At 45.9% G+C, this 72089-nt stretch overlaps 1 long non-coding RNA gene across 3 annotated transcripts; it reads right to left on the bottom strand.

Moving 5' to 3' along the window:
• Positions 1-40110: 40110 nt before the first annotated feature.
• On the bottom strand, positions 40111-64254 carry LOC137520881 (uncharacterized). Of its 3 annotated transcripts, none has more exons than XR_011021963.1 (4): positions 58117-58190; positions 56948-57151; positions 55313-55408; positions 40111-40249 (listed from the first exon to the last, which is right to left on the bottom strand). It is a non-coding gene; the product is annotated as an uncharacterized lncRNA (long non-coding RNA). The 3 variants fall into 3 exon arrangements; XR_011021964.1 differs by lacking the exons at positions 40111-40249; positions 58117-58190 and adding exons at positions 51526-51781; positions 64182-64254; XR_011021962.1 differs by lacking the exon at positions 40111-40249 and adding an exon at positions 51526-51781.
• Between the last annotated feature and the right edge of the window lie 7835 nt (positions 64255-72089).

Raw genomic sequence — 72089 nt, 5'->3', positions numbered from 1 at the left:
CAGTGGTGAAGTGGTTAAAAATAAATAAAATTAATATTTGTAAAAAAATAAACACTGTGGGGGGGGGGGGGGGATCAGACCCCACCAACAGGAAGCTCTGTTGGTGTGGAGAAAAGGGGGGGGGATCACTTGTGTGCTGTGTTGTGCGGCCGTGCAGCTTGGCCTTAAAGCTGCAGTGGCCCAATTAACAAAAAATGGCCTGGTCACTAGGAAATCTGAGATGAGGATGAAATTTATACATACCTGTGCCTACCTCCAGCCCAATTCAGACCAATCGCTTCCTCCCTTGTCATCGCCCCGGGCTGCTCTGTTCCCCTGCTGGATGGCCCGATACATCACTGACGTCGCTCTTATCTGTGTATACGCGGCCTGGCGGCATACTACCAGTACCAGTACTACCGCGCAGGTGCAGAACCCTCCCGGCCATTGAAGCGCAACCAGGTAGTTTGTGGTCGGCCTCTGCATGTGCCAAATGGAGCTGACTAGCGGATTTACCGGGCAGCCGAGCGGAGGATCGATGTGGCCTAGGAGAACAGCAAGGGAGTGATCGGCCTGAAGGGGGCTGAAGAATGCCCCAGGTATGTATACACAGGGCCGGATTTGTACTCTTTACCGCCCAAGGCCATTGTCAGCAACCACCTCCCTTCAGTATAGTTAGCCAGATGACCCCCTCCCCCTCTAGTATTAAAAGCCAGATGACCCTCCCCCCTTCCGTATAGATAGCCTGATAGCCCTTCTTCCCCACCAGTATAGCTTGCTGCCCAAACGCCCTTGATCTTGTGGTGCCCTAAGCCATGGCCTATGAGGCCTTGGCTCAAATCCGACCCTGTATTTACATTTTTTTTTATGTCCCCATCTCAGGTACACTTTATATATAGCCAAAGTCTATATTCCTTTGCTTTGGAAGTCACCTCATCTACCCTTCATTAAAATGTGATTTGACAAAATTAGGGGTATAGCTGAAGTAGAGGAACTCATCCTGTTAAAAGCAAATAAGACTGAGAAGTGAGAAACACATTCTGACATGCTCAGTTTGGTTTGACTTTATTGATAGTGATAGATATAAACGTCTTATGGCTGAGCCAGATCCAACATAAACTAGATAAGGAGTATTTAATGTATTAGAAATGTTCTTCATTGAGGCTTCTTGACTTGAGGCTTCAGATTCTGGATATCTTTTGAAAATGGATACTATGATAAATAGTAAACTTTGTGGAGGAGCATACTTACCTTACCAGATGTCTGAATATACCTTTGCAGTGATCTGTTTGTTACCTTTTTGGTACATAGTTTGGTACACATTTTTCTTGATTTACCCATACCGAGGCCCAGTGCACCCATGATGCCAAGTGAGGCATCTTTCTCAGACGGCAGAAGTCTGAGAGGCAGCACCAGCCAGAAACAGGAAGTGAAGAGAGTGCCTGGCCAACTTATACTGGGGCAACTGTACCTAGCTACCAATACTGGGGGCACCTATACCTGGCTACCTACCTATACTGAGGGTGTTTTTTTTGGGTCTCACCGCAGTTATACTGTGCGGTGCAAATTGTCGGGTGCTGTGCGATCATTCCAGCTCGGGAGGGGGTCGCATCTTCACAAGTTTGCCTAAGGCAGCAAAAACTGTAGAACTGACCCTGCCCATACCTCTCAACTTTTTGAGATAAAAACGAGGGACACATTAAGACACACCCGTAATCACACCCTAGCCACACCCCTATTCACTGATACTAAAACAATTCAGACCACACTGGTCCGGACTGTCATTACTAGTTATCCTTCATTTTAACATAAGAAATATATCAATTTAAATGCTATAACATTTAGATTATATTAAACACATTTTTCAGTACAAAATATACATATGTTCAAATAGAGGTGACCCTTACCTAATTCTAGGGGCATATCTGGCTATATTGGGGGGCAGGGTACATACCTAATACTGGGGGCACATCTGACTATTATACTGGGGAGGGGGGCTACCTTACACTGCGCACATTTGGCTATCTATACTGGGGCACATCAGGCTATCAATACTTGTGAGGGTTCTTATTCCGGGGGCGCATCTTGGTACCTATACTAGGTAGAGGCTTACCTAATACTAGAAGCATATCTGGCTACCTATATAAGAACAGGCAGAATTCGGAGGGGAGTGGCACACATTGGCTTCTCTGCCTCTGTTGCTGGGTAACATTGTCCCGGCACACTTTTGCATCTCTGCCTCTGTTGCTGGGGAACATTATCCCGGCACACTTTGGCATTTCTGCCTCTGTTGCTGGGGAACATTATCCCGGCACACTTTGGCATTTCTGCCTCTGTTGCTGGGGAACATTATCCCGTCACACTTTGGCATCTCTGCCTCTGTTGCTGGGGAACATTATTACGGCACACTTTGGCATCTCTGCCTCTGTTGCTGGGGAACATTATTACGGCACACTTTGGCATCTCTGCCTCTGTTGCTGGGGAACATTATCCCGGCACACTTTGGCATCTCTGCCTCTGTTGCTGGGTAACATTATCCCGGCACACTTTGGCTTCTCTGCCTCTGTTGCTGGGGAACATTGTCCCGGCACACTTTTGCATCTCTGCCTCTGTTGCTGGGGAACATTATCCCGGCACACTTTGGCTTCTCTGCCTCTGTTGCTGGGTAACATTATCCCGGCACACTTTGGCATCTCTGCCTCTGTTGCTGGGGAACATTATCCCGGCACACTTTGGCTTCTCTGCCTCTGTTGCTGGGTAACATTGTCCCGGCACACTTTTGCATCTCTGCCTCTGTTGCTGGGGAACATTATCCCGACACACTTTGGCATTTCTGCCTCTGTTGCTGGGGAACATTATCCCGGCACACTTTGGCATCTCTGCCTCTGTTGCTGGGGAACATTATCCCGGCACACTTTGGCTTCTCTGCCTCTGTTGCTGGGTAACATTGTCCCGGCACACTTTTGCATCTCTGCCTCTGTTGCTGGGGAACATTATCCCGACACACTTTGGCATTTCTGCCTCTGTTGCTGGGGAACATTATCCCGGCACACTTTGGCATCTCTGCCTCTGTTGCTGGGGAACATTATCCCGGCACACTTTGGCATCTCTGCCTCTGTTGCTGGGGAACATTATTACGGCACACTTTGGCATCTCTGCCTCTGTTGCTGGGGAACATTATCCCAGCACACTTTGGCATCTCTGCCTCTGTTGCTGGGGAACATTATCCCGGCACACTTTGGCTTCTCTGCCTCTGTTGCTGGGTAACATTGTCCCGGCACACTTTTGCATCTCTGCCTCTGTTGCTGGGGAACATTATCCCGGCACACTTTGGCTTCTCTGCCTCTGTTGCTGGGTAACATTATCCCGGCACACTTTGGCATCTCTGCCTCTGTTGCTGGGGAACATTATCCCGGCACACTTTGGCATTTCTGCCTCTGTTGCTGGGGAACATTATCCCGGCACACTTTGGCATCTCTGCCTCTGTTGCTGGGGAACATTATCCCGGCACACTTTGGCATCTCTGCCTCTGTTGCTGGGGAACATTATCCCGGCACACTTTGGCTTCTCTGCCTCTGTTGCTGGTTAACATTGTCCCGGCACACTTTTGCATCTCTGCCTCTGTTGCTGGGGAACATTATCCCGGCACACTTTGGCTTCTCTGCCTCTGTTGCTGGGTAACATTATCCCGGCACACTTTGGCATCTCTGCCTCTGTTGCTGGGGAACATTATCCCGGCACACTTTGGCATCTCTGCCTCTGTTGCTGGGGAACATTATCCCGGCACACTTTGGCATCTCTGCCTCTGTTGCTGGGGAACATTATCCCGGCACACTTTGGCTTCTCTGCCTCTGTTGCTGGGTAACATTGTCCCGGCACACTTTTGCATCTCTGCCTCTGTTGCTGGGGAACATTATCCCGGCACACTTTGGCTTCTCTGCCTCTGTTGCTGGGTAACATTATCCCGGCACACTTTGGCATCTCTGCCTCTGTTGCTGGGGAACGTTATCCCGGCACACTTTTGCATCTCTGTCTCTGTTGCTGGGGAACATTATCCCGGCACACTTTTGCATTTCTGCCTCTGTTGCTGGGGAACATTATCCCGGCACACTTTTGCATCTCTGCCTCTGTTGCTGGGGAACATTATCCCGGCACACTTTGGCATTTCTGCCTCTGTTGCTGGGTAACATTATCCCGGCACACTTTGGCATCTCTGCCTCTGTTGCTGGGGAACATTATCCCGGCACACTTTGGCTTCTCTGCCTTTGTTGCTGGGTAACATTGTCCCGGCACACTTTTGCATCTCTGTCTCTGTTGCTGGGGAACATTATCCCGGCACACTTTGGCATCTCTGCCTCTGTTGCTGGGGAACGTTATCCCGGCACACTTTGGCATCTCTGCCTCTGTTGCTGGGGAACATTATCCCGACACACTTTTGCATCTCTGCCTCTGTTGCTGGGGAACATTATCCCGGCACACTTTGGCATTTCTGCCTCTGTTGCTGGGGAACATTATCCTGGCACACTTTGGCATCTCTGCCTCTGTTGCTGGGGAACATTATCCTGGCACACTTTTGCATTTCTGCCTCTGTTGCTGGGGAACATTATCCCGGCACACTTTTGCATCTCTGCCTCTGTTGCTGGGGAACATTATCCCGGCACACTTTGGCATTTCTGCCTCTGTTGCTGGGGAACATTATCCCGGCACACTTTGGCATCTCTGCCTCTGTTGCTGGGGAACATTATTACGGCACACTTTGGCATCTCTGCCTCTGTTGCTGGGGAACATTATTACGGCACACTTTGGCATCTCTGCCTCTGTTGCTGGGGAACATTATCCCGGCACACTTTTGCATCTCTGCCTCTGTTGCTGGGGAACAATGTCCCGGCATTGTTATCAGCAGTAGTTGCTCCTGTTATGATTTGTAACTTATGCCTTCACCTGCTATGGCAGGATTTGAGTCTACCATATTAACAGGACTGAGGCGTGACCACAATAGGATGATGCCTGTTTATGGAACATTATAACGTCGGGGGATCCTGTGCGAATTGACTTTAGAGGAGTTTTAATGGAGCTCAGGATTTATTGTTCTGTATGTCTGACTTTTCTGTTCAGGCCCAGGAGGCCCAGGCTTGTCCTGCAGGTAAAGGTCATCCTCCATCAGCAGTGCAGTTTATTGTACACTTCAAATAAACTTTAATCTTCAGGTTAGTTCTCATGGAAAGTCAACTTTCCGTTTGTCCGCTTGACATAAAGAGTGACTCGTAATTTAAACCTGTATCGATGTCAGAAGTGTTGAGCTGGCTGTGCGAGTAATACAGAAGCATCTGTAGATGTCTGTCCTTCCATTTACTATGACACCTCTCTAAAAGGAATAATCTTGTAATTTACTTAGTAAAGGTTGGCCCTGCCTTTTTTTTTATACCCCCCCCCCCCTTTTACAGGCAGATGATTTTGTCATGAAACCTCAGTGACCAATAGTGAGGCAGAAAGGAGGTATGCACAGGCATTTGCAGGAGCTCACAAACACTTGCAGGTGCATATAGGCATTTGCAGGAGCACACAGACATTTGCAGGAACACACATGCGTTTACAGGGGCACACAGGCAGTAGAAGCATGCATGCATTTTCAGGAGCATGTGGACCTTTGCAAGAGTACATGGGAATTTGCACACAGAATTTGCAGGAACACACAGGCATTTGCAGGTGCAGACATGTATTTGGAGAAGCGCACAAGCTTTTGCCATCTTTGGGGCTCTAAGCAAAACTTGGATGGGACCCCCACATTCACAACCCTTTCCCCTTCTCCCTATGATGACGCCCACTGTCTGGGGCAGGACCATCTGCCACAGATCATGTAACAAATGATGTGGGCACCCTGACCCAATTGGACCATTGCTCGAAGATAAAGGAAATTAAATAAATGCACAAGATTACAAAATAGACATTTATGGGCATATTGATTAGTGGTAACCTCTATGTCTGGTAGCGTTATGGTATAGTGGATAGCCACCTTACCTTGCAGTACTGGGGTCTCCATTTTCAAATTTGGGCCAAGACACTATTTGTATGGAGTTTGTATGTTCTCTGGTTTGTATGTGTTTTCCTTCTTTGACATTCCTGTTTTCTGCAGTGGCATAACTACAAGTTATGCCCCCCCCCCCCTAAAACTTTGATGGGACCCCCCAGTGTTCACACACTTTCCCTCGCCAACCTCTTGTGACCCTCACAGCCTATCTTGCAAGGATTATAAAACAAGTGTGGACTCTGCATAGGTAAGGCGGGAGGCACTCGGGGAGAGGAGTGAGCCACCTTTCAATCATCAGACGCCTGTAGGCACAAGCCTACAGTGCCTTATGGTAAATTCGGCCTGATGGACATTGTAATCTTCACACCCATAACAAATGTAGCCACAAAAACAGCTGATCTGAAGGATGGACCCCTTTATCGGAGGGATTTAAGTAGTAGTTGTGGGCGTGGCCCCCTTACAGCTGTGGGTCCCCTTGCAGTTGCAGTGGCTGCTCCCCTGTAGTTAGGCTCCTGCGCAGGGCCGGCCTTAGGTTTCACAGCGCCCGGAGCAAAACCTGATTTTTGTGCCCCCCCCTTCATCCTCTTCCCACGTGCATATAAACACACTCACGCACGTATACACACACACAGGCCCATATGCAATTCCCCTTTTCTCCTGAGATATCTCCTAGAACAGTGGTTCCCAACCTTTTTGACGTTGTGACACATCACGCCAAATGCTCAGATCTCTGTGACACGTCACATATGTATAATAGAAAAAATACTATTAATAACCACGAATGGATGGAAAGAGTGCATTGCCCTGAATACACTTAAAAATGAAGGCTAGAACCTTTCAGGAATATTAATAAAAACAATCAGTGGGACAGTTAGCGGCCTCCCCCCCCCCCCCCCCATTTAGAATGATAGCACAGCACTGACAATTTGCACCACGCGTTATAGCAGCAGTGCGCCCCCCCCAAAAAATGCCCTCAGACTCAGTATAGGTAGGTAGCCAGGTATAGGTGTCCCCAGTATAGGATCTCATGTGTAGGTGCCCTCAATATAGGTTCCCCCAGTATAGGAAGTCAGTTGAAGGTCTTCATCGCCCCCATAGGTAGCCAGGTGTAGGTGCCTCCAGTATAGGTAGCCAGGCGTAGGTGCCTCCAGCATAGGTAGCCAGGTGTTGGTGCCCTCAGTAAAGGTAGCCAGCTATAGGTGCCCTCAGTATAGGAAATCAGGTGTAGGTGTCCTCAGTATAGGCAACCAGCTATAGGCGCCCCCTTGGCAGCTGGCGCTCTGAGCGACCGCTCCGGTCGCTCATTTCAAAGGCCGGCTATGCTCCTGCTTTCATAAGTCCCTCTGAGGCCATAGTATTGAAACTAAAAGGTATGTTTCTGTTGCCCACAACATTTTTAATCTTTCATTTGCAGTAATAATTGATGCTCTAGCCAGAGAGAGTTACCCTGCTTTTCCCTCTATGTTCCCAAATTTGACCCGAGGAGGTCTATTAGTGTTCCAGACACAGAACAAATGACATGTTCACCTGAGAACATAAATAACATACCTTGAGGAACATGAACAGATCTCTTAGGCTCCAGTGTCAGCAAACATGATTTGTGCAGGATGAATGCGCAACAGTCCCATCTCTTCTGAAATATGTAGTTGCCCAAGATGTCAGAAAAAGGAGATGACTTTCCCCTCAAGTCAATAGGCCTGGCTCTTGTAATATATAACTAGGCACAATACTGTTCTTGACATTTGGTGTCCTTTTCAAATTCACAGATGGCCTTACTGGGAGGTCCCCTGCCAACACTAGTTCCTGCTACAAAACTTTCCAATTATGAACAGAGATATTTCTTATACTGTCAGCTTTAGAAATGAACTGTTAACTAAATGTAAAATCTTGCTTGTTGTATTTGGGCTTTCTAATGTTCGTGTTAGGAGTATAAATGGCTAAAAAGACACCCAGATTTATATATAAAATTGGGTTAAAAACCACAAAAATCATAAAGATGAGGTGGCTTACATCAATAACAACAAGCTCATGAGAGAAGAAATGCATTTGCACAGGCAACGCGTTTTGTGGGTTAATTGCCCACTTCATCAGGCCAATACAAGTTTATTGCAGGTAGCCTAAAGCATGAGACGCCTCTTAGGAGGAACAGTGTTAGGAGGAGGTTAAGGCCCCGTTCACACTTGCGGTTCTCTGCCAAACGGACCGGATGACCTGACCGGATCCGGACCGGATCGGAACCGTACGGTTCTGATCCGGATCCGATCCGGTCAGTTTGCATCAGGTGTTCATCAGGATGCGATCCGGATCCGTTTGGCAAAAGATAGTAGAAAAGGAATAAAAATGTTGGGGTCTGGGAGGTCAGCAGAAGGTGGACCTGTGGAATCAGGCCCTCCGCTGTTTAGCACTCACCTCCACCTCCGACATACTGCCAACATCTCCAGCACGTTTAAAATCACTGCTGCTCCACTCCAAAATGCTTGCCCATGTGTCCCCATCCAAAATCTCCGCTTCAATACGCATAGGAAGTGGGGTAGAACATCCGGATTTTTAGCCAGTGTGTTGTGCGCTCTCCGGTTCTCCGGATGGTGCAGTCCGGCTCCGCTCCGGATACGGCTGCCGGAGGAGCCGGACCAAAAAATAGCGCATGTTGGGTCTTATGCCGGAGTCCGGATCCGGTCCGGACGAAACGGACGCATAGGCTTTCATTGCTATGCCGTGCGTCCGTTCCGTCCGTTCTGCATGCGGTCCGGCTCCGGCACGGCGATTCCGGACGGCGACCGCTAATGTGAACCGGGCCTTAGAGAGAAACTGTAAAAAAGATACTCAAAAACAGGAGAGGAAATAGGCAGGCACATGATGGGTAAAATTACACCACTTTCAGTCCTTCAACAAGACACTATTCCACAAACTGTATACACAGCATTCCTGGAGTCTACCGTCAGAAGGCTTCAACAGTATTTGCATACCTAAGCTCATAGCATCATAGCAAAGCATGGCATATAAACATGGAGCAGACCTAAGCAGTGCAGGCTCTGAGATACTTGCATGTGTGAAGCATAATGGTGGCTAGTAGGTGATAGGCAGAGGCGTGGATGGCGTCACACTAATCAGTACATACAGCTTGCTGTATCCTAACAGCTGTTTTGCCCAAATACATAGGGCCACATCAGAGGTACAAGCCAGGACCAGGGCCGGCCTTAGGTTTCCCAGCGCTCTGAGCGTAACCAGATTGTGGTGCCCCCCATTCATTCCCTTCGCACACACACATGCCCATGTGCAAGATTCCCTTTAGGCTACTTTCCCACCAAGACGTTGCGTTTTAGGGGACGTTATGGTTGCATAACGTGCCCCTAACGCAACGCATGATGGTGTTGAAGTTGGACGTCAGATTGAGTTGCGTTATGCAGCTCTCAAAGCAGCCGCTCCAGGTTAGTGATAGGAAGTCCAGATCTTTTTAAGGATTCGGATCATTTGAATCGGATCATTGAAAAGATCCGGATCTTTGAACCGAATCATTTGAATCGTTTTACTAGGGAAGCAGACTGGGGGTGAAATGACTAGCAGGACAGGACTTTCCCTGCACTGTACATTCTGTATGTTCCTCTTTCTTCCAGACAGACATCCACTGTGAACCAAATCTTTCATTGTGATCATCCGGATGATTTGACCGAACGATTCGTTCATGATCCGGACAACACTACAGTTCCACCAGGAGTCACCACAGTGCAGTGAATATTAATTAGCCATGTGGCTGGCCTCGAGGAGGAGGGGAGACCTCCTCCTCCAACATTACTGAGCATGTGCAAACAGTCTAACGCTGCTTTGCCCAGTATGACGTACAGCATGCAGCACTTTGTTTAAACGTGCTGCGTTACTATGTACTGCAACGTGTGCACTGTGAACAGCACATTGATTTTACAGTGCTGTGAGTTAGGCTGCGTCACTGGCTGCTGTAACGTGGGACTTTAAGGTCCCACTGTGAAACCAGCCTAAGTGTATATAGGCAGATCCCCCCTTTTCATGTATATAGGCAGATCCCCCCTTTAATGCATATAGGCAGATTCCCTTTTAGTTTATATAGGCAGATTTCCCCCCCCCCCCCCTTAGTGTATAGAGGCAGATCCCCCATTTAATATATATAGTCAGATCCTCCTTTAGTATATATAGGCAGACCCCCACCCCTTTAGTGTATATAGGCAGATCCCCCTTTAGTACATATAGGCAGATTCTCCCCCTGTAGTGTATGTAGGCAGATCCCCCCTTTAGTATATATAGGCAGATCTCCCCTTTAGTGTATATAGGCATATCCCCCCCCCCCTCCCCCTTTAGTGTATATAGGCAGATCCCCCATTTAGTATATATAAACAGATCCTCCTTTTAGTGTATATAGCTAGGCAGATAAATAGTGCATAGTGTACATGCAGATCCCCTTTAGAGTATATAGGCACCCCCCCCCCCCCCCCCCCCCACACACACACACACACACACACTTTCCCAACCGGAAGGCAGTTGGGGAATCTTACTTTTCTGCTTATTGCTGGGAACAGAAGATGGCCAGGAGTCAGGAGTGACAAGCAGGTCTCTCTCTGATTAGTGCGCAGTGCAGACATCACCTGTGAGTAAGGGTGGCACTACTGGCACGCGCACGGCACTGGGGCTGGAGCTGCCACTCGCAGCAGCCGCAGCCAGCAGGTAGAAATGCGGCCAGGGCCATTTGAATGTACATATCACGTGCGCTCCCTGGAAGTCGGCGCCCTGAGTGATTGCTCTGGTCGCTCAGGTCAAAGGCTGGCCATGTCCGCTACCTTACCTGCAGCTTTGTTGGTTTCTAGTGTGGTGGAGATCGGCATTTTCTGCCTTTTAGCATCTTTCCGCTACCCTGCCCCTAACTACTTCCACTTACTTTCTCTACCAAGCTCAGTCTTGCTGCGGTCATTGCCAAGCAATGACGCTGGCGACTCGATATTGCGTCTTTTTATGTTTTTTTTTAAACTTGCACCATGGCCATCTTATGGCTGTTTTAAGGTATTACATTGCTCGCCTGCTGATATGACCCATCCACATCAAATACCACTCTGCTGAAGTTGGAAAATGAAGTAAAAAAGATACTCGCCAGCAGATATGTTTCATATCCCTCATCACAGGTTTTGAAGCAATGTAAAAAACAATGTAAAAACAATGTAAAAAGCAATGTATAAACAAGAAGTTTTGAGCAATGTATTTTTGCTCTTGCTGGACCCCAAAATTATCTCTCCCTCCAGGTTGCGACAACTCGGAGGGGGAATAGTATTTAACGCCGACGGGGAGATTTGCAGCAGCAGGGAGATCCGTCATTCGGCTCTCCCGGGGGCCCAACTCACTGGCGACATGTACATACGGACCTGTACTGCCACCTTTTCAAGTAACACTTGGCTTGTATAAATCCCATTTCCTAAGAATGATTTTTAGCATAGCTCCCAACCATCCCTTTTTTGGAGGGTCATTTCACCAGAAAGGAAACGCAATGCGGGCAAATATTTCACCAGGCAAGAAACGCACTGCGGGCAAACATTTCACCAGGCAAGAAACGCAATGCGGGCAAAGTTCACCTGGAAAAGAAAGCATTTACTCACCTGGCAGAAGTGTCCGGCCTCTGGTGCGCTGCTCCCGGGACCACCTTCCTCCTGAAGTCTCCCGTGCTGACAGGGCTACGGCAAGATGGCGCCCGAAGCCCTGTACTGGAGACACATAGTCTCCGGTACAGGGCTTCGGCAGCCATCTTGCCGTAGCCCTGCTCGCCTGCCGGTGTCAGGAACAGACACCGGAAGAGGAGGCTGGAGCGGGGCTGCAGGCAATGAACTGGCACGGCGTCTATAGACGCCGCTGCCAGTTCATGCGGAGAGAGTGGCCAGAGTCCCGAGGCCGGGACGTCCCGCTGCTGAAAGCGGGACGTTTCCCGGGACCTCATGCTGCCTGGGACAGCGGACCCCGAATCCGGGACGCGTCCCGGGCAATCCGGGACGTCTGGTCACTCTATCTAATCTCCCTTATTAACTCTGAGAGTCCTACATAGCTCCCAACTGTCCCTCTTTGGGAGTCCTATCCCTCCCCATTTGTCCCTCTTTTAGGGCTTTGGCCCTCTTTCTATGTAAATATATATATTTCCCTACTGAAAATGTGTTTAATTGCCTTTAAACTTAACTCCAATCTTTTAAATTGATATATTTCTTATATAAACGTTGATATGAAGGAAAATGCAACAGGATAGAAAGGACCAGTGTGGTTTGAATTATAAAACAACATATTTTTCTTATGAAATCTTTATGGTATGCGTAACTAGGGGTGTGGCGGGGGGTCGTGCTTAGGGGTGTGGCAGGGGCGTGGCTTAAGTGTCCCTCTTTCTCATCTCAAAAAGTTGGGAGGTATGTACTTATAATGGTGCTGGGCCAGGACCTGGACGGTTACTAGATCAGAGTTTACTAGAAGAGATTATACTGTATAAGAAATATGCACTGAACACCATCAGTCATTCTTGGATAGATTAAGAAATTTACAGTAATGTGTTTAAAGAAAACCAGAAGTGAGAGGTATATGTAGGCTGCCATATTTATTTGTTTTTAAATAATACCAGTTGCCTGGTAGAGTTGGGCTGAACGGTTCGCCTGCGAACGGTTCCATGCGAACTTCAGTGGTTCGCGTTCGCGTCCCGCAGGCGAACTTTTGCGGAAGTTCGGTTCGCCCCCATAATGCACCATGAGGGTCAACTTTGACCCTCTACATCACAGTCAGCAGGCCCAGTGTAGCCAATTAGGCTACACTAGCCCCTGGAGCCACTCCCCCCCTAATAAAAGGCAGGCAGCGGCGGCCATTAGGCTCACTCGTGTGCCTGCGTTAGTGAGAGTAGGGCGAGCTGCTGCAGACTGTCTCTCATAGGGAAAGATTAGTTAAGCTTAGCTTGTTCCTGGCTGCATACCTGTTCTGTTGCATACCTGTACTGTGAACCCACCACTGCATACCTGTACTGTGAACCCACCACTGCATACCTGTACTGTGAACCCACCACTGCATACCTGTTCAGTGAACCCACCACTGCATACCTGTTCAGTGAACCCACCACTGCATACCTGTTCTGTGAACCCACCACTGCATACCTGTACTGTGAACCCACCACTGCATACCTGTTCTGTGAACCCACCGCTGCATACCTGTACTGTGAACCCACCACTGCATACCTGTTCAGTGAACCCACCACTGCATACCTGTTCAGTAAACCCACCACTGCATACCTGTTCAGTGAACCCACCACTGCATACCTGTTCAGTGAACCCGCCACTGCATACCTGTTCTGTGAACCCACCACTGCATACCTGTACTGTGAACCCACCACTGCATACCTGTTCTGTGAACCCACCACTGCATACCTGTTCTGTGAACCCACCACTGCATACCTGTTCTGTGAACCCACCGCTGCATACCTGTACTGTGAACCCACCGCTGCATACCTGTTCAGTGAACCCACCACTGCATACCTGTTCAGTGAACCCACCACTGCATACCTGTTCAGTGAACCTGCCACTGCATACCTGTACTGTTCAGTGAACCCGCCACTGCATACCTGTTCTGTTCAGTGAACCCGCCACTGTATTCCTGTTCAGTGAACCCGCCACTGCATACCTGTTCTGTTCAGTGAACCCGCCACTGTATTCCTGTTCAGTGAACCCGCCACTGCATACCTGTTCTGTTCAGTGAACCCGCCACTGTATACCTGTTCAGTGAACCTGCCACTGCATACCTGTTCTGTGAACCCGCCACTGTATACCTGTTCTGTTCAGTGAACCCGCCACTGCATACCTGTTCTGTTCAGTGAACCCGCCACTGCATACCTGTTCTCGCCATGGTGCGCACCAGTCCAGCACGGCAGTCACTACACAAACAGCTGTTTGCGGTGCGTTACACGGTGAGTTTGGTGTGTCAGTGTGAAGCAGTACCTTAATTACACTACCTGATTGATGTATACACATGCAAGATGTTTTAAAGCACTTTAGGCCTGTCATTTAGCATTCAATGTGATTTCTGCCCTTAAAACGCTGCTTTGCGTCAAATCCAGATTTTTCCCGGGGACTTTTGCCATGTATCCCACTCCTCCACCTGGGGGTCCAGGTGTTAGACCCCTTGAAACATCTTTTCCATCACTTATGTGGCCAGCATAATTTTTTTTTTTTCAAAGTTCGCATCCCCATTGAAGTCTATTGCGATTCGCGAACTTTTACGCGAACCGAACCTTACGCGGAAGTTCGCGAACCCGGTTCGCGAACCTAAAATCGGAGGTTCGGCCCAACTCTATTGCCTGGCTGTCCAGCTGATCCTCTGCCTCTTAGGGCTCTTTCACATTAGGGCAGACTTTGTGCGTTAACGCAAACGGAAGCCGTTTGCGTTAACCAAGGTAAGATGAAAGTCCATAGACTTTCATTTTACCTTTCACACTCGACGCTGCGTTTCGATGCGTTGCGGTTCCGACGCACCAGGGCGCAGTTTTTCCTCCAATGCACCCGCGAGCCGGCGTTTTCCGTCGGGTTTAATTACCAGCTGCCGCCGCTGATTGCGTCGCACCGCAGATACCCGACGACACGCCGCAGGCAGACAACGCGTACAGGAGAACGGCTCCTGTTCGCGTTGTCTGATGTGAAAGAGCCCTAATACTTTTAGCAACAGACGCTGAACAAGCATGACAATGTTTGTTTCAGGTGTTGTGATTCAGACACTACTGCAGACAAAGAGATCAGCAAGACTGGTTTTGTTTAAAAGCAAATACATATGTCAGCTTCCGTATCCTACAGGTTCCCATAAAACTATGCATGTGCACTTTCCAAAGGTGCCCACTTATGATCCAATCTTTTTTTGTCCAATCTTACCACTTCTATGTAATATGAGGGACGGCCTAAATTATGTATTCAATTTATTCACTCAGATTACCCTTCTACCCACAGATTTGGTAAGATTGGACACAAAAGATTGGATCACTAGTGGCCACCATAAGAGGGCAGATACCCTGCCAGCGAGATGTGCCATAAGTGACCACTTATCAGAGCTACTAATAGACTGTAATGCTGGGTACACACTATGGGATTTTCTGGTCGATTTACTGTCAGATCGATTATTTCCAACATGTTCGATTTGCTTTCCGATCGATTTCCGAGCATTTCCGATCGATTTCCATTCAGTTTAATAGGAAGTCGATCGGAAAATGCTTGGAAATCGATCGGAAAGGAAATCGAACATGTTGGAAATAATCGATCTGACAGTAAATCGACCAGAAAATCTCATAGTGTGTACCCAGCATTATGGTCTGGGGTTCGCTGGCCAATGGCAGAGCCAGATCATCCACAAGGGAAACCTAGGCAGCTGCCTAGGGCCTGTAGAGAGTCTAGGGCTGGTGGATGCTAGCACCACCAAATCTTACTACAAAAGCCAGGTGACCATCAGCAGTGGGCAAAAACTGCTATCTTGCCTAAGGCCCCATTTTATCTTCAACCTTTTCTGGCCAATGGAGGATGCGGAGTGTATCTGACTGACCAGGGCCGGATTTGTACTTTCTACCTCCCAAGGCCACTGTCACCAGCCACCTCGCTTCAGTATAGGTAGCGATATGACCCCTCCCCCCTTCCCTCCAGTATAGGTAGCCAGGTGTCCCCTCCACTCCCCTTCCCTCTAGTATAGGTAGTCTGATGATCCGCCCCCCCCCCTTCCCCACCAGTATAGGTAGCTAGATGACTCCCTTAATCCCTCCCCCCCTCCCCTTTCAGTATAGGTAGCCAGCTCGCCTGCACACCACAGCAGCCATCAGCTCGTCTCCAGTATAGAAACTTCCTCTTTCTTTCCCTCTTCAATGCTGCCCAAGTCCATAGCCGCCGGCCACAGTGCAAACATGCACAGAGAGCAAGGTGGCTGTTGCACAGGCGGCTAGCAGCAAAGTACTGCGATGAAGCGCTCGCCTGATCTCCCTGCATTGCAGCATTTGCAAGCTTACAAATGCTGCACCAGTTTAGCCTGCTGCTTTGGTGCCCTTGCTCCTGTGGTGCCCTAGGCCGTGGCCTTGGCCTAAATCCGGCCCTGTGACTGACATGCTATGCATGACTACCAGGCACTGCGTTTCCTCTCTCATGGCCTGCATGATACCAGACTGAATAATGGACAATTACTGGCCTCTGATCAGGGGAGGACTGGGACCTTTTGGCCTGGGGGGAAACACAACCTAGAGGCCCTTTCCCGGCAGTCCTAGCCCAAAGCCATATATTTTTTGTGAGCAAACGTATTAAGTGTAAAGCAGCACAGCATTACATGCAAATACATACTGTAGATTATCTACATAGAGCACCTTTAAGATAGTGAGATACAGTGAAACAAAATGTGCAGCTGAAAAATCTGCAGCATCTGAGTTACGTTATCCTGTCAATAGGCCCCATAAAGCTTGACTCCTCATCCCAGATCGTCCTCCATCTGTACTGTTTCTCCCCACGAAGGAAGAAATTAAAATTATATGGGCTGAGGGGAGAGCGTGGTTAACAAACTATAAGTGAGTAAATATCAAGGGTGCCCTATCTGTTATTACCACTCAGTAGCTGAAGGAATCACTGTAGTCGTATGAACACATTGTCCCGCTGCCAGTGGCATAGCTAAGGAGCTGTGGGCCCCGATGCAAGTTTGACAATGGGGCCCCCCAAGCACTCTATACATAACAACTGATACGGCGCACCAAAACCTGCCAATGGCAACTACAGTGTCAGAGGTGCAAGAAGGGGATGGGGAACAGCTTGTTAATGATTACCACTATTCAAAGTATCTATAGAGGGGATTATTATGAGCAAAGGATCAATAGAGAGCTAAAACTGTAGTTGAGGGAATGCCCTTTGGGACCCCTCTGGCCCAAGGGCCCCGATGCGGTCGCAACCTCTGCAACCCCTATTGCTACGCCCCTGCCCGCTGCTGCAGAAACCTCTTCCCAAGAAACAGGGCTGTTACTAGCCTTTTTGTCACCCCAGGCAAGGAACCTGTGTTACCTCCCCCCTTCCAAAAAAAAAAGCAAAACAAAAATCACACACTATAGAACCCAACCATATGATATAAACCACATGCCATGCAGTACATGCGGCCACCATGCAAAAAAAAAATCAGCAGCTACAGTATTACGTTGCCTACAAAATAAGTTCCGACATGATGGCCTCACAGAACAATTTCAGGTATAATGTCCTTCACATTGCAGGATCAGATTATCAAGCAAGACCGTCTTCATTTCAGAATACCTTTTCACAAACATTATGGGATATGCAAATATGTTACCGCCTGTTAAGGTGCGTAGACACGCACTACTTCTGCCAACGATGGTTCCCCCAGACCGTCCTGTTGGGCGCAAGTTCTGCCGACAGTAGCACGTGCGTAAGCGCTGTCGGCAGACTGATAAGGCCGTTTCTGAACGATCCTCTGAGCAGATCGTTCAGAAACAGCCTTATCAGTCTGCCGACAGTGTGTACACACGTGCTACTGTCGGCAGAACTTCCACCCAGCGGGAGGGTCTGGGGGACCCGTCGTTGGCGGAAGTAGTGCGTGTCTACGCACCTTTAGGAAAGGTAGGTAGGATTAGATTGTGAGCTCCTGTGAGGACAGTCAGTGACATAACTATGTACTCTGTAATGTGCTGCAGAAGATGTCAGTGCTATATAAATACATAATAATAATATGGTAGGACATTAGACTATGACTATGGTAGGATTAGATTTTGAGCTCCTCTGAGGACAGTCAGAGACATGACTATGTACTCTATAATGTGCTGCAGAAGATGTCAGTGCTATATAAATACATAATAATAATATGGTAGGACATTAGACTATGACTAGGGTAGGATTAGAGTGTGAGCTCCTCTGAGGACAGTCAGTGACATGACTATGTACTCTGTAATGTGCTGCAGAAGATGTCAGGGCTATATAAATACATAATAATAATATGGTAGGACATTAGACTATGACTAGGGTAGGATTAGAGTGTGAGCTCCTCTGAGGACAGTCAGTGACATGACTATGTACTCTGTAATGTGCTGCAGAAGATGTCAGTGGTATATAAATACATAATAATAATATGGTAGGACATTAGACTATGACTATGGTAGGATTAGATTGTGAGCTCCTATGAGAACAGTGTCATGATTATGTACTCTGTAATGTGCTGTGGAAGATGCCAGGGGTGGGTGGATGCGTGTGTATAATAGAGATTTTGTGGGAGAGAGGGACAGATATATGAAAATTAGACAAGAGGGACAGGAATGTGGGAAAGAGAAATGGAGTACGTAAAAAAGATGGGGGGCATGGTGAGGGAAACAGAAGAAGACAGAGAGCATGAGGAAAAGAGAAACAGTTACAGCAGAGATCACACAGGACTGCAGCCATCTCTGTCCCATTCGGGAAGGACATGCTGATGAAACGAGCCATAACATTTGGGAGAGAGGAGATAGCAGGGGAGGAGGGGGGCCTGGGAAGAAGAGACACACACTTGGACAAAACAAAAGATAAGGGAGGTCAGAAAGTCAGGCTGGCAATCAATCTAATCTCCCGAGTTTGCAACTTACACTGTCCTGTCACCGCTGCCTTCTATATGTGTTTTAGAGATGCTCCCCGCTGCTCTCTCTTCATTCACCTCTGAATTCACTGATGACACACTTTAAAATCGCCGCTAAGACAGGGGGCGGGGCGCCACATCTAGCAGTAGCAGGAGAAGAGCAGTGATGTGTATTGCCTGCAGTACTCGTCACACTGGCCGCTCAGCTGATCTTCTCTCGGGCCAGCCGCTGGTGAGACTAATCACTGCAGCCTATCTACTGAACAGGGCGCAGGAGGGGACCTTTTTTAAAGAGGAAATAAGTCTTCCCTTTCCTCTTTTGCCAGACATCCAGCCAGCGGCCCAAAACACAGAGGCAGGAGGCGGCCCGGGGGGAAACTGCCCCCCATCCCCCCAGGCCAGTCCGCCTATGCCTCTGATGCACTCAGCATCACTGATTAGATGCTCTGGTTTTCCTGTTTGAAATTCCTTTCCTTCCAACTATTTGAAAAAAAGGGTCATTTTTTGATACCAAGAAGAAAAAGCAAATAAACATAGGCCTCTAATTGGCCGCCAGTTGTGACTCCCAGCCCTGACAGGAAAATAAAAAGGAAGAAAGCGCTTGCTCTGGCTTGAAAACCTGTAGTAAAGAAAAAAAGTACAATTATTAGGCATCTTTCACACCTGACACAATTTCTGTGCAAATTGCGCTTTAGCGAATTTACATCTGTCGCATATCTAATGCAAGTCAGTGGCATCACATTGGACATGCGTTGTGTGAATTTTCGCATTCCAATTTTCTGCAGAAGAAACTGCCTACATGCTTGCTTCTTCTACACAATGGACATGCACGTCGTATATAATTAAGAATGTGAACATTTGAAAGTGATTTTTAGTTGATTATATATAATGTCATTCACATTAACTTCCTTGGTGTGCATGGGAACATCGGAATGCGAAAATTTGCATAAAAACACAGCTTAGGAGTCTTTTAGTTAATCAATTGGCCAAAAATGATACTGTATAAAGAGAGGTGGCCCTGTTATTCCTTTCATGTTGTCACCCTTCATAGGCTAAATGAGGCCTGCAGTGTCCATGAAGGGAATTGCTGGCAGGAAGCCACTGGTGTGCACTAAAATGCCTCCCTTCAGGACCAGCCCAAGCAGGATACAGCCCCAGGGGAACACATTTTAGATGGGCGGGTCCGCCGGTCATCCCAAAATCTAGCACTGCGCGTGTGCTTGCTCCCTTTCTGTCTGCAAAAATCTATAGCATGGATTGATTTAATCTGGAAAACGTTTCAGATTATGATCGGACAGCCATATTATGGCATCGTTCTCCAGCAGATTTAATCATAATGATCAAAACTGCCGGATAAAATTGATAAGTGTACGGGCACCTTATTCCCTGCAGATAACCTGAACATCTTTGGCCAAAAGATTGTAAGCCTGCCCACCAACGCCAAGGTAGACTCCTCTCGGACAGGTCCTACACTACACTAAGCTACCCTACTCTAATAGATGCTAGTCATCTTTTACCTTGTGGTTTTTTTTTTGTTTTGTTTTTTTTTTGTATATTTTTTTCTCTTTAGTAACAAGTATTTGTATTTGCTATTCTGGGGCATGATTAGCTGTGCGCCTTTACTGTGTCTCTGTGATGTTACATTTCTGAAATATTCCCTCTGAGAAGAGCAGATTACTAAAGAAAGGGACTTCACAGAGACAAAATTAAGTAGCTAATTATGATTAATAGGAAAATAGCATGTTTACTTTGTTTGATGTCCCATTTCTCAGGCATCCCCACTTCCACCTGCAGGCTAGCAGAAAATGGGAATATCTGCAGAATGGGACTTCACAGACACTAAACAAAGGTAACCATGCTTTAGACGAGAACATACAAATACTGTTATCTAACACTACATTCCCCAACCTGTATGCCCTACCCTATCACTACAGTCACTGTCAGTCTGTCTAACCCTTCATCTCCTAACCAGTATGCCCTACCTTATCACTACAGTCACTGTGAGTCTGTCTAACCCTACATCTCCTAACCAGTATGCCCTACCCTATCACTACAGTCACTGTGAGTCAGTCTATCCCTACATCTCCTAACCTGTATGCCTTACCCTATCACTGCAGTCACTGTGAGTCTGTCTAACCCTACATCTCCTAATCTGTATGCCCTACCCTATCACTACAGTCACTGTGAGTCAGTCTATCCCTACATCTCCTAACCTGTATGCCTTACCCTATCACTGCAGTCACTGTGAGTCTGTCTAACCCTACATCTCCTAACCTGCATGCCCTACCCTATCACTACAGTCACTGTAAGTCAGTCTATCCCTACATCTCCTAACCTGTATGCCCTACCCTATCACTACAGTCCCGGTGAGTCTGTCTAACCTTTTATCTCCTAACCTCTATGCTCTGCCTTATCACTGCAGTTAGTCAGTGAGTGTGTGTCTGTGTGCGTCACTCTACTTCAGGCAGGGTATGTCATTCAGTCGGTGTAAGTCTGTATGCCTGGCTGTGTGAAGATGGACAGTCATCATTAGACATTTGTAATAATTTAGACATTTGGTGTATGGAAAAATTGATTAAAACAAAAATCTATTAAAAATTAGGTCATTCTCAAATCTTTTTAGATCAATATAACAATCAGACATTAGTTAAGAAAGCCTTTTCTTTTCTTGATTACCCAGGGGGCGCAGGGGTCGCCCGCCAGTTTGTGCAGGGTGGTACTCAGATAAAGGATCAATATTAGGGGGATATTGATTGTTTATCTGATCTCCAAAAATATCTAATAGTGTATGCCCAGCTTCATCGTGAACCCTGATTTGTCATTTGGTCAGTCTGTCAGTACAAACCTAATACACATTATTTTAAGAAAACAAACAAAAGAATGTTCAGAGAGAGGGGAGGAATTTTTTTTTTTTTTTTTTTTTTTTTTTTTGGATTTTTTAACATTATGTATTTTTTTTTTTTTTGGGGGGGGGGGGGAGTGCTGCAGCAACAACAAAAATGTAAAGATAAAGAGGAAAGTTATTGCCCTGAGTGAAGGATAATACTCACCTAGCATGTTTATTAGATACTCACCTAGCTTTGGTTTTTTGGGGAATACTTACCCAGACTGTTTTATAGATACTCACCTAGCTTTGTTTTTTTAGATACTTACCCAGACTGTTTTATAGATACTCACCTAGCTTTGTTTTTTGGGGGGATACTTACCCAGACTGTTTTATAGATACTCACCTAGTTTTGTTTTTTTTAGATACTTACCCAGACTGTTTTATAGATACTCACCTAGATTTGCTTTTTGGGGGGATACTTACCCAGACTGTTTTATAGATACTCACCTAGCTTTGTTTTTTTAGATACTTACCCAGACTGTTTTATAGATACTCACCTAGCTTTGTTTTTTGGGGGGATACTTACCCAGACTGTTTTATAGATACTCACCTAGTTTTTTTTTTTTTTAGATACTTACCCAGACTGTTTTATAGATACTCACCTAGCTTTGTTTTTTGGGGGGATACTTACCCAGACTTTTTTATAGATACTCACCTAGCTTTGTTTTTTTAGATACTTACCCAGACTGTTTTATAAATACTCACCTATCTTTGTTTTTTTTAGATACTTACCCAGACTGTTTTATAGATACTCACCTAGTTTTGTTTTTTTTGGATACTTACCCAGACTGTTATATAGATACTCACCTAGCTTTGTTTTTTTGGGGGATACTTACCCAGACTGTTTTATAGATACTCACCTAGCTTTGTTTTTTTAGATACTTACCCAGACTGTTTTATAAATACTCACCTATCTTTGTTTTTTTTTAGATACTTACCCAGACTGTTTTATAGATACTCACCTAGTTTTTGTTTTTTTGGGATACTTACCCAGACTGTTTTATAGATACTCACCTAGTTTTGTTTTTTTTGGATACTTACCCAGACTGTTATATAGATACTCACCTAGCTTTGTTTTTTTGGGGGATACTTACCCAGACTGTTTTATAGATACTCACCTAGCTTTGTTTTTTTAGATACTTACCCAGACTGTTTTATAAATACTCACCTATCTTTGTTTTTTTTTAGATACTTACCCAGACTGTTTTATAGATACTCACCTAGTTTTTGGTTTTTTTGGATACTTACCCAGACTGTTTTATAGATACTCACCTAGCTTTGTTTTTTGGGGAATACTTACCCAGACTGTTTTATAGATACTCACCTAGCTTTGTTTTTTTAGATACTTACCCAGACTGTTTTATAGATACTCACCTAGCTTTGTTTTTTTAGATACTTACCCAGACTGTTTTATAGATACTCACCTAGTTTTGTTTTTTTTAGATACTTACCCAGACTGTTTTATAGATACTTACCTAGCTTTGTATTTTTTAGATACTTACCCAGACTTTTTTATAGATACTCACCAAGCTTTGTTTTCAGATACTAACCCAGCCTGTTTATTAGGCTGCTTGTAGAGGGGTGTTAAAGCTGAGCTAGATGTTTCAGCATGCAGACAGAGGCGATTAGGATGTTGGAGTGGAGCGGATAGATGTTTGCAGCGTGGAAGCTTGGGTCAGGTGGACAATCCTTCTTACATGTAAATCATCACTAACCCAGGATGATGCCATTATGAGCTATTTTTATTCATTTATACATTTGATGGTATAGAAAAAAAAATTTGAACCCCCCCAAAAGAAAATCTATTAAAAATTAGGGCATTAGCAAATGAATTCCACCTGCCGGTTAGTTATTAAGCAGCCAGTTCATTAATAAGTGGCTAGTGGCTTTCATTTGCTAGCATGGCATCTCATTCCTGAGTTAGTAAAGATTAACATGTTAGGAGAATAGTCAGCTACTACTTACGTGACCGGTGACTGTATCATTGCAGAGATGCTAGTGTTGCAGGTGATGGGAGGCAAGCAATGCAATGGAGAATCCACTCTAGCTTCAGGGCTTCCATTTAAAAGGTTTCACTGAAGGTTGTCCTGCTGGTTTGTAATCCTTGGGAAATTCAGTTATCTTCCTGTTGGTGAAGCACTGCAGCAGATGCGGTCTCATAAGTTGCTTGTTGTACACACACTCCGGGTTCCCATCTGCTGCCAGCAGCTCGTAGGCATTTGCAATGCAATGGATGACGCAGTCTTTGTTGGTGCTTGATTGTTGGTCCACCGCTAGATACTCCATGTTTTTTGTTGGGTCCTTCATGTAGTTTTTGTAGCTGTCTTTTATCTGCCTGATGGCCATACTTCCAAAAGCCATGGCCTTGTAGCTGTCTGCAACCACCACCTTTGTACCTTCACATGCGGTGACAAATCCATGCCGATGTTGGCAATCCACGTGGAACTGAACAGTGGGCACTGTTCTGGGTCTGACCGGAAAGCACACTGCTCTGATGCAAGGAAGACCAGTCGCATCCTGGAACTGTTGTCTCAAGAGTTTCACAGCCGCCTCTAACACTGCGCAGCGGAGCATCCCAGTGCCTTGGAGACCCATCTTGTCCTCCATGGTCAGCCGCAGGTCTGGCAGCCAGGGCTTTGGACCCCCCCGTCTTCTTTTCTTTGCCCTCTGCTTCCCTGTTGTGGCCTGGCTGCTGACAGCCGGCCCTCCTCTGCTCCTCTTCTTCCCCCTCCTCCTCGGTGATCCCTGCCCATGGCTTGGGCCTGGTCCAGTCATCATGATGTCCTATTCAGTCCTCTTGTCTGGTTTTTCTTCTTCCAAAAGCCTTTTTTTTCTTCTAAGATATAAATTCAGCTGGAGACTCGCAAATTGCTGCAGTTTCCAATGGCATTTAACTGACTAATGACTTCCAACTGCCATCTTCGGCAGTTGAGCTCATGCCATCTTCAGCAGTTGAGCTCATGCCAGTGGTCTCATGCAGGCATATTTTGAATCCTGGTCAGTTGGGAGCCATGAGGATGATCTCATGCAGGCATTTTTTTTATCCTGGTCAGTTGGGAGATGGCTCATATGTCCAAATACTACTAATTCCTTACGTTTTCTCTACTGTTTACAAATTATGAACATTTTTATCCACTTTTGTTAATAACTATATTATAATTTTGGATATAATTGTAATTCATGTATATTGGAAAACATTAGCTGTTATCTTGATTTATGGCAGGTGCACACTTAGCAGAAACACTAGCGTTGCGGAAAATGCTGTGTTTTTGCTGGTAATGGAAGTCTATGGGCCGCAGGAAAAAACGCATATAAAAAAACGCATATGCATTTTCTAACAACGCGTTTTTAAAAACGCATGTTTTGTTGCATAATATAAAAAAACGCACCAAAAATGCACATAATGAAAGTCAATGGAAATGCAATGGTATGCATTTTTCATGCGTTTTTTTATTATTGTTTTGTCATGTATTTCCGCTTCCTGTTGTCTTCCTAGTTATTTGCTTAACCCTCCTGGCGGTTTAAAAAAATCCGCCAGGGGGCAGCAAAGCAGCGGCATCCCCCCAGCCACTCCCATCCACCCCACAGCGCTGCCTGGCACTGATTGGCCAGGCAGCGCACGGGGTCGGGGGGGGGGGCGGCCGCGGCGCAAGGAATAGCGGCGGATCGGCGGGTAGCGGCGGCGATCGGATGCTACATGCAGCTAGCAAAGTGCTAGCTGCGTGTAGCAAAAAAAAAATTATGCAAATCGGCCCAGCGGGGCCTGAGCGGTGCCTCCCGGCGGCATAGCCCGTGCTCAGCTTGGGCTTACCGCCAGGGAGGTTAAATAGCAATTGGAAAAAGCATGAAAAACGCATACAAAACGCATATGTGTTTTGTATATGCGAAACGCAAACGCATTGAAACGCATGCAAAATGTTTGAAAAAACGCGTCTGCGATAAAAAAAAGCGCTAACTCAAAGACACCAAAAATGCAGTAAAAACTCAGCGAAAACGCACAACCCCCCCCCCCCCCCGGCACGTGATATGAAAACGCGACCTTTCACGTTATGTGTGCATCCAGCCTATATCAGATTTCAGTGGCCTAGCAATAGGGGATGCAGAGGTTGTGACCACACCGGGGCCGCAGTATTAGCTCTCTATTGGTCCTGTGCTGGTAATATTCACTTCTATAGATGCTTCAAATAGTAGTAATCATTAAAGTGGACCTAAACCGAGAAGGATATGGGTTTTTCCTTTTAAAATAATACCAGCTGCCTGATTCTCCTGCTGATCCTGTGTCTTTAATACTTTCAGCCACAGCCCCTGAACAAGCATGCAGATCAGGTGCTCTGAGTCAGGCTGGATTAGCTGCATTCTAGAAGAAACAACAGGAGCGCTCCATAGTGTATTACCAAGGGTATCAATTTATTCTTGTTCAAGGTTCTACTTACATAAAGAAGAATTAAAATGCGCCTGTAAGCGGTAAGGCACATCCGCTGAAAGCCCGGGGGGATGGGTCCACACGCGCTGTGGCCTGCAGCGCGGTCTCCGATGGCCTGGGAGTTCCGTCTCTCTGGGCAGTGGGCGGAGCCTATGCCTGGCGTGCTGATAGCATCATTACGTAATGATGCTATCAGCACGCCAGGCATAGGCTCCGCCCACTGCCCAGAGAGACGGAACTCCCAGGCCATCGGAGACCGCGCTGCAGGCCACAGCGCGCGTGGACCCATCACCCCGGGCTTTCAGCGGATGTGCCTTACCGCTTACAGGCGCATTTTAATTCTTCTTTATGTAAGTAGAACCTTGAACAAGAATAAATTGATACCCTTGGTAATACACTATGGAGCGCTCCTGTTGTTTCTTCTAGATTGCATTTGTACCCTGTGGTGGAGGAGCTCCAGTATACAGTGTATAAGAGACCAAGGATTCTTTGAAGGGGTCATATCTTCATTGTGGAAGCGCAAGGATTTTTTGTTGTTTTCTTTGGATTAGCTGCATGCTTGTTTCAGGTCTGTGATTCAGCCACTACTGCAACTAAAAAGATAAGCAGGATGCCAGGCAACTGGTATTGTTTAACCATTTCAGCCCGCGGGTATTTTTCATCTTATGGACGAGAGGAATTTTCCCCTTTCAGCGCTCCTCTCTTTCATTCTCCAATAACTTTATCACTACTTTTCACAAATAAATTATCTATACCTTGTTTTTTCCGCCACCAATTAGGCTTTATTTGGGTGGTACATTATGTTAAAAATTATTTTATCCTAAATGCATTTTGACAGGAATAATACAAAAAAATAAAAAAAATCATTATTTCTCAGTTTTTGGCCATTATAGTTTAAAAATAATACATGCTACCGTAATTAAAATCCACACATTTTATTTGCCAATTTGTCCCGGTTATTGCAACATTAAAATTATATCCCTGGTGTAATGTATGGTGACAATATTTTATTTAGAAATAAAGGTGCATTTTTTCAATTTTACATCCATCACTAATTTTGAGCCCATTATTTAATAAGATGCCCTCTTTTTTTTCCTATAGTCAGTAGGTGTATTTTACTATTTGGCCACAAGATGTCCCCGCTGAGCAAAATTCTATGTAGTGTACAATTACGCTACATAGGATACAATGTATTGTTACATTGTAACAAGTGGAAGTGACATAGGTTTCCATCGGAAGCCTCCGATCACAGCGGCGGCGGGGAGATTATGAATGGAAACATTGTTTGCATTCATAAATTTAACGATCAGGCGGCGGAAATGACGGTGGGAGATAATGCGGTGGCTCCACTTACAGAATAAACACTGTTTTTGAACAAAAACAATGTTTATTCTCGGCGGACATGCTCGGATTGGCACAGGGGACTTTTGTCCCCTGCAGCCAATCCCCCCTGCTAGCAGCAGCAGCGCGATCGCGGGCATCTGCCTGCAGGATCGCCTGCAGACCCCAAAACTGCAGGGACGTGACTAGTGCGTCCCTGCGGCTCTAGCACCTGCCGCTGCGGACATGAAGCTCACATCCACGCGGCTGAAATGGTTAAAAGGAAACATCCATATCCCTGTCAGTTTTGGTTCCCATTAACAAACTGTTCCCCAGCCCCTTCTTGTACCTCTAACACTGTGGTTGTCCTTGGCAGGTTTTGGTGCGCTGTATCAATTGTTATGTATAAAATGCTTGGGTGGGCCCAATGTAAAACTTGCACTGGGGCCCATTGCTACGTCACTGTCCAGTTTTTTTGTTTTTTTTTGTAATTTAGTAGGTATTAACTCTTGTTACACTTAATGGTGGGCAGACAGTACGCCTATGCGTATTTACGCATCGTAATTCACAATTAAGCTTTGGAATCGCAATGTGAAATTTGCAGGTTCCGTGTAAAAAAAATGTACCTGTAAACATAATCTAACCGTAATTACACATGTAAGCGGAATTTACGTTAAATTTAGTTTGTGTAAATTCTCTAGAAGTAGGTGGTATTTACGAATCTCATGTAATTTTCGTTGCGTGAAATGGACAGGAAAGTTTTTATGGATGCAAACAGATTTTTCGCATTGAATATTTAAGTAGTAGCAACACATGCGCAGTATACTGGCTGATGGACACTATTTTTTTCGCATACGAATGCATTTTTCCCATTGAATAGTAAACTAATAGCTGCGCATGCGCAGTACACTGGTGAATAGATGCGAATATTTTTATGCATTAAATGTGAAATCATGCGTTTTTGTGTCATTACAGGCATAATTACAATTCACAAATGTAGTATGCTGTACACAATGTGTTTACAATTACGCAATGTATAATTGTGAAAAAATTACGAGAGGTTTTGCATAATCATAATTTACCCATTACAAACACCACTAGTTACACCTCATATATGCATCTTACTCAGTTACTACCTCAGGGACAATATACATTCACTGTAATTTTCCACCGTACAGCAGAACATATGAATTCCCCTAAACATTCATCTTATCCTCTCACTCCCCATTCTTGTTAGAGCTTAGCTGCTTGAGGACCGCAGGCTTACACCCCCTAGTGGCCGGGCCATATGAATTCCCCTAAACATTCATCTTATCCTCTCACTCCCCATTCTTGTTAGAGCTTAGCTGCTTGAGGACCGCAAGCTTAGGCCCAGTGCACACCAAAACTGCTAGCAGATCCGCAATACGCTAGCGGTTTTGGGAGCTGATTTCAGAGCGATTCTAGGTATGTTTAGAGATGTTTTCTAAACACACCTAGCGGTTTTGGGTGCGTTTTTGTGTAGCAGATTACACATATTGTTACAGTAAAAGCTGTTACTGAACAGCTACTGTAACAAAAATGCCTGGCAAACCGCTCTGAAGTAGCGTTTTTCAGAGCGGTTCGCGTTTTTCCTATACTTTACATTGAGGACGAAACGCTTCCGAAAACCGCAAACGCGCAGCAGGAGGCGCGTTTGCGGCTTGGCAAAAACCTCAAACCACCGGTGTGCACCATCCCATTGCAATACATTAGCCAAGCGTTTTTCCAGGCGGATGCGGCCGTCGGATCGCTCCAAAAACCGCTCGGTGTGCACTAGGCCTTACACCCCCCTAGTGGCCGGGCCAATTCTTACAATTCAGCACGTTGCAGCTTTATGGGCTTGTTCACACTAAGAGTGATTTCACTCTTTTGTTAGCACTGGCGATTTTAAAAATCGCCTTAAAACCACTAGTGCAATGGTCGCTCATGTGAGTGTTCTCATATAGGCGATGAGCTTTCTATCCAATCGTGAACGCGGCTCCTGCACCATTTTCTGAGCGTTTGCGATACAATAGAAAGTATAGGGAAATTGCAAAGCGCTTGAAAAAGTGCTTTGAATTGCGATTTCCCCAGCACTCTCATGAATAAATACATTGTATTTATTCATTTCCGGGTTAAAGAGTTCACTTCCTGACTTGACGTGAAAAAAATCATCACTGCACAAAAGTGCTTATAAAAGTGCTTATCTAAGCGGAAATCGCTCAGAAAGCTCTTGTAAAAGCCCTTCAAAAATAGCCCTATAAATCTCTCAGCGCTTGCAATGTAAGGCCTTACAGTTCGCTGCCTGGCCACACAACTTAGCACACAATTTACTTATGCTCCTTTTCTTGCCACCAACAAAGCTTTCTGTCGGTGGCATGATGGCATCTGATTGCTGCTGCGATTTGTAATTTGCAATTTGTATATATATATATATATATATATATATATATATATATATATTTTAATTAATATTAGGGTCCTTCTTTTTTTAAATAAAATATTTTTTTTTTGCCTCCCCCCAAGATCCAATCACAGAGATTGCCTCTCATAGGCATCTCATATGAGAGGGATCTGTTTCCCTGCCACTCGAGGGGACAGCTCAGTGACAGAGCTGTCGCCCATACAGTGCTGCAGTAGATCGCAGCACTGTACATGTAAATAAAGGTGTTTTTTTTGTCTAACTGCATACCAGCCATGATCGTGGGCTGGCAGGCTGATCACGGAGCTCCACTCCGTGACTTGGCAGGGAACCATCGTGCATGCTCACGCATTCCCTGCTAATCTCTGCCCCCAAGAATCGATGCAAGGTCCTGGGGAAGCCACTCAGCAGCCGCCAATTGGCGTTAGGTGGTCACAGAGTGCTTAAAATTGACATAAATTCCAATATTTAACAGGTAAAATAGCTGCCATGTGACCATGTGAGCCTTTTTGTGACAGTTGCACACTACTAGCCAAGAAGACCAGTTGCCAAGTCAGTCCAGGGCATTTATAGAGCCACACTATAAAAATCATACATTGAAAAAGTGGTCCCCACTCTAAAATGGGAGGTGTTAGGTTGTAAACATGCAAATAAATATACCAACCCAGCTACAGCCAACAGGATAGGCATGTGGCACGGAAGCAGGAAATTTGGGCGCATGAGGCAGGTGGACAAAAAGGGCGCTGCCATTCACTCCCATAATAAATATCGTTTAAGTGGCGCCCAACAGGAAAAAAGGGCGCCGGAGAAAAATAACGTTTTAAAAGCGGCGCCCGGAGACTTTTAATGTTTTATAACTGCTTCTCATGATTACACATTATTTAATGATTTATAATTTTTTACACATTATTTTTAAACGAAAAACAGTACAATATTTTTAAAACATTATTTTTTTAACGAAAAATTGTAAAATTTTTCTTTTTCAAAACATTATTTTTAAACGAAAAACCGCACAATATTTTTTAAAACGTTATTCATGCTTATCACAGGGGGTCTTAGGTTTAGGCACCACCAGGAGGGTCTTAGGTTTAGGCACCACCAGGAGGGTCTTAGGTTTAGGCACCACCAGGGGGGTCTTAGGTTTAGGCACCAACAGGGGGGTCTTAGGTTTAGACACCACCAGGGGGGTCTTAGGTTTAGGCACCAACAGGGGGGTCTTAGGTTTAGGCACCACCTGGGGTGTCTTAGGTTTAGGCACCAACAGGGGGGTCTTAGGTTTAGGCACCACCAAGGGTGTCTTAGGTTTAGGCACCAACAGGGGGGTCTTAGGTTTAGGCACCACCAGGGGAGTCTTAGGTTTAGGCACCACCAAGGGGGTCTTAGGTTTAGGCACCAACAGGGGGGTCTTAGGTTTAGGCACCACCAAGGGTGTCTTAGGTTTAGGCACCAACAGGGGGGTCTTAGGTTTAGGCACCACCAGGGGAGTCTTAGGTTTAGGCACCACCAGGGGAGTCTTAGGTTTAGGCACCACCAAGGGGGTCTTAGGTTTAGGCACCACCAGGGGGGTCTAGGGGTTAGGGATAGGGACAGGGAGGGTTCTGTGTGAGAGTAGGGTTAGGTATAGCTTTAGTAACATTCTTATTAATGTTTTGTAAAACATTATAAATATCACTTTTTAAACAGGGAAGATTAACGTTTTTACAATTGCCGATTTCATACACATTATTTAATGATTTATAACTTTATAAAACATTATTTTTAAACGAAATATAGCACAATTTTTTTAAACGTTATTCATACTTATCGTTTAAAACCATGCGCCTTTTTTTCCCGGCGCCCTTTTTTAACGTACGCATGTGGCACTGGGTATACTGCCCAGTCGAAACAGCAAAAAAAGGACACAGGTGCCCTTATGGAAGAAAGCGTGCTGCATTGGCGCCTGTGATAAACGCATCGATTTGGGCTCAGGGCGGTAGCCCCTATCAGGTGCCAGCCGGTGCCGAAATTTACCATTTTTGATGCAAATCGCAGCTTTTACTTTGTCACTAAGATGCTAGTTGTTGGCGCCAAGAGATAATCATTGAAAATGTTCCCATCCGCAGGTGCACAATAGAGTCACGGGTGCCAGGGGTTTGTTGGAATGCAAATTGTGGGTGCTCGCATAGTGGGTGCCAGTGATTCTATCGAGCACCTGCGGAAACTTTAAAGAGAATCTGTATTGTAAATCGCACGAAAGTAAACATACCAGTGCGTTAGGGGACATCTCCTATTACCCTCTGACACAATTTCGCCGCTCCTCGCCGCATTAAAAGTGGTTAAAAACAGTTTTAAAAAGTTTGTTTATAAACAAACAAAATGGCCACCAAAACAGGAAGTAGGTTGATGTACAGTATGTCCACACATAGAAAGTACATCCATACACAAGCAGGCTGTATACACCCTTCCTTTTGAATCTCAAGAGATCATTTGTGTGTTTCTCTCCCCCTGTTCTCATGCACTGAAGTTTCAGGCTGCTTGCTTCTTCCTGCAAACAGCTTTGCCCTTGTCTGCAATTCTTCAGTATGTGAAAGCCCAGCCAGCTCAGAGGACGATTTATCCAGCTTGTAAAAGATAAGAGAGAAGAGAGAAGCTGCTCTAATCCTAAATAACACTCAAGCAGTGTGCAGAGAGGGGCCTGGAAGGGGGAGTTCATAGCAGAACCACAACACTGAAGAACTTGGCAGCCTTCCAGACACAGGCTGACAAGTCTGACAGGGGAAAGATACATTGATTTATTACAGAGACTGTGATAGTATAAAGTGCTGCAGTAAGCCATAACACATTAGAATAGCTTTTTGAACTTGTAGGATGATAAAAAACAGGATGCAATTTTTGTTACGGAGTCTCTTTAAATGATTGCCACTCATCGGCCACCTCTCAGTGCCCAAAATTAGCATCTTAGCAGCAATAGTGGATAAGGCAGAGTATAAGGGTAGGCACCACCGGGGATAGGCACCATGGGGGGATCTCAGGGTTAGGCACCACCAGGGGGGGTCTTAGGGTTAGGCATCACCAGGGGAGTTTTACAGTTAGGCACCAACAGGGGAGACTTCTGTGTGAGAGTAGGGTTAGGTTAGCTATAGTAAAATATCAGTATTACTGATAGTTTACTATGGAATCCAGCAGTAGAATATTGCTTATTTTAGCGATATTCTACTATCTGCAATACCGTGCGCCCTGTTTTCTAGATGCCTTTATTTCATGTATGCCTGCCCAGTGCCCAACAACTAGTGAGTTTAGACAATAATCAACCTATAGACACATATCATGCAATGCACTTGAAAAACCTAATTTCTTATGACAACCTAACATTTTCTAAACATGCCATTTCAAGATTCTGGTGGTGGTCTTCTACTTTGCACTTTTTTTAACCTTTTCACTGCTTTAGCGTGCTGCTAAAACACCATTTATAGAGGTAACTATCAACTTATCTATATAAAGCTGAATAACATTAAAGGATACCAGAGCTGAAATTAAAGTCTGTTCTTTCAGGTACCCGAGACATCTTCCAGCCACCATAGGCTTGTATGCCCCTCATTGTCCTCACTTCCTTTCTCCTCGCTCAGCCGTTCGGCCTGCTACACATAGCCGGCCTTTGATATGAGCGACCGGAGTGGTCGCTCAGGGCACTGGCTTCCAAGGGGGGCACCCATGGGCAAACCCAGGATTTTCAAGGGGGGTAATCCTGAAAGGTCTCCCTCAGCCACGCATAATACAGTATAATAATATGGTAGGACATCATGCTGGGTACACATAATGCAATTTCCTGTCCGACTGACAGGATCTGACAATTATTTCCTAAATGTCCGATCTGCTCCCGATACCGTACGGGATCAATCAGGAGCAGTTTGGATACAGATAATAATGAGGACAGCATTGAGGGGAAAGTGAAGCATTCACACAGCAGGGGCACAGGAAAGTGTTCATACGTGACTCTGTTAAGTTCCCCAGAGCTGTTCCATGCTCTGTACACACACTGCTGCTCCATCAAAAGTCAACTGTAGGAGGGAAAGAAAGGGGGCAGTGCTGTGAACTGCAGGATACCTTCAAATATTCTGGTGTCTCAACTTGTACCTGTCTCCAGACACTGCACCGGCCCTGGTCTGAGGGGGGATTCTGGGCAGCTGTAATCCCCCCCTGCGTTTGCCTACGGCAATATAGCTATAGCTGGCTAACTATACTGAAAGCACCTACACCTGACTTCCTATATTGGGGGCACCTATAGCTGGCTACCTATACTGAGGGAGTGCATCTACTCCTGGCTACCTATACTGAAGGCACCAACACCTAGCTACCTATACTGGAGGCACCTAAGTCTGGCTACCTATGGGGGGAGACCTACAATTGACTTTTTATGCTGGGGGAACCTATGCTTGGCTACCTATATTAAGGGCACCTACACATGAGATCCTTTACTGGGGGGAACCTATACCTGGCTACCTACCTATACCGAGTCTGATGGCGGTTTTTTTTTTTGGGGGGGGGGGGGGCGCTGGGGCAATAACGTGTGGTGCTAATTGTCAGTGCTGTGCTATCATTCCAAATTGGGGGGCTAACTGTCCTACTTATTGTTTTTAATTTTTTACGTTTATTCAGGACAATGCACTCTTTACATCCTTTTTGTGGTTATTAATATTTTTTTTTCTATTATACATATGTGATGCGGCATGGAGATCTGAGCACTGTCCTAGGAGTTAACTCGGAGAGAAGTACGTACGTACGAAGCAGATGAAGTAGGGGGGGCACATAAATCAGATTTTGCTCAGGGCGCTGTGAAACCAAAGGCCGGCCCTGCTGCTACAGCAGCCAAGTTTCCCAAGTTGAGTAGTACTGTGCATGCAAAACCACTCAGTAATAGGTTTAGAGCATATATTTTTTCACAGTTTTGGTCTTTTAACAATATGTTGTATAATAGTGTCCACCCAGCTTCCAAAGAATTTTATGTTTTATATATCCATCATTTAACCTCTTAACTCAAACTGGATGCGGTATGGACGAGCGTCACTCATCCATATCAAACCTGTTAAAAATGGTTATGACGAGTGGAACTCGTCATGCAGTTTAAGGCACTCACCGCTGAGTTCACAAACGCCTCCGTCGCATCCAGCAGCTGCTGCGGGCTCTGCAGGCTGTCTCCTCTCCCTCCACGTCTCCCCTTTTCTCTCTCTGGCCTGATCCCCTGTGACAGGCAAGATGCCTGTCCCCAGCCCCTAGCAATGACGTCGATCATGCGCCCCCTGCTGGCCGGCGCTTGAATTAAATCACAAATGTACTATTTTTCGCGATAGTGGTCCTTTAAAAGGGCACCACAACCTGCTATTATAGGGGGCATCCTTTTTAATAGTATGCATTCCGGTGTTAAGGTTGGGGGAATGCGTCTCACTGGTGCGCGCTGACGTCATCGGACGTCCTCCGGGCTGTACTGCGCAGGCTCAGTAATTTTGAGCCTGCGCAGTACAGGCCGGAGGATAGTCGATGACGTCAGAGTGCACCAGTGAGACGCAGATTGGAGTGCAGAAGAAGCCCGACCTGGCAGCCAGCTTGGCCAGGTCGGGCGCGCCACCGGAGACCACCGGGAGCCTGCGGAGCGGTGCCGAGGGCACCTCCTGTCTGCCACGGGCTGGAGGAAGCCCCAGGTAAGTGGATTTGGATTATTTTTTTTTGATAGTCCCTGAACCTTCCCTTTAATAGCAGAATATCTGTAATATATTCTACTGTTGGGTTGCCTGGGTGCTCACATTTTTTGATGTATGCCACCAGGGTGGGTTAAGGGTAGGAACCAACCAGTAGGAGGTTAAGGTTAGGTGCCCATAACAGGGTGGGGGTTTAACCACTTCACACTGAGGGGTTTTACCCCTTGAGCACTAGAGCAATTTTCACCTTTCAGCGCTCCTTCCATTCATTCGTCTATAACTTTATAATTACTTATCACAATGAAATGAACTACTGCATACCTTGTTCTTTTCACCACCAATTAGGCTTTCTTTAGGTGGGACATTATGCCAATAATTATTCTATTCTAAATGTGTTTTGATGGCAAAATAGGAAAAAATGTATTATTTTTCAGTTTTCGGCCTTTATAGTTTTTAACCCTCTGGGGGATAATCCCGAGCTGAGCTCGGGGTAAGCCGCCACAGAGGATTTTTCAGGCCCTGGTGGGCCGATTTGCATAATTTTTTTTTGTTGCACGCAGCTAGCACTTTGCTAGCTGCGTGTATATACCGATCGCCGCCGCTCCGCGCTGATTCGCCGCTACCCGCCGTGCCGCTCCCCCCCCCCCCCCCAAGACCACGTGCGCAGCCTGGCCAATCAGTGCCAGGCAGCGCTGAGGGGTGGATCGAGACTCCCTCTGATGTCACGACGTCGTTGACGTCGATGACGTCATCCCGATCGTCGCCATGGCGACGGGGGAAGCCAAACAGGAAATCCCGTTCTGAACGGGATTTCCTGTTTGCTTTGTATGCCGGAGGCGATCGGAGGGGGTGGGGGGATGCCGCTGCACAGCGGCTATCATGTAGAGAGCCCTGGGCTCGCTACATGATTTAAAAAATAAAAAAATTTAAAAAATAGTGCTGCGCCACCTCCTGGGCGATATAATTGTATCCCCCAGGAGGTTAAATAATGCATGTTACTGTAATTAAAACCCATGAAATGTATTTGCCCTTTTGTCCCGGTTATAAAACCGTTCAAATTATGTCCCTATCACAACGTTTGGCGCCAATATTTTATTTGGAAATAAAGGTGCATTTTTTTTCAGTTTTGCGTCCATCCCTAATTACAAGCCCATAGTTTATAAAGTAACAGTGTTATACCCTCTTGACATAAATATTTAAAAAGTTCAGTCCCTGGGGTAACTATTTATATATTTTTTTAATTGTAATTTATTTTTATTTTTTTTAATTACAAAAAAAAATTGGGGAGTGTAGGAGGTAATGAGTTAATTTTTAGTGTAAAAGTAATGTATTTGTATATGAAAAATGCTTTAGGGTGTAGTTTTACTATTTGTCCACAAGATGGCCACAGTAACTTTTTGTTTATGCGACCTGCAAGCATACAGGAAGTATGCTTGCAGGAAGGGTTAGGAGGCTGGGAAACAGGTTTTTTCTCACAATGATCGCTGCTTCTCGTAGAAGCAGCTGATCATTGCGGGGGGTAGAGATCAATGAACTGGAAAGGTTTTTCCCGTTCATTGATCTCCGGCGAGCGGGCAGCGGCATGCACGATCGCGGGGGCACGCGAGCGGGAGCGCGGACAGCGGCGGGAGCGGTGTCAGGTACGGATTTCTCCGTCCCTTGGTGTTAACAGGGTGGAAAAAGGGACTGAGAAATCCGTACCGCTGGGGGTAAAGTAGTTAAGGCTACGCACCACCACAAACAAACAAACACAGAACATTTATATCGCGCTATTCTCCTGGCGGACTCAAAGCGGAGAGACAGTCCCTCTTTGGGAGCCCTGTCTCTCTGTCCCTTTTTCCTCCTCATTTATCCCTCTTTCAGGACTTTGTCCCTCTTTCTATGTAAATATATATATTTCTCTACTAAAAAAAATGTGTTCAGTTGACTCTAAACTTTATTCCCATCCTTTAAATTGATATATTACTAATTTTAAAATGTTAATATGAAAGAAAATGAACCAGGATAGAAAGGACCAGTGTGGTTTGAATTATGAAACAACATATTTTTCTTATGAAATCTTTATGATATGCGTGACTAAGGGTGTGACAGGGGCATGATCAGGGGTGTGGCAGGGGCTTGGCTTAAGTGTCCCTCTTTCTCATGTCAAAAAGTTTGGAAGTATGGTCCTATCTCAAGTATAGGTGAATGTTCAGGTTGTAAGAGGTGTACAGTGGTATGTAGAGGTATCCAGGTACTGAGTGGCAGGGGTGACAGGATATAGGGTGATGAGTAGTATGTGGCAGGTACTGTGTGGCAGGTACAGGGTGATAAGTAGTATGTGGCAGGTGCTGTGTGGCAGGGGTGACAGGTACAGGGTGACAGGTTCTCGGTAAATAAAATAACCTAATATTGATAGGTCTATCCCTGACACATTACTTTGCAAATGCTGGAAATCACTGTTTGAGTTTTCCAGGTATCTAATGCGTAGTCAAAACACACCAATATTCCATGGCAGAAAAAAGTAAAATGTAAGCAAGCGGAAAAAAATGTGTTAAAAAATGAATCCAATATAACTTGGCAAGATTTTTTTGATTTTAATGCCTTGTGAAATTCATGTTTAATCTGAAGGTTTCAGCTCATTGCCATGAGTCTGACTTCAGCATCAGCGTCTACAGGTACAGACAGGAGTCCAGCAGTCAGCGTTGCTCATCTTGCACGATACCTTCCACAGATATCAGTCACCCTGCTGAGACGCTTCACACCTCTATTCGCAGGGCTGAGGCGCGACCTCCCACCGTAGTTCACAGTTTAGCGTTTGTGCCAAATTCCTGCCAAAGGTGTAAAAATGTTTGAAATCCCCCTGCTAACAAGAGGTCAGACGGGGGAGCCCGGCCCATTAGAGCACACACCCAGGAACGCACAGCAACCTTCACAAGGTCATTGCAGAGCGGCAGCCGTAACGCAGCTCTGCGCAGCTAAAAAACACAAACCAGGTTTCGCCCTTAAACAATGCAACGTCCATTAGCAGCCCCTGTGAAATGTTATTATTTCCCCGACCCTGCGTTTCCACGCTCGGAATTACATTTGCTTTGCTGGGTGACCTCTGACCTCACCCTACGCCTTCCTTGTTTATTTCGCCCAATCTTTTTACATCTGAGTGGGGCATAAAGTAATTAAGTTCCTTTTCCTCCCTTCCGGCTACATTGATTTAAACTGGATACGAGGACTCGAAGGAATCAAAGTTCTCCGGGAAGAAATAAAAAAGTTCAGTTCAAAAGCCGATGAATAGCGGATGTGCGTGGAATAATAAATAATTCAGCGAAACACAAAACAAGCCTCTTTTGCTGTAACAAGCTGTTTGTGATATTGAGATTTAAAATGCTAACAGCGTTTAGTGACATAGAACAGCTGTCAGCGGCTCGATATAGTCAGCAGGTAAGATAAAAAATAATGGATTTGCTATTATCTGGCATTTTCGGAAGATCGCTGTCCTCCACTTCACGCCGGTGTCATCGAAAAAAAGAATTTTGGCAGAGCCGGAGTGAAAGGTTATGATTGTTGTTCTGTAATATCTCCTCCAGGTAGATTTTTATTTCAAGACAAATAACCTTTCATTTGGCCCCTCCAGCCCCTTCCAAAGAGCATGTCTCAAAATAGTTCTTCTTATGAGGTGTCCGTAGTGTACTGCGGCACTTGACTGCTCTCTCGGGCGATGGCCGTTTCTAAAACAAGAGGCAGATCTCACCTAAGTGAACTGTTATACCTGCTAGTGTAGCCCTGCATAATAAATTCTATCCCACTTAGCCGGGAGCGTAACAAGGGATGGCAAAGCCCCCCCTGTCAGTCCCGGTTTTCATTACAGGAACCTATAGGCACAGCTATCCTGGCACATTAGACTTCGCCCTCCATGAACCTACAAACACCCGCTGAACCACACCGCAAGTGTGCTGGCTGACCCATCTGTCACTTCTCCTTTGCTGTCATAGGTAGCTACAGGCGAGCGCTGTAACAACACCGCAGGAGATTTGGGCGCAGCTGGTGCCACCATAGACCAGAATAGGAATTACGGGCTATAGTGGCGCACACAGTGAGTAACGTCTGCGCCATCAGAAGATAGCTGGAAGCCGAATTACATCATTCCCCACTATTCACGTGGACCTAGAGGGGGAAGAGTATTTAACGCCGCCGGGAGCTTGTGCAGCAGCAGGATCTGCCATATACCGGCTGTATCCTGCGCCCCAAGTCCCCCAGCGGCAAGATTACAGGAATACGCTACAGGTGCCCCTTAGTATTAGGTAGCCAGAGCTATTCTCAGTATTAGGTAGCTAGAAGCGCTCCCAAGTATTAGGTATCCAGAGGTGCCCCCGACTGTAGGGAGATCTGGTCAGTGAAATGTCAAGACGCGGGTGAGTAACCTCTCATTTACACTCCACTTGGGACTCTGCAAAGGTAGGGCGGGAGGGAGGCACTTGGGGAGAGGAGTGAGCTACCTTTGCATCATCAGGCACGTGTAGGCACGTGCCTAAAGTGCCTTATAGTAAATCCGGCCCTGCCCCCGAGATGTCCTTCCCCTGGAAGTGGCCAGTGACGACAGAGGGATCAAGGTGAAACAGGGCCCTAGACAAGGCTCATCTTTGGGCCCACCGTTGATCGCTACCTGGCTTTTTGGTAGTATTTGAAGGGAGACTAGAGTCAACTCTAGACCCTAGGCAACTGCCTAAGTTATGGATGATCCGGCTCTGCCAGTAACACAGATGCCCCCCAAGTATTAGTGCAGCAGAGCTATGTGACTATACTTACCTGATCCGGCTGCCTCACCTATCCATTTCCTCCCTGCAGCCGCTCACACTGTGATGCTCCCAATGTCACATGATCGAAGAAGAGACGCAACGCAATGGGATCAGGTAACACAAAAATAGAAAAGACATCCATGTAGGACCAAAGAATCATCCTGAAATACAAATGAACACTATGTAAGCATTGAAAATAATATTTATTAGGAATTAGAACAATTCTAAAATCACTTAAAATCAACAAAGAGTGGGGGTCTATAAAGCTATGATAAGCGTGACAATGAGTGATGTGTAACAATTAGTGACATCCAAAATATTTGTCAGTCGAATGATCACTTATGTCTGTGCACATACACCATACAATGTCCTTAAAGAGGAGCTGTCAGCCATACTATCTCAGAAAAAAACACACATAAATAAGTAGATAAATACTTGCTCTACTTACATAACATATGTATTGCACTGCCCAAGTTTGATTTTAGCGATTTTTCTACAGTAAAAAAAGAGAAAATCATTCTTAGCATTTCCAATTTTAAGTGTGGCTATATTGAAGCCAATCCTGATGTCATTTCCTCCCTTACTCCTCTCCCTGACTGTGTATGCCCTTCACTATAGAAAGTGCATCGTCTCAGCATAAGAAATACTGACCAATCAGAGAGGAACAGCGGTGTGGGAGGGGAAAACAGGAGGGAAAGAGGTTTCAATTAATCAGGCTGCATTAGTTAAGTCTGAGGGGAAGTAGAGAAGTAGGAAAGGACAACCCAGCATCAGTGGCGTAGCTAAGGAGATGTGGGCCCCGATGCAAGTTTTACATTAAGGCCCCCCAAGCACTCTATACATAACAATTGATATGGCGCACCAAAACCTGCCAATTGGTAACCAAAGTGTCAGAGGTGCAAGAAGGGGATGGGGAACAGTTTTTTAATGATTACCACTATTCAAAATATCTACAGAAGTGATTTTTATGAGCACAAGACCAATAGAGAGCTAATACTGTAGTTGAGGGAGGGCCCTTCGCGGTCGCAACCTCTGCAACCACTATTGCTACGCCCCTGCCCAGCATGTCCTGCAACTTCCTTTTTGCGACCCAAATTTTGTGTGTACCAAATAAGAGTCAGGTAAACCAGGGAATTATTATTATTATTATTTATTAGATTTATATAGCGCCAACATATTACGCAGCGCCGTACAATAAATAAGGTTACAGACAATGATAACAGGGGTGACAGAACAATACAGGTAATAGACAATAGATACAACAATACAGGTAATAGCAAAAAGATACACAACACAATGCAGACAGTAGTACAATGCCAGATCATAAACTGGAGTGGTAGTGGTACAAGTTCCAAATTCTGGGTAAAGTGCACACAGTCATGTATGGTACACAAGGGGAGAGGGCCCTGCCAAAGGCTTACAATCTAGAGGGAGGGGTTGGTGACACAAAAGGAGGGGGTGCAGCAAGAAGTTATTGGCAGAAAGGATTAGGGCAGTGTTGATTTGATGTAGGCCTCCTTGAAGAAGTGAGCTTTGAGTGCTTTTTTGAAGGTGTTGAAGGTGGGAGCGAGCCTGATGGGCAGTGGGAGAGAGTTCCACAGGATGGAGGCAGCTCTAGTGAAGTCCTGCAGTCGTGCATGGGAGTGCGAGATGCGTGGGGTGGTTAAGAGAAGGTTGTTGGAGGAGCGAAGTGGGCGGCCAGGTGTATATCTGCTGACTAGGTCAGAGATGTAGCTTTGGCAGGACTTGTGTAAGGATTTGTAGGCCAAACATAGGACCTTGAAGCTAATTCTGAAGTGAATTGGAAGCCAATGAAGGGATTTGCGTAGGGGAGTCGTGGAGACAGAGCGGTGGGAGGAGTAGATGAGTCTGGCTGCTGCGTTTATGATGGATTGTAGGGGGGCTATGCGGTTTTGAGGGAGGCCGGACAGGAGTGAGTTGCAGTAGTCCAGGCGGGAGATGATGAGGGCATGGACAAGGAGTTTGGCAGTGTCTGGGGTCAGGAAAGGCCGGATCTTGGAGATGTTGCGTAGGTGGAAATAGCAGGCCCTAGCTACGGTTTGGATGTGGGAGGTGAAGGAGAGGGCCGAGTCTAGGGTGACACCCAGGCAGCGGGCTTGTGTGGTTGGGTGAATGATTGTGCCATTGACAGTGATGTAGAGGTCAGTGGGGGGTGAGGCAGCACAGGGTGGGAAGATTGGGAGTTCAGTCTTATCCAGGTTTAATTTTAGGAACCTGGCAGCCATCCAGGATGAAATAGCCGAGAGGCCAGAGGATACCTTCTCCATGGTGGTGGTGGAGAAGTCAGTGGTATGGAGGTAAATCTGGGTGTCATCTGCATATAGGTGATAGTTGAAACCCAGAGAGGAGATGAGTTTTCCGATGGAGGTGGTGTAAATGGAGAACAGCAGGGGACCAAGAACAGAGCCTTGGGGGACCCCAACTGAAAGTGGGATGGAGGTTGAGGAGGAACCATTGAAGGAGGTCTTGAAGGAGCGATTTGAGAGGTAGGAGGAGAACCATGCTAGGGCAAGATTACAAGAACCAGAAGTTCCCTGAAAAACCGCACCACTCAACTCAGAGGTACAAATTTATGACATCTTTATTCAGTACACAAAACCATAAAAACAATTAAGATCAACATCAAGGAGCACTCCGCACAAATGTATAATCATATGGTTATAATCATATAGTTAGTGACAATCAACTCACAAACGTCCTGCGATATTAACATAGTATAAATGTATATGATATGTACTCACACCATTGTGAGATATGAATGGTTAAATAAAAACATGAATAATGCCCCGGATGATCAGGTACAGCCCCTCAACTAATAAAGTGCAAATGCATATAGTGTATAAAGGGACTGACAAGTCCTATATAAACAGTGAAGATGGAGGGTCAATGAAAAGACCTCCACATAGGACAGTGTGTGAAAGATCTGCAGCCGTGAAAGTGAGAGATGAACATGAGAGATAAAAACCACTACGTGAGAGCAATACCCCCAAAGAAAAGGGGAGTGAAGAAGTGTCTGGAGGCTGTAGCTTACCGGGTGGCAGAGCGGTGAGATGGCAAAGAGGAGAGCGCCCCCGTGATAGGCCGTCGCGATTCGCTGCCTGGGATGTGCAGCTTCGTCTGGGCAGTTGCGGTAAGCTACTATATGCATTTGCACTTTATTAGTTGAGGGGCTGTACCTGATCATCCGGGGCATTATTCATGTTTTTATTTAACCATTCATATCTCACAATGGTGTGAGTACATATCATATACATTTATACTATGTTAATATCGCAGGACGTTTGTGAGTTGATTGTCACTAACTATATGATTATAACCATATGATTATACATTTGTGCGGAGTGCTCCTTGATGTTGATCTTAATTGTTTTTATGGTTTTGTGTACTGAATAAAGATGTCATAAATTTGTACCTCTGAGTTGAGTGGTGCGGTTTTTCAGGGAACTTCTGGTTCTTGTAATGTTGTAGGTTTTTGGTTCCTTTCTGCACACTCCTCATCTATCTACCTATTTACTAAGATTCCATGAGAATGTGGATGGTGCTTGCCCATTTGTTTTGTCTTTCTAGCCATGCTAGGGCAAGGTCTTGGATACCCACAGATTGCAGGGACTGGAGTAGCAGGGCGTGATCGACAGTGTCGAATGCTGATGAGAGGTCTAGGAGGAGAAGGATAGTGTAGTATTTTCCTTCGGCCTTGGCAAGCGTGAGGTCATTGACGACCTTGGTGAGGGCAGTCTCGGTGGAATGATCTCGGAGGGAATGATCATTTATCAACAAGAAAAGTAATAGTGATTTTAACTTTTGGATTACCTGGTTAGCCTCCTTCTTACTTGTTTACCAGATAAAAATAAAGAATTGATTTTGGATTTTATGGCCAACAGTTACACTTTAAAAAGATACAGATGAGACTGATAATCCTGACAACAAATACACTCTGAGAACCACCATAGATTGTGTTGTAACAGGTAAATGGTGCAATGAAAGAATACAAGGTACATTACTAAAAAGGACAAAGGATGCTACTCAGGTGCCCCCACGCGGCTGCACATCTAAGTCTCCTGCTTGGGTTCTATTAGTGCTACACTACCATAGCATAGCTAACTACAAAGAGTGGCATTTGAACTGGTGCTCCTGTGGGTGCTGTAGAAACAGCTCCACAGAGGGATTAAGTATTTCAATAAATGGCTGCATGTTTTCTTCCCTATGGGAGAATGTACTCTACCAAAGTCCTTTAGAGTTGGATTTTTCAACAGACATGATTGCAGAATTAAAAGTTAATGGCCGATCTCTGCACTCCGGTGGCCTTGCTGTCTGGGGGGTTTATTCACAACAAGTCCTTACTCATAGACGCTTGTTGCGAAACAAGTCATGCTGGGAATACACAAGGGGCTTGATTCACAAAGCGGTGCTAACCTACTTAGCACGTCTAAAGTCTTTAGACACGCTAACTAGGGTGCTAAGTAGGTTAGCACCGGATTTCTCAATCAGATCGCGTGCTAACTTTGCGCGCGCAAAGTTTTACGTGCGCTAAGTCCCATAGGCTTTAATGGGCACTTCGCGCGGAGCGCCCTTTGCTCTGTGCAGTACGCGCGTAAAGTTTTATGCGCATAAAGTTTTGCGCGCGTAAAGTTTTATGCGCGAAAAGCTTGTTTAGACGTGCTAAGGGGGTTTTCACAGGCGTGCTAACAGTTAGCACCGCTTTGTGAATCAAGCCCAATGTGTTTTTGCAGCAGATAGATGGTTCGATAGATAATTTCTAATATACCCGATCTCACGTTCTATCATTTTGCCGCTCGATTTCTCATAGAAGTGAATGGAAAAAGATAAGAAAAACGAGCGGACGATATGAGAATCGAGTGGCGAATCGAGCAGCAAAAACAATCGAGCAGAGAATTGAGCGGCAGAAACGCATCGTGTATTCCCAGCGTTAGGATCTTAATTAAGTTAATGGTGACCTTTTTTTTTTTTTCCAAATTTTAACTAGGATATATATTTATTGTGTGGTTATGTGAGTTTATCTTGTAAATATTGTTATATTTTCTTTTTTACAGGATATCTTAGTCCATATGCAAATGTAAAAACGGGGGGAGCAGGCATGTGTAAGAAGCTTTCCTCATGCTCACCGCTCCCCTGTTCTCCTCTGTCCCCCTCCTTTACGGTGAAATTACTCTCCAAAGCTACTTGGTGGTAAGTAGGGTCAGTGAAAACTGTGCAGTCTCTGCCCAGCAATGCGCATCCTTGATCGAGCGCCCACGGCAAGAGCGCTCTGCACATGCGCACTACATATCCACTTATGGATACTACCCCCCCCCCCCCATTGACCAGGCTATTTTTTGCAATTCAGTGCTCTGCAGCTTTAATAGCTCACTGCAGAGCCATATAACTTAGCACACAAATGAATCACCCCTCCCCCTTTCCCTGCTGCAGGGTTTTGTTTTTGTTTTTTAAATTTATTTCTTATTTTATTTTAAATAAAAACGACTATTTTTTTCCCTTTCTCCCCTCCCTCCCCTCGAAAGGCAGTCAGGGCAATCCTCTGTCATAGGCATCAGCCTATGAGAGGGGATTGCGATTGGAGCCACTCCAGAGTACAGCCGAGTGACAGAGCCGTCCCCAGTACAGCGCTTCTGTAGATCGCAGAGCTGTACAATGTAAATAGACAGCGGTTTCGCTGTCTAACAGTCTCCTAGCGGCGACCGCTGCTGGAAGACTGATGATGGAGCAGAGCTCCGTCACTCAAGTGGGGATGCAATCCCACAGCTCTTGACGACTTTCGGCATTAGGCGGTCCTGGGGCTGCCACCTTCCCGACGCCTAACGGCATTAGGCGGTCGGGAAGGGGTAAAGTATTTAATAATAGTGCCCCTTTAAAGAGGAACTCCAGTAAAAATAATGTAATAAAAAAAGTGCTTAATTTTTACAATAATTATGTATAAATGGATTTAGTCAGTGTTTGCTCATTGTAAAATCTTTTAAATCCCTGATTTACATTCTGACATTTATCACATGGGGACATTTTTACTGCTGGCAGGTGATGTAGCTGCTACATGCTTTTTTGGCAGTTGGAAACTGCTGTAAACAGCTATTTCCCACAATGCAACAAGGTTCACAGACAGGAAACTGCCAGGAGTACCACGGTCCTCAGAGTTGCTTGTGGGAGGGGTTTCACCACAATATCAGTCATAAAGCGCCCCCTGATGGTCTGTTTGTGAAAAGGAATAGATTTCTCATGTAAAAGGGGGTATCAGCTACTGATTGGGATAAAGTTCAATTCTTGGTCGGAGTTTCTCTTTAAAGGACTTACGAGCCCAAATAAAAAAAAACGTTAAATACCTTCCTGAAATTTGAATGCACGGAGGACGCCATCCGCGCCCTCTGTGCAGTTCCGCCGGGTCCCCGCAGTTAAATCGTACCCCCGGGCCACTCCCGACCCCACAGCCCGTGTCGGGCTCTCCTGCCTCTAGCAAAATGGCCGCCTAAGATGGCCGCAGTTGCGCAGTCTGCACAGACGCGAGTGCGGCTGTGCAGCTCTAGGGCCTCCCCCCGATCCACACTACAGGCTGTTTCCTGTAGCGTGGAAACAGCTCAGGCGGCCATTTTGCTAGAGGCAGGAGAGCCCAACCCGGGCTGTGGGGTCGGGAGTGGCCCGGGGGGTACGATTTAACTGCGGGAACCCGGCGGAACTGCACGGAGGGCGCGGATGGCGTCCTCCGTGCATTCAAATTTCAGGCAGGTACTTAACTTTTTTTTATTTATTTGGGCTCATAAGTCCAGACCCAGAATGAGTTTGTAAATCATGTGCTCTAACTACTATAGTTTGACCACATTAACTTCATGCTTGTTTCAAATGTGTCATTCAGACACTACTGAAGCCAGAAAGATCATCAGGACTGTCAGAAAACCGGCATTGTTTAAAAGGAAATAAATATGGCAGCCTCCATATACCTCTCACTACAGTATTGTGTTCAATTATAAGAAGTGTGGATGGAGGGAGTAGGGGGACTACTTTGTTTTTGTTTTTTTACCTTTAGCTCCTCCTCTTATCCTTCAACTGTCCAGCAAGGCAGCGAAGCTGCAAATCAGAGACCAAATTAAATTTTATCTATGCAAAGTATGAAAAGGTAAAACATTACACTTGTTTTATCCACCTGCCATCTGGTATTCTCTGCTTTATCGCTACATAATGTACAAGCACAGCTGGACTTCAATGAACAAAGATGTTCGGGGCTGGAGGTAGACCGCCCCGCTATCGGTGCCGCCGTAATTAAATAGGAAAGGTTTTGAAACAAGCCGCACTTTGATCCAAGGAGAAATCCCCGTCTGTAGCGAGAATTCTCTGCAGTCGGTAATGTCGGTGATGTTAGATAATCAGAGAGACGTACAGGTGGGCTGAAGCTCTGAGGTCTAGATTGCTGGGTGTGGAGATAAACCCCACGACTCTGCAGAACAAATGTTTCAACACATAAAATATAAAACCTGCAATCTTAGAATAACTGTAGGACAATATATTACTCTACTTCCACAAGCGGGACTGCCTAATATGTGTTTCACACCATTTCGGATATGTTTCCACTGCACATTTTCAAGAAGGGGTGATTTTACATATAAAGTTAGCAATTTGCAGTAATCCTTGTCAATCAGGGCAACTTTTTTATCGTTGTATAGTTTGATCCTTGTATAATGGCATTTCCCACAAATAGACTCTCATTCAATTCACTTTTTCTCTTATAGATAAAGCGTTTCACTTACCTGGGGCTTCTAGCAGCCCCCCGGAGCCATCGTGTACCCACGCCGGTCCTCTACCATCCTCCATTCCCCCGCCGCACATTAGTCTGATAATCTGCTGACTGCAAGTCCTCATATGCATTCATGTTGGTGAAAGCGTTGTGCGCAAGTGCAGTATGAGGTTTTCTTGTACTGCTCCTGCGCAGGATGCTCTCTCCAATGTGAACCCGTTCGAGGATGCGCGTGGCCAGGGTTGTGCAGGCGCAGTGGCCCGCTGACTGGCAGTCGGCAGAAAAGGAAACTAATCCGCATCGAGGCACGGAGGAAGATTGTTGAGGACCTATGCGGGCACAGGACGGCTGCGAGGGGGCTGCTAGAAGCCCCAAGTAAGTGAAACGCTTTATTTTCGATTCGGTTTAGGTTCACTTTTTTAAGTTTTCTCCTAGGTGATATTTTCACCCCTTATTAATTAAATGCTTAAAGAGGAACTTCAGCATAAACAAACATACTGTCATCAAGTTACATTAGTTATGTTAATTAGAATAGGTAATATAATCTCTTACCCACTGTAAAGAATAGCGGAGATGCCGCCGCAGAGACTAGCGGCATGGCGGCTATCTCCGCGGGTCAGCCAGGGGCCTCTGCCGCGCGGTTAAACGCTCAAGTTATGCCTGGTCCTTCCATTGCTCACAGGTTAAGGGCAACGCGCGCGTGCGCGCAAGCAGAGCGACAGGTCCTTTATGCAGCTAAGAGGGGGGTCAGCTGATCCTGCGGTCAGCTGACTCCAGCGGGCATCTGGATTGGCTGAGGGTTTGGGGCGGCGCTGTGGAGCTTGCTGGGTATATATAGAGCAGGCCTGTCAGTAGCTCCGCGTCTGCTGTTGCGTATGCTATATTGTGTTAGCTCTCAGACCCCAGTCAGTTCCCAACGTGTGTTAGAACCAGCCGGAGCTGGGAATTCACACTTAGCTAGATTCTGTTGATAGCTTTAAAGTACTAGTGCATTGTTTATTTGTTATGACCTATTGCTTCCTCTGACTATTCTTCCGTTTGTCGATTCTGTACCTCAGTCCATCTGATTCACGTTGCCGACCCAGCCTGTCCCTGATGTTGAATCAGTCTTCCGATTCTGTACTTTGTCTGTCCGCTCGTTGCCAAACTCTGCCTGTCTGACCACTCTACCCGCACTGGTGGGCCCTGCCACCAGTGAGGGAAATCAGTTTCCTGCACCAATCTCCTAGGTGTAGGATATTGCTTTCTAGTCAGGGTGCCTGCTCTTCAGGTATCCTAGGCTGCAGTACTATCTGTGTCACTCGCCATTAGGCTGCAGTACTATCTGTGTCACTTGCTAGGCTGCAGTACTGTCTGTGTCACTCAAGCTTAGGCTGCAGTAATGCCTGAATCACACCGGGCTTCAGCACCAATTGTATCAACTACTCCTAGGCTGCTAAACAGTCAGCTCTATCTGTTCTTCTAGAGAGCCTATGTTCAGCTCTACTGTGGTTCTCTCCTTATGCTGTGCACCAAACACTACCGGGCTGCAGTACACTCTGAATCACTTGCTCTACAAGTGATCAGTCATCCAGCATTATTGTATTATCCACATTAGCCCTCTTGCCTGCAGTACTGTCTGACTCACCCCGCCATTAGGTGAGCAGCAGCTGCAGGCTGAGTCACCCGCTCCTCGGGTAGGCTCCCTCATCTGAATTACTGTTACACCTAAACACGATCCTCCACTGGTTGTTATGTGTCAGGCTATACTAGTATTATTGGTGATTCTGCAGATCACCATATAATCAGGTATAGCATCTGTATTATTGGTGATACTGCAGATCACCAATAATCAGAAATATCTGTGTTGCTGACACGATCGTTACACCCACCCTGTTTTAAAAGAGCAAGCAAATGTTTGTGATTCAGGGGGGCTGCCATCTTTTTGGTTAAAAGGAGGTGACAAGGAGCAGGAGACACAGTTCCAACTGTCCTGTGTCCTGATTACCCCTCCCAGCTGCACACGCTAGGCTTCAAATGTCAAATTCAAAATGTAAAAAAAAAAAATTGCACCAAAACAGCAGAAAGAGAACAACAACATCAGAAATCCCATCATGCTTTGCACAGCATCAGGGGAAAAAAGCCCGGGCAGTTTTCTTCTGTGCAGCTAAAAATGAGGCTTGTATAAGAGAAACAAAGTTCTGATGCTGTGAAACTGTTAAAGAAACACCAAGCCTTTTCAGTGCTGCTGGGTCGATTTTTAGTCCGGAGGTTCACTTTAAAGAGGGATTAATAATATTCAATAAATATGTGTTTACCTACTTTTTATTATGCTTACAGTTATCATATGTGCTTTTTTGTACAAGTCTTATTGTCCATTAACAAATTACAAGTACAGTTTCTCTACTCTGGAAGTTTCCATTGCATTTTACTGCATAGCTGATGTATTTATATATTATAATGTATCCAGTGATCACTTCTCATCTCTCTCTGGTTCTACAATGTGAGTATACTCTTCGGATACAGCAGGATCTTCAGTGAAGCTTTCGCTTTTAGCGTTCTGTTAACAATTTTTTATGCTAGAATGTTTTATTATATAAATACTTTTTTGGCGCAAAGAAGAAATTATGAGTTTCATACCACTTTAAGCTACCAGCAAGCAAGAATATAATCATAATAATTGTGACAGTACTTTCTCACTTACTTTTTGGTACTTTTCAGGGGCGTAACTAGAAATCACTAGGCCCCCCTGCAAAACTTTGGATGGGGCCGCCCAGCTGTTGTTGCTGGAGGGGGGAGCGCTGATGTTAGCTAGCCCCCCTCCACGCTGCCGTTTCTGCCTGCTGCACCCCCTTCCTGCACTGCGTCCCTTCCTACCCCTAGAATAGCCCTGGAAGGCCCCAGAGCTGCGGGCGGGCCCCTCCTCAAGCTTCTCCCCCTAAGGGCCCCCCCTGCGGATGCATCCCTTGCAGTGGCTATTGTGACGCCCCTGGTACTTTTTCAGTTGCAAAATGCTGAAAAGTTATTTGGTCAGAAGGTGAAACATTATCTCCAAAGAGAAAACTTTTGAGAAAAAATGAATTGAATGAGGGCCATTGTTTGCAGCACTCATTTGTGTGTAATCCAGATCACTCTAGTGCAGGCATGGGCAAACTTGGCCCTCCAGCTGTTGAGGAACTACAAGTCCCACAATGCATTGCAGGAGTCTGACAGCCACAGTCATGACTCATAAAGGCAAATGCATTGTGAGATTTGTAGTTCCCTAACAGCTGGAGGGCCAAGTTTGCCCATGCCTGCTCTAGTGTCTACTGACATCCAGCTCCACGAGTAAGTCGGTTGCAAAGTTCCTCCTTCTCTCCGCTTTTTCTGCCATTTCTCATGTTGCTCCGGTGGACTGTATGTATATCCATTGCTGGTCTCACAGGGTAGCTCTCCAGATTCTCTACTGAAACTTCATCCTCGTAAGGAATTGTTCATTACCCGCTCGGCCTCTCTTTTTGGTTGCTGTCAAAAACTGTCTTAGCTAAACAGTACTAGTTTAGATGTAAGATAATCAATGCTGAAAAAAAGCAAAAGGAGGAGGCGTCCAGGAGAGGGGTTTGGGGAGGTCTAAAATAACTGAAAAAGGTTGGAAAATGAACAGTACTTACCTCTAATAAAGCAGCCAAGATTCAATTAAAAGAATACTTTATTTGTCCTAAAACAGTGCGTTTCACAAGGAAAAGTAAAAGCGCCTCTGAATTATCAATACCTTCTACTTGTGGCCTTATAGGATGAAGAGTAATCAGTTGAGTGCGTACTCATGGATAGATTTCGCAAGTGCTAGTTCCATGTTCAGGCTTTCTTGCTACAGTTGCAACCTCTAGATTCCCTATTTCTTGCTTTACCACTTACATTGGGGCTGCTTGGCAGTAGGGAGGGCTAAACTGGTCTTCAATATCACCCACTCCAAAATACACTAAGAATTTCACCATAGAAAACAAACAAATGCAGGTAAGTAGCGTAGTGGGTAGCACTCCCGCCTTGCAGCATTGGGCAGTTTAAATCTGGACCAAGATAGGCCCATATGCAATTAACTTTTTCTTCTGAGTTTTTCTTCCTAAGACATAATTTTCATATACTCTTTAACCTCCTGAGCGATAATCCCGAGCTGAGCTCGGGGTATATCGCGCAGGAGGATTTCTCAGGCCCTGGTGGGCCGATTTGCATAATTTTTTTTTTGTTACACGCAGCTAGCACTTTGGTAGCTGCGTGTAACTTCCGATCGCCGCCGCTCGCCGCTGATCCGCCGCCGCTCGCCGTGCCGCGCAGCCCCCCCCCTCCCCGACCCCTTGCGCAGCCTGGCCAATCAGGCCAGGCAGCGCTGAGGGGTGGATCGGGACTCCCTCTGACGTCACGACGTCCAAGACGTCGGTGATGTCATCCCGCCCCGTCGCCATGGCGACCGGGGAAGCCCAGCAGGAAATCCCGTTCTGAACGGTATTTACTGCTTACTCTGATCGCCGAAGGCGATCGGAGTGGGTGGGGGGATGCCGCTGCGCTGCGGCTATCTTGTAGCGAGCCCTGGGCTCGCTACATGATTTAAAAAACTAAAAATTTAAAAAAATAGTGCTGCGCCACCTCCTGGGCGATATAATTGTATCCCCCAGAGGGTTAAAGAGAGTCTGAAGCGAGAATAAATCTTGCTTCAGACCTCCTAGATAGCAGGGGCATGTGTGCCCCTGCTAAAACGCCGCTATCCCGTGGCTAAACGGGGGTCCCTTCACCCCCAAATCCCCTCTGTAAAGCGGGGGAGCGCTTCCGCATTGGGGCAGGGCTAACCGCCTCAGCCCTGCCCCACACGCGTCTGTCAGACGCGTATCTCCGCCTCTCCCCCGCCCCTCTCAGTCTTCCTTCACTGAGAGGGGCAGGGGAGAGGCGGTGATGCGCGTCTGATAGACGCGACTGGAGGCAGGGCTGCAGCTGTTAGCCCTGCCTCCAGGAAGACAAGATTTACGACCAAGACTACGACCAAGTCTTGCGGGGGTGGGTTTGGGGGTGAAGGGACCCCCGTTTAGCGGCGTGATAGCGGCGGTTTAGCAGGGGCACACATGCCCCTGCTAAGTATGAGCTCTGAAGCGAGATTTATTCTCGCTTCAGAGTCTCTTTAAAAATAGCTTTTCAACATTTTGAAATTGAAAAAGTACCCAAAAAGTCGAAGAAAAAGTACTATAAAAAATATTTTCTTGTTTTCTGGTGGGTGGCTTAAAAGGCATTTTATGACAAGGTGTAGAAATATCACCAAGGAAAAAAGTGAGTTGGATCAGGCTCTTAGGCCTAGTGCACACCAGAGGAGCGGTTCTGCTGCGGTTTGCGATCCGCTAGGGTAATGTATTTCAATGGGCTGGTGCACACCAGAGCGGGAGGCGTTTTGCAGAAACGCATACTCCCGGGCTGCTGCAGATTTTGGATTGCGGATGCGTTTCTGCCTCAATGTTAAGTATAGGAAAAACGCAAACCGCTCTGAAAAACGGCACTTCAGAGCGGTTTGCGAGGCGTTTTTTGTTACAGTAGCTGTTCAGTAACAGCTTTACTGTAACAATACATGAAATCTACTACACCAAAAACGCTTCACAAAACCGCAAAATGCTAGCTGAAACGCTACAGAAAAAGAAGAAAAAGCGTTTCAAAATCTGCTAGCATTTTGCGGATCTGCTAGCGGTTTTTGGTGTGCACCAGGCCATAGAGTTTGTATGTTTTCCCCATGTTTGCGCAGGTTACCTCCCATATCCCCAAAGAACACAGATACATAAATTGACATCCCCAAATTTTCCTTAACCACTTCAGCCTTCAGTCGTTTTCACTTTATGCATCCGAGCAATGTTCACCTCCCATTCATTAGCCTATAACTTTATCACTACTTATCACAATGAACTGATCTATATCTTGTTTTTTCCACTACCAATTAGGTTTCCTTTGGGGGGTACATTTTGGTAAGAGCCACTTTACTGTAAATGCATTTTAACAAGAAGAATAAGAAAAAAACGGAAAAAATTCATTATTTCTCAGTTTTCGCCCATTATAGTTGTAAAATAATACATGCCTCCATAATTAAAACCCACATATTGCATTTGCCCATTTGTCCCGGTTATTACACCGTTTAAATTATGTCCCTATCACAATGTATGGCGACAATACTTTATTTGGAATTAAAAGTGCATTTTTTCCGTTTTGCATCCATCACTATTTAAAAGCTTATAATTAATAAAAAAAAATAGAAATATTTCATCTTTACATTGATATTTAAAAAGTTTAGACCCTTAGGTAAATATTTACATTTTTTTTATTATTATTGTAATTTTTTTTTTTTTAAGTAAACATTTTATGTGGGTATTTTTGGGAGGGTGGGATGTAAATAGTATTTTTTTAATGTAAATATATGTGTATTTTTTTTTTTTACATTTAGATGTAGTTGTACTTTTTGGCCACAAGATGGCAGCCATGAGTTTGTTTACATGATGTCACTCTAAGCATAACATGTACGCTTAGAGGGACGTAGGGGGAAAAAGCGAGGTTTCCGAGAGAAGCAGTCACTTTTTCTGCAGGGGAGAGGAATCAATCATCGGGCACCATGTCCCGATTGATTGATTCCTGGGCTAACGAGCCGCAGCCGGGAGCGCACGTGCACACACGCGATTGGCCGCCGGGAGCACGCGGGCGCGCACATGGCCTCCTGGAAGCTACGTCCAGGAAGCTTAAATGACGGACATATGACTATGGTAGGCATTAGATTGTGAACTCTTCTGGGGAACAGTTAGTGAAAAGAATATGGGGCTGATTCACAAAGTTTTTCTGTTGAATTATCTCTCCTTACATATTAACTCACAATTTATCTCTCCTTTGACTTAACTCATTATTTATCCCTCCTGGGACTTTATGCACATATCTACGGTAATATTACCTTGCACAGACAGCGCACAGCAATATTACCCTTAAATCTGCCAGTAAGTACTGTGAGTTACACTGTTAGCATGACCCTCAGTACTCAAGTCGTGTGACCATTGCTAGGGTAACAAACATCACTAATGGTAATGCTCGTTAGTAACATGCATTGCCGTAGCAATGGTCACGCTACTCCGGAACTGTGGGTCGCTCTAGTAGCATAACTTAGAGTACACTATATTACTGGGATTCCCTGTATTTATCTCTTATCTGTTTATCTCATGAATGATCTCTCCTTACTTATTTATCTCATGCATTAGCTCTCCTTATAGTTAAGGTGAAAAATAAGTAAGCTTTGTGAATCAACCCCAATATCTTGTACATCCTGTAAAGTGCTTTGGAAGACGGCAGTGCTCCATAAATAGTAATTCCGTACTCAGCTCCTTACAGCATATCCTTTTCTTGTAAACAGGGCATTTTAATTTGAAAAACCCTTTTATGAATGATTGTTAGCCGGAACCAGGTTGTTTAGGGCCACAGAAGGCACAGCGCTCTCTTCAGGACTTACCGCCAGCTGGTGACACATTTATGAATGGAGAGTGCGGCCTCTGACAGCACTAGGCCAAGAAACGGATGAGACTCTTCTCCAAGGACCAAGAAGCGTCTGTTTAGAAAATGGTAAAGGAGGGAAGGAGAGTGAGAGTGCACAGGAAACAGATCTGTGTGTTTTCAATTTCCTACAATAACAGAAAATGATGATGTCTAGTGCCATTTACCAGGCTGCATCCGGAATTTCCTTTAGGGATAAATAATACTCAGGAGAAATGGTCCTCCTCTGTATTAGGGTATAACCTTACCCAGCGTCACCACCGGCCAACCATCCTTCTTTCACAGAAGCTCACATCTGTTTTTTTTTTAGATTATGTATTAAACTCAGGGCCGGTGCTGCTATAAAGGCAAAGGAGGCAATTGGCCCATGGCCCACAGTTTCTCCTGGGCTCCCCAAGGTCTCTCCTTGATTTGTGCTCTCCATGGCCCCTGCAGTTTTGTCAACATAGCAGTTCAACTTTCCCGTTGTGCTGCTCCATCCATTCTCTCTGTCTTCATTCCCGCTCACTGCCTCTTCTCCATGAACCGTCTCAGGTTATTACGCAATAACATGTGCCGGGTCACTGAGAAGAGGCGGCCCTGCAAGGATGAAGATGAGAGTCCATGGCCTGGAGCAGCACTATGCTAACAAAAATGGTGCAGAGGCACTAAGGAGTACAGTAAAGTTGAGGGCTGAGATCTGGGGAGAGGGCGACAGTCGAATCAGGGGCCAGTGGGGTGAATATGTTTCGGGAGTGGGGGCAGGGTCAGGGAGGCCCCAAAGGGTAATTTTGCCCTAGGGCCCCATTGTGGCTTGAACTGTTCCTAACTAAACACTAACCAGGCAGCTAAATAAATACATACAAATAGCTTGTTGACATAACACTGAAGCAATACATCTTGGTCAACTTTCCGCTTATAACTGGGTGTTATAACACTCTGGATGTAAACTGTTCTACCTGGACACAAGGGCTAGTCAGTTTCTACTGATTGTTTGAACTATTTGTCTGCCCTTTCTGACTTTTTTGACTTTCCTGATGGGACAAAGAGTACCTGTAATAGTTTAAATATAACTGAAGTTGAGTGAAAAGTATTAAAGGACCACTATAGCAAAACATTGTAAAATGTAAAATAATAATAATTGCAGTATTTGTATAGCGCCTTTCTCCTGTCTCCTGACAGATTTTGGACTTACTATCTACTCTAAGTGATAGCTACATAGGAAAAAAAAAGTATTATATACAGTAGTTAATTGTACTCTGGGAGAAGTGTTAATTTATATTTATGTATTTTAAAGTTTAGACTTTTTTGCAATATTTGTTCTTTAAATGGAGGACAGCTTTATGTAATAGAAGAGCTTGTATGTGAATGTAAATGACCTGTATGCTTTTCTTCTTCCTCATTAGTATATTGGAATAATCCGCTCTGTCAAGTTTTAGGCCAAACTGACTGATTCATGGAAGTCATATAGCAATATTGGTGCTAAAAGGGTTTAGACCCACAGAAAGGGGCACACTTAATCACATCTGCATATGGCTGGGGAATCTCAGTACAGACTGCATAGTCACAGGCTTTGAATCATACATTTTCTCCATGGAGACGGAGCTAAACATACCTTCAGCCAATCAGGGCCCTTTGCGAGATCATCAAAGGTTCTTCAGCTTCTAAGGCAACAATTCCCCTCGGAGTTTGTAGCCGCAATTAAACAGCTGTGTGGCGGGTTTCTCCTAGCAGAGGGGGAGCACAGATAACATGAGCAGGTGATGTGTAGTGCGCTGAGAAGATCGGAGGTCCAAGATCAACGTGTGATCCTGCAGGACTGAAAGAGAGATGGACAAAGTTTGTGAAGAGTAATTGGTTTAATATTTGAAAATATCACAGAAGTTACATCGGGATGACAGTAAGAAGCTTGAAAAGGCCGCCATGTGGACATGCAGGGCTGGCTGTGACATTACAGTACAAGATTTTTACAAGTGGATATTAGCTGGAGTACATATTTATCAAAAGTGGCAGGTTTCACAGGACTATGACAAATTTGACAATGAGAGAAGTCCTGGAAGAACCCGCAGGGTTTCAGAACGGTCTAACATAATGGGTCCTTGTGGTCTTAGGGATGGTGTTAAGGTTAGTGTGTGTGTGTGTGTGTGTGTGGGGGGGGGGGGGGGGTTGTGAGGGATAGCAGGAGTTAGATGAGTAGCATAGGAAAGGGGGAGGAGTAAGGGTTACTGATTGGTCAATTTAGAGAGAATAGGGAAGATTTAAGCATAGCCCCCAACTGTCCCTTTTTCGGAGGGTCGGTCCCTCAGGGAACCAAATCCTTTTTTCCTCATTTGTTCCTCTTTCAGGACTGATGTACAGATCTGTGTAAATATATAGTAAATACCATATATGTATTTGTCTCATGAAAAATTATTCAAATTGACTCTAAACTTTATTCTCATCCTTTAAATTAATTTATTTCTTAGCAAACATACAATACAGAGAGAGGAAAGAGTTTACAACGGACAAACACTGACTAAATAATCTGTAAATGAATATTGTAAGAAAAAGCTCTTTTATTTTTCTGTAATTTTTCACTACAGTTCATCTGGGGAGGGGGGGGGGGGGGGGGGGGGTCCGTCCCAGCGCTGGAACGGCGAGGAGGAGGGCAACGTAGGAAGCCTATGGAGTATCCAAATTGGGCACTTTTTTCCCCTTCATATACACTTTAAAGAGAACCTGTACTGAGCAAAAATATTTAAAATAAACACATGAGGTAACTTCAAATGAACATTACATAGTTACCTTTCCATCAGTTCCTCTCAGAAGCTCACCATTTTCTTCTGACAGTAACCCCTTCCAGTTCTGACAATATTTTGTCAGATCTGAGATATATCAGTGGCTGTCAGTAAAATATCAGTTGCTGTCAGTTATAGCTGAGAGGAAAACTGATGTACCAGGTAATGTCCATGTTTCCCTATGGCTCAAGTGGGCGATGTTCAAGGGCGTAGGGCCCGTGGTCGCAGCGGTCGCCTTGGCGACCGGGCCCGGCTCCTGAGGAGGCGGGGGAGGGGCCCGGGGGGCCCATCTCCGTTTGGAGGGCCATGCGCCCGTTCGCGCTGGTAGGAGGGAGCCGCAGCCGCGGGGAGGGCAGCCCGACCTCTTCCTCCCTTCCTCTCCCCGGGCCCCCCCCCCCCTCAGATGCAGAGTAAGCGGCTAACGGAAGCGCTATAGGCAGAACTCACCTCCCTGCGTTCCACTCGCCGCTGATCTCCTCTCTGGCTGGCTCTGCATAGATGTTGTTACACACGCAGCTTCCGGCTAAACAGGAAGCTGCGTGTGTAAGCATCTATGCAGAGCCAGCCAGAGAGGAGATCAGCGGCGATTGGAACCAGGGACGGAGGTGAGTTCTGCCTATAGCGCTTCCGTTAGCCGCTTACTCTGCATCTGAGGGGGGGCCCCGGGGAGAGGAAGGGGAGGGAGAGGTCGGGCTGCCCTCCCCGCGGCTGCGGCCCCCCCCTCCATTATGGGGACAGGCAGCTACCTAATCTATCCTGGGGGGCAGCTACCTAATCTATCCTGGGGGCAGCTACCTAATCTATTCTGGGGGGCACCTACCTAATCTAACCTAATCCTGGGGGGCAGCTACCTAATCTAACCTATACTGGGGGGCACCTACCTAATCTATCCTGGGGGGCAGCTACCTAATCTATCCTGGGGGCAGCTACCTAATCTATCCTGGGGGGCAGCTACCTAATCTAACCTATACTGGGGGGCACCTACCTAATCTATCCTGGGGCAGCTACCTAATCTATCCTGGGGGGCACCTACCTAATCTAACCTAATCCTGGGGGGCAGCTACCTAATCTAACCTATACTGGGGGGCACCTACCTAATCTATCCTGGGGGCAGCTACCTAATCTATCCTGGGGGGCACCTACCTAATCTAATCTAATCCTGGGGGGCAGCTACCTAATCTATCCTGGGGGCAGCTACCTAATCTATCCTGGGGGGCACCTACCTAATCTAACCTAATCCTGGGGGGCAGCTACCTAATCTAACCTATACTGGGGGGCACCTACCTAATCTATCCTGGGGGGCAGCTACCTAATCTATTCTGGGGGGCAGCTACCTAATCTAACCTATACTGGGAGGCACCTACCTAATCTATCCTGGGGGCAGCTACCTAATCTATCCTGGGGGGCACCTACCTAATCTAACCTAACCCGGGGGGGGGGCAGCTACCTAATCTATCCTGGGGGGCACCTACCTAATCTAACCTATACTGGGGGGCAGCTACCTAATCTATCCTGGGGGCAGCTACCTAATCTATCCTGGGGGGCAGCTACCTAATCTAACCTAATCCTGGGGGGCAGCTACCTAATCTATCCTGGGGGGCAGCTACCTAATCTAACCTAATCCTGGGGGGCAGCTACCTAATCTATCCTGGGGGGCACCTACCTATTCTAACCTAATCCTGGGGGGCAGCTATCTAATCTATCCTGGGGGGCAGCTACCTAATCTATTCTGGGGGGCAGCTACCTAATCTATCCTGGGGGGAAGCTACCTAATCTATCCTGGGGGGCAGCTACCTCATCTAACCTATACTGGGGGGCACCTACCTAATCTATCCTGGGGGCAGCTACCTAATCTATCCTGGGGGGCAGCTACCTAATCTAACCTATACTGGGGGGCAGCTACCTAATCTAACCTATACTAGGGGGCACCGACCTAATCTAATTTATACTGGGGGCACCTACCTATCTAACCTATACTGGGGGCACTTACTTATCTAACCTGTATTGGGGGCACCTAGCTAGCCTATACAGGTGGCAACTAAACTGGCTACCTATATTGGAGGCACCTACCTAACTAACCTATACTGGGGGCACCTACCTATCTAACCTACGCTGGGGGCAACTATTCTGGCTACCTATATTAGAGGCACCCACCTAGCTAACCTGTACTGGGGGCACCTATCTATCTAACTTATACCGGCGGCGCCTGCCTATCTCACCTATACCGGGGGCAACTATACTGGCTTACCTATGCCTGACTACCTATACTGGGGGTACCTATAGCTGGCTATAGGGATTTTGATATGTGTGTGCATCCGTCGGGTGTTGTCGGGGGAGGGGGGGGCTGTTGTTGCCGGGGGGGGGCCCACATCCAGATTCCGCATCGGGGCCCAGAGGTTTGTAGCTACGCCACTGGCGATGTTACAGTTTAACTGTGTGCTGACCAGAAAGCTGATATGGGGTAATGGCCATTTTCAAAATGGAGGACGGAAAATTCCCTTGATCACAGTGAACAAACAGGACGCAGGACAGGAGAAAGACACTGAGGAGTAGACTATATGGAAGGTAAGTATGACTTGTGTATGCTTATTTTGACTTTTAATTTTCAGTTCAGGTTTTCTTTAAGTCCTACCAGACATCTGTGTTGCTCATCAGAGCTGAATAACAGAATAATATCTTAGTCCTGCTATTAATCAGGATTCTGGAGGAGTGGAGTCTGCGAGGTAGGAGAGAGATTAGGCGGCTGCTGTGCTCAGTGCTGAGCAGAAGAAACCACAAGTGATACTTGCAGGGCCTTGGAGATGAAGCAGAAAGGTCATCTGTTGCGCGGCTTCCAGCCATCCCACCATCGACGCAAACCGCAAAATGTCACGCTTAAGCAGCTTGTGTCAGCACAAAATTAAGCTGGATGCTTTTTGGCAATCTCTGCTGTAAGTCCGGCTTTAATGGAGCAGCCGGAAAAGACGTCACCTCATTAGTAGGATGTAAACCCTGGGAGAAGCCAGTGCCAAAAAGTCAATGCGCAGTGCATAAATTGCAATAACTAAATAACAGCATTCAGAATCACATAGGCTGGATGTATAGGGCTTAAAGGGAAAGCGCACTAGTCTTCAGTTAATTCCACTTTAAAAGGAAATTCTTCTTTTGATAAGAAAAATTCAACGTTTTTAGTTTGCCTCTCAGTATATTGGATTAACAGCAAACATTTTCAGCTTTATTACTTCTGACTGTTTCTGTGTGCATATCAAACGGCCGGCCCTTGGTTTCACAGCGCCCTGAGCGAAACCTAATTTTGGTGCCCCCCTTCATTTGCTTTGCACGTACCCATACACACACAGACCCATATGTAATTCACCTTTTCTCCTGATTTACCTTTTTGAAGTTGTGACACATCACACCAAATGCTCAAATCTCCATGACACATCACATATGTGTAATAGGAAAATACTAATAACCACTAAATGGATGGAAAGAGTGCATTATCCTGAATACACTTAAAAATGAAGGCTAGAAACTTTCAAGAATATTAATAAAAACAGTGGGACAGTTAGGCTCCCGTCCCCCCCCCCCCCCCCCATTTGGAATGATAGCAAAACACTGACAATTTTCACCACGTGTTATAGCCACAGTGCGCCCCCCCCCCCCCCACAAAAAACAAAAATAAAAAAAACGCCCTCAGACTCAGTATAGGTAGGTAGCAAGGTATAGGTGCCCCCCAGTATAGGATCTCATGTGTAGGTGCTCGCAATATCGGTAGCCAAGCATAGGTGCCCCCAGTATAGGAAGTCAGGTATAGGTCTCCCCTAATAGGTAGCCAGGCATCACTCAGTACCTCCACAATAGGTAGCCAGATGTTGGTGCCCTCAGTATATGTAGCCAGGAGTAGGTGCCCTCCTTCAGTTAAATGGCCAGCTCTAGGTGCCCACTTGGAAGGCGGTGCCCTGAGCGACCGCTCGGGTCGCTCAGGTCAAAGGCCGGCTATGATATCAAATATAAGCATTCCACAATGCTTCTTACAGAAACCGGCAGATGAGAGGGTTAGAGCAGAGGCGTAACTAGAGGCGAGCAACCCCTGGGATTGCAGGGGAGCCCAGAACTTTGGGGACCCCAACTACTACGGTAACGTTTCCTTCCTCCCATACAGGTGACTAAACTTCACATCAGGTGTTTTTGTGACTACACTTGTTATGGGGGGTGAAGATCATGATGGTCATATTTGGGGTGTGAAATTTTTTTTTTGGGGGGGGGCATATCAAAGTTTCATTGGGGGACCCATGAGTGGTAGTTACGCCACTATGAATGATCTCACCTAGCCTATTAACTTGTAATTTTTCTCTGCTTGAGGCACATTCACTATCTGCTGGTGAAATTCATGTGTGCAGACAGCTCCTGTACATTTTACTGGTATCTACACTAGAAATATTACAGCAGCACTTCGAGAGAGAGAGACAGAGAGAGCACTACGAGAGACAGAGAGAGCACTACGAGAGAGAGAGAGAGAGAGAGTGTGTGTGTATCGTTACTTACCTATGGGGTACTGCACCTCCGGTCCCCCTCTGGGATGCGTCATCTTCTCCATGGACCGATCGCAGCAGTCGTAGTTTCTAACTTCCCAGCAATACAGTGCTGTACTCGCATCCATGGACTACATGTTTTGGCATGCATTGCGGCGGGCACTCATGCACAATACTGCTGGGAAGTTAGAAAATGCAGCTGCTGTGACCGGTCCATAGAAATGACGCGTCCTATACTAAGAGAAGGACCAGAGGAGAAGCACCCCATAGGTAGATAATGATGCTCTCCCGCTCCCCCATGGCACACTCAATTAGAAGGTTAAAAAAAATGGGGTGCTCGGTTGCCTTTAAGCTAATAGCATAATGTGTATTCTTCAAGCAACGCCTGACCAATGCCCGTTTCCTTTATTACCCTCCTCACCAATCATGCTTAAAAATGCTCCATTATCCATCCATCTCCTGTCCATAGAAACAGAACATGCCAGTAAGGCACTCAAATTGTAACCCGAAGGATTGAGTTCCTATTCCTGCGGGTGACAATCTTCGAGCATGTGCCAGCCGGTTGCCTGATTTTCTCAGCAAACAAGCAGTTCTGCCATCTGTGGAACGGTTGCCTGAGGCCGGCTTCAGACTACAGATAAGCGTTAGCAAATCGGGGGACAGCACCACACCAGCAAAAACAGGCTGTTAGTACGCGGTAATCTCCGCCTGGCAGCCAGCCAAGCAGGAAGTGACGCTCACTTCCTGTGGCCAAAGCAATCACGTGCATGGAAGCATATTGCTAAAAATACGCTTCGGCGCCTGCGCGACTTGTAAAACTTGCGGCGGGTTTTCACACACGTGTCGCTATACACTTCCGGCCGGCCGCAGATCACGGAGAACCGCACGATAATGTAGATTTGGCCTAGCATCGGGGATGCGGTGAAAATGTCACTTCCATCGCATCACGCCATACCATACCGCGTCGGTATGAAAGTCTCCATAGACTTTCATTGCCCTGCAGTAGGGAGCGGTAAAAATACTGCACCACACCGGCCCAGTGTGAAAGCGTGCTAAAAGTAACTGGGCCAATACTGACCAAAAAACCAACTTGCCAAAAACAAACTTGCAGAGACATCAGGCACCTAAACAGGTCGATACCTAAACTATCACCACAAAAATGTGTCTGTCAGGCTTTATACAACTGCAGGCTTTTTGGAGCCTTTTTAAGTGCAATTATGGGAGTATTTTAAGCAGATGAGAGGATATTTTGTAGCTGAATTTTCTCCTTCACAGCTTTTCTCTTTTCTTGCCTGCCGAGGGCGTTAATGGGACGACTATTACATCCATTATGTCCTCTGTTTTGATTGAATAGATCAAAAGAAACGCAGTCTGCTCCCTGCGGTAATTTAGGGTGACAATGTAGAGCTCCGCCGAGTGGCTTACCACCGCGCCGCTTCACAGGAAACCCCAGTCTCTGCTGCCTTTGTTGCCTCTATGTTTTCTTCAAACACTGTTTTGTTTTTTGTTTGTTCGTGGTTTGGACTAACGTGTCACAAAAAGTATTGCACAATATTACCTCCAAATAGATGTTATTGTTCGGAAAGGGTTCAGGGCACAAATAGGCGGTTTTATCTTGTCGTTAGGCTGGAGAAAAAAATATGATTTTAATTGGGCTGTGGAGGACAAAGGGAATAAAAATAAGGTGCATATTCAGGGTAAGATATACAAAATAAACTCCGAGACCGTTTTCACACCAGCAACCAGCCTTATTGGTGCGGTGCGATCAGATGATTGCATCGCACCTCAACGTTAAAAATAGGCTTTGGAGATTACCGCGGCAATGTGCGGTAATCTCACTTCTGGCTGCAAGCCAAACTGTAAGTGAGGCTCTCTAGCGCTCACTTCCTGTGGCCGCAATAAGAATTGCATGTAAGTGAACTGAAAAAATACACTTCCGGGCATGCGCACCACAACACGAACATAAGAGGCTTGATTCACAAAACAGTGCAGTTAGCACGCTGTGAAAAGTGCTTTGCGCTAAACTTTGCGTGATAACGGTTATTGCATGCAAAAATTCGTGTTCGCGTGTTAACGTGATTTTTTTGCGCGGTAAAGGTCGCGTGCTAAATTTGTGTTATCGCGCGAATGTTAACGCATGAAAAAATTGCGTTATTGCGAATTTATGCACGCGATAACCAGTTTTCACACGAAACAGGTGTTTTGCGCGAAGACACGCTAAAACGCACAAAAAGACGTGCTAACAGTTAGCACCGTTTTGTGAGTTAAGTCCAAGATTTTTTAAAATATGCGCGTCGCCATTGACTTACATGACTTCTGCTCAACACACGCCGCCGTGAATGTTGCCTGGTAATGCACTGTTGTTTTGGTGTCAGGTGTGATGCTTCCGGCGCATCGCGTCAGGAATTAATCTGCCTCATCTTCACCCTGCCACAATTATGTACTGCAAAAGGGCCCCACCTTCTCCTCCTCTTTTGGTGCTCAGGTACAATGCTGGATTTTAATAAAACAGTACACCATCATTGGTGGTAAGTGAAAAGCTATGCAATAATACAGAAAAGAATAAAAGGCTTTTAATTAAAATATTTTTAATGAGGTTAGTACTTTTTTTTTTGCTATTTTTTTTTTAATGAAAAATAAATATGGGGTCAGAATAAAGACCCTTTTACCTATTCACCTGGTCATGTGTCCTTTCTACAGCAAACGGAGGTAGAGAAATTACACTTCTTCCTCAACATTGCAAATTGGGTGATTTTTAATTGGAAAGGACTGACAATCCCCCTCAGGCCTTGTTCGCATCTAAAATCGAAATAGCTGACGGCAGCAGTTTTCAATTTTTTTTAGTGTTTTTTTTATCCCCCTCCCAGGCGCTCCACTACAGTGCACTACGATTTTGTGCAAATCGCTTTTGTAAGAGCTTTTGCAGAGCGATTCCGTTTTGTCACTTCCTGATGTCAGTCAGGAAGTGAACTCTTTGACCCGGAAAATAATAAATACAATGTATTTATTCTTAAAAATGCGAACCCAATTGCCGCCTAAAGTGATTTTGTGAGCATTTAGCGCTCTTCCTATACCTTCCATTAGAGCAAAATTGTCCCAAAAATTGTACAGGCACTGCTTTGTGGAGCGCAAAGCGAACGAAACGCACTGATATGAACCTTACCATAGAGAATCATTGCACAAGCGCTTTGTGGGCGATTTTAAAAATCGTCTGTGCTTGAAAAAAGGGCAAAAACGTCCTAGATGAGAACGAGCCATTATTTACTCAGATCAATGATGAACTGATGATGTTAGTTGTGTTATTGACTTTGGGGGGAGAGGAGGATACAGTCTTTCTATGGCAACCACATTTGGCGAGAGCATGTTTGGTATAAGGATTTAATAACTCTGGTGGAAAATTTCCTTCAATAAAATAAAAAGTACCGTATATATTGCAGCCTCAATATCCTGCTCTCGTTAGTTGTAGTTTTAGGACTCTTTCACAGTGCGACGTTAAAGTCGCACATTAGAAAATGTTTCACCGCACAGCAATACTAAGTCTGTGTGACAGTCACAATGCACACGTTGCGTTTGTGTGTAGCGTTATTAGAAAGTGCTGCATGCTGCGCGTTATACACGTTATTAGCTGCATTAGACCGTTTGCTCATGCTCAGTAATGACTTGTAAGCTTACTTTTCATTGCCTGTATGCTCTACAGTATGTGACGATGATGGGGCATTAAGTTGCGTTGCGACTTTTTTGGGGCGTTGCGTTGCAATTTGTGTTGCGACCTTAACGTTGCATGAAACCGCAACGTGCTACAGTGAAAGAGGCCTAACATGTAATGTTAATTATTGTGCAAGCATGATCAGTTTTTGATTTGGAATATCTTTAAAGTGAACCTGGGGTGAAAATAAAATGATGAGATAAACAATTATATTTATCCTCCTACTCCTAAAAATAACTTTTGTAAGCACCCCATGTTTTTCTTCTATATTTAAACATTCACAAATTAGGTTGAATGTTTTACTGTCTCTAATCAGTGACTGCCTTATAAGTGTCCCAGAGTGAAAATACATGAACTTTTGACCTTGTCCTACATCTCCCCTGTCCTCTGAACTTGTTTTCCGCCAGAAAAACTTTATGGCTGTAATTTGCTTATCAGTGATATTTACTATATTCCCGACAATGTACCAACAAGACAGGAGCTGTCACTTCCATGTCTAAAAAGTACCTCTTTCAGGCAGCAAAAAAAAATAAAAAGTAATTAACAGGAGTCATTCTGACAGCTTAGGAGAGAGGGAGAAGTAACTAGCAGAGCTGAAATTCCTCTGTAGCAGTAGAGTATTGTACTGTGCATCATCGTGATTCAAAACGTCTTGAAATTCCGCTGTGAATGTGTGCATTAAAACTGAATGCAGTTCTTTCTGCTTTACTGTAAACTGGCACTTTTCACACAGCATCATGTATGTCCATCATACAGAGGACAGGATCATCATCAGACATGCACGGATTACAGTAACTCTGGAATTTAGACATCAATGCGGACCAGAAGAGATGATTTACTTTAACATATGACCTCTTCTTTCTCCGAGTTCTTCCGCCCTTCTGACCTTATCTGATTTTATCGCCCTAGGCCATGGCCTTTGTGGCCTCCCCAGAAATCCGACCCTGGTGATGCATGTAGCATCCATAGTCAGTTGCATTTCTGTGTCTTCTATGGGGCTCAAAAGGCAACACAACAACAGAACATCAGGAACACTTTTCTGCTTGCTGAGAGAAACTAGAGATGGGCCGAACCTCCGATTTTAGGTTCGCGAACCTTCGTGGAAGGTTCGGTTCGCGGAAAAGGTCGCGCACCGCAATAGACTTCAATGGGGATGCGAACTTTGAAAACTAGAAAAAGTTATGCTGGCCACGAAAGTGATGGAAAAGATGTTTCAAGGGGTCTAACACCTGGAGAGGGGCATGGCGGAGATACATGCCCAAAGTCCCGGGGAAAAATCTGGATGTGACGCAAAGCAGCGTTTTAAGGGCAGAAGGGGCACATTGAATGCTAAATTGCAGGCCTAAAGTGCTTTCAAACATCTTGCATGTGTATACATCAATCAGGTAGTGTAATTAGAGTTCTGCTTCAAATAAAACGAGAAACCAAGAGCCCAATATGGTGTAGTAGGTTAGGATTATTAGATCAAATGGTAAAGTGAGAAAAGTTATACTCACAAACATGGGTTACCGTCCAGGTAACCACTATATAGGCAGGTGAGGAGATTAAGCCTGTCCTCACTCAGGGCTAAGAAGTCGCTCTCTGTAGAAATGAGAAAAAAGGGGGTAGCACTCCCCTCCACCAGGAGTGGACGTAGTGTATTTGTATGTTGAACAGAGGCGCCAGCAGGACAAAAATTCATAAAAGTTTTAAAAGTACTTGGAGGAAGTGGTGGGCCTACCTCCCAAAAGTAGACAAGACGTCCTGTTTTTTATATAAGTAAATACATTTATTATACGATACCCCAGACAGAAATGCAACGCGTTTCGCAGGTCAAGCCCGCCTCACCAGGCAAACAAGGGGGCAACAGGAAATCTGTAGTATCAGGAATAGCGCCGGAGTGGGATACATGCCCAAAGTCCCGGGGAAAAATCTGGATGTGACGCAAAGCAGCGTTTTAAGGGCAGAAATCACATTGAATGCTAAATTGCAGGCCTAAAGTGCTTTCAAACATCTTGCATGTGTATACATCAATCAGGTAGTGTAATTAGAGTTCTGCTTCACACTGACACACCAAACTCACTGTGTAACGCACCGCAAACAGCTGTTTGCGTAGTGACGGCCGTGCTGGACTGGTGTGCACCGTGGCGAGAGTGTAGGCCGATTCAAGCCCATATGGTCGCCCATATGGTCGCCGGGCTGTGGTAGCTCAATGATAGAACAACAGTGACTGTCCAGCTGATCAAATTTGGTCTGACCACAATGAAGCAACGACCTTATTATCTTCTTGTATGTAGGTAGGCATAGGTAGGAGTCCCAGTATAGGTAGGTAGGCATAGGTAGGAGTCCCAGTACAGTATAGGTAGGTAGGCATAGGTAGTTGCCTCAGTAGTTAGCTAGGCATAGGTAGGAGACCCAGTATAGGTAGGTAGGCATAGGTAGGTGCCTCAGTAGTTAGCTAGGCATAGGTAGGAGACCCAGTATAGGTAGGTAGGCATAGGTAGGTGTCCCAGTAGTTAGCTAGGCATAGGTAGGAGACCCAGTATAGGTAGGTAGGCATAGGTAGGAGTCCCAGTATAGGTAGGTAGGCATAGGTAGGTCCCCTAGTATAGGTAGGTAGGTGTCTCCGTGTAGGTAAGCAGGTGCCCCAGTAGTTAGGTAGGCATAGATAGGTGTCCCAGTATAGATAGTTAGGCAGGGCCTGGCTGGCACAGTAATAACAATTACCAAGGTCCAGCTGCAACAGATAGGGCTGTATAATGTCAGTGTCAGTGAGCAACACACAAAAAAACACATCAGGAAAACATTAGCTCTCAAAAGAGCTGTAGAGGGGTGCTATTTTAGCAATGACAATCAGCCAGGAGCAAGCCAAGAGCCTAACTAATCTTTCCCTAGGAGAAAAAATCTGCAGCAGCTCTCCCTAGTCTGTCTATTTGCAGCAGGCAAACGAGTGAGTGTCATGGCCAGCGCGCCTGCCTTATATGGGGGGGGGGGGGGGGGCTCCAGGGCTTAGTGTAGCCTGAATGGCTACAATGTGCCTGTTGACTGTGATGCAGTGATGACCCTCATAGTGCATTATGGGGCGAATCGAACTTCCGCAAAAGTTCGCCTGGTCCAGGCGTACGCGAACCACCAAAGTTCGCCTGGAACCGTTCGCCGGCGAACCGTTCGACCCATCTCTAAGAGAAACGTGCTTAGCATTGGCTAAATGATCCACCGCCAGCCGCCCTGCAGAAGCCCGTGGGAACCAGCCCTAATACCATCAATGCCCCAGGCTACAGAAACTTACAACCATCTCTTTGGATAACCAACTCATCAAATGGTGAATTTTGCAGTTTGGGGCAGGAATGGCTGTTGTGTAAGGCTCTGTTCCCACTTGAGCGAAGGAAAGGACATTTTTTGTCTGGTCTCCACTCGACAGTGAACAGCTCCTATTTTATAAATACGAGCCGTTCACACTTGTCATGCTGCAACGGATCCATTGGATCCGATGCAGCATGCAGGGGCGTATCTGGGTGACATAGCGCCTATGGCAAACACTAAAATTGTGCCCCCCCATCAGACCACCTTGTCCCATAATAACAGCTTCTTTTCTTGCAATGATACAACTCTCCCCAGTATAGGTTGCTAGAGTTAACACCCAAGTAAAAGTAATTAGAGGTAGCACCCTAGTATAGGTAGCCGGAGGTACCAATATATTCCTGCGTATAAGACTACTTTTTAACCCTTGAAAATCTTTTGAAAAGTTGGGGGTCGTCTTATACGCCGGGTGATACGCCCTATCCTGTTACCGCCTCTCAGATCTTCCTCTGCTAAGGGGACGCAATCTATTCTTCCATACCGCTCTGATAAACAGGTAGACAAGGAGAGCGGACCAGTCTACTTAACCTCCCTGGCGTTCTATTGAGATTGCCAGGGCGGCTGCGGGAGGGTTTTTTTTAAATAAAAAAAATCTGTTTCATGCAGCCAACTGAAAGTTGGCTGCATGAAAGCCCACTAGAGGGCGCTCCGGAAGCGTCATTCTGATCGCCTCCGGCGACCAGAATAAACAAGGAAGGCCGCAATGAGCAGCCTTCCTTGTTTTGCTTACCTCGTCGCCATAGCGACGATCGGAGTGACGTCATGGACGTCAGCCGACGTCCTGACGTCAGCCGCCTCCGATCCAGCCCTTAGCGCTGGCCGGCGGCGATCAGGCAGCACACGCGGCTGGCAAAGTGCCGGCTGCGTGTGCTGCTTTTTATTTCGCTCAAATCGGCCCAGCAGGGCCTGAGCGGCGACCTCCGGCGGTGATGGACGTGTATAGTCGTCCATACCGCTGAGGAGGTTAAGGAGAGTTGACCAATGCAACAAGTCAATTGACTATATACTGCTATATACTGGGTAACACATACAGTACAGCACCAGTATCTGTTCATACACAGCACCAGTACATTATTTTTTTTAATTTTTATTTTAATTTGGTGTGCGTTGGGAGAGGGGTAGTCTTATACGGCGAGTATATCCCAAGCTCTATATTTTAACTGGAAAAGTAGGGGGGTCATCTTATATGCCAGAATATATGGTAGTTCACCCAGTATAAGTAGACCCATGTTTACGTTGCCCTCTCAGTATATGTAGTTAGAGATGTCTCCCCAGTATAAGTAGCCTTCTTTAGCATAAGTGGTAAGAGGTATCCCCCCCCCCCCCATATAAGTAGTCCCTCAGTATAGCTAATGAGAGGTTCCCCTCAGTATAAATAACCCCCCAGTATAGATTTGGCAGGTGTCCCCCAGTATAAGTAGATCTCCCCAGTATAGGTAGTGAGAGATGTCCTGCAGTATAAGAGCAGGTACTAATGCCTGAGAGGCATCCGAGGGAGGAGGAGGCAGCCATGGCGCCCATGGTGCTGTGGCGGCCATGGCACAAGCCATGCCTGCACCCCTCTAGATACGCCTCTGGCAGCATGCAGGCCGCACTTCTGTGCACTCCGCGATAATCATGGGCAGGCGGATGTGCTCCACCATTTAGCCTATGGGAGTAATACATCTTCCCCGAGCTACAGCTGCACCCCAGCGGACCATCGGCACCTGCAGGCTGCACGTGGTCTGGAACAAGTGGGAACACAGCCTAATGCAGCTGGCTGTGCTGCATTTTCACATCTAATCTATCAGTGATTGCTCCAGGCAAATAGCATCCCTGCAGTCCACCCATGTGTTTATCAGCCCCTGGAGAGGAGAGTGCAGCAGATAAGCCTCCTGTTTACATCTCCTGACCGCCTTAACTGGACTCTGTTTGCACTCAAGTATTTATTGTGTAGAAGTAATCAGCGGTGAGCAGACAGAACATCAATTAGAAGGAATTAATAACTCCCCCCCCCTTCCCCGCAGGAAACGGCCAGCAGGTTCATCATTTCCACCCCGCCTTGGCACACTCCACACCTATTGTTCGCAATTATCTAGTTAACTTGCCCAGAAGACCCGCTAACTTCAGGAAGCGAAATGCTAATTGCTTGCCTGATCCCAGTGGAGGTCGACTTTATTCCTGAGTACTAATTGGGAGGACGTTTTTATGGTCCTGGAATAAACACACAAAACATCCTCTGAAATTAAACCCTGAAACATGGATCGACCATGGAAGATGCAGAGATAAATCCAGATGATTTTATTCTTCCCGTGAATCGGACTATAGATCCGCAAATGTTGTTATTACTTTTTCCATACTCACAGTTTTTTTTAATGCCACTTAAAAAGCACTGTATTGTGTTACTCATTTATTATTTATTTAATTATTTGAGTTAGCACT

This window comes from Hyperolius riggenbachi, chromosome 6 (genome assembly GCF_040937935.1).
Source record: "Hyperolius riggenbachi isolate aHypRig1 chromosome 6, aHypRig1.pri, whole genome shotgun sequence".
In the NCBI taxonomy this organism is placed as follows: Eukaryota; Metazoa; Chordata; class Amphibia; order Anura; family Hyperoliidae; genus Hyperolius; species Hyperolius riggenbachi.
This window is presented reverse-complemented; position numbering and strand designations above follow the sequence as displayed.